This window comes from Pristiophorus japonicus, chromosome 13 (assembly GCF_044704955.1).
Source record: "Pristiophorus japonicus isolate sPriJap1 chromosome 13, sPriJap1.hap1, whole genome shotgun sequence".
NCBI classification, from domain to species: domain Eukaryota; kingdom Metazoa; phylum Chordata; class Chondrichthyes; family Pristiophoridae; genus Pristiophorus; species Pristiophorus japonicus.
The window spans coordinates 56,524,608-56,596,523 of NC_091989.1; the positions used below are offsets into that span (position 1 = coordinate 56,524,608).

Consider the following 71,916-nt stretch of genomic DNA (forward strand, 5'->3'; position numbering starts at 1 on the left):
ACTGTACTTATACCCTAGAAATGCACACCCTGACCACAGGGGGTGAACTTGTGGGAGACACTCCTCACCTGGGTTTCCAGGTATAAAAGGGGAGGTCCCACCCAGGGTCAGATTCCTTGGTCCTGGGAATAAAGGTTAAAATCATGTAGTGACTGTGTCTGCAGTATATGCCTCGTGTGAATTTGTAGTACGGTGCAGGGACACCACAGAGTTCACTTCTCGGCCGGGCAGGTAAGTGATTGGTAAGTATGTCTCTCTCTCTTTTTAATCAGAAGTTTAAATAGAGAGATGACAGGTGTGCTCAGTCCAGTGGAGTGCATGTCCTGCGGCATGTGGGAAGTCCTGGACGCTTTGCGCGGCCTGGACAACCATGTGAACAGGAGGTAACACCAGCTTCAACTACTCGAGCTCTGTGTTTCGGAGCTTGAGCAGCGGGTGGAGTTACTACGGTGCATCCGCGAGGCTGAGAGCTATGTGGATAGCACCTTTCAGGAGGTGGTCACCCCGCAGCTTAAAAGCGTGCAGGCATAGGGGCAGTGGGTGACCACCAGACGGAGGAAGAACACTAAGCAGGTAGTGCAGGAGTTGTTTTCCCCCCCCCCCCCCCCCCCCCCGAGTCCATCTCGCTTTCCAACCAATATTCTGTTTTGAGTACCGGTGAAGACGATGGTGCCTCTGGGGAGTGCAGCCAGAGCCAAGTCCAAGGCACCACAAGTGGTTCAGCTGCACAGGGGGCAGGGACAAAGAATAAAAGCTATAGTGATAGGGGATTCAATATTTTGTGGAACAGAGAGGCATTTCTGCGGCCGTAGACATGACTCCAGAATGGTATGGTGCCTCCCTGATGTCAGGGTCAAGGATGTCACCTAGCAGAAACAGGGCATTCTGGGGGGGGGAAGAGGGTAAACAGCTAGAGGTCGTGGTCCATATCGGGACCAATGACCTCGGTAGAAAGAGGGATGATGTCCTGCAGGCAGAATTTAGGGAGCTAGGAGGAAAATTAAAGGGTAGGACCTCAAAGGTAGTAATCTCCAGGTTACTGCAAGTGCTATATGCTAATAAGTACAAGAATAAAGGATAGAGAGGATGAATGTGTGGCTAGAGAATTGGTGTAGGAGGGAGGGCTTTAAATTCCTGAGGCATTGGGACTGCTTCTGGGGGAGATGGAACTTGTATAAACCGGACGGGTTGCACCTCAACAATGCCGGGACCAATATCCTCGCGGGGAGTTTTGCTGGTGCTGTTGGGGAGAGTTTAAACTAGCTTGGCAGGGGGATGGGGACCTGAGAACAAATTCAATAGGGAAGGAAGTAAAGCTGAAATTGGATAGTAAGAATTTCAAAAGTGAATCTGTAAGATAGAGGAAATGGGTTAGTAAGTAGTAATCAAGGCGGTCTTCCTGTACTAAATGGTATATACTTTAATGCAAGGAGTATAACGAATAAGGCGGATGAGCTAAGAGCACAGGTAGATACTTGGGAGTATGACATTATAGCCATTACAGAGACATGGCTGAAAGAGGGGCAGATTTTGCAGCTCAATATTCCTGGTTACAGGACTTTTAGACAAGACAGAAAAGGGGATAAAAAGGGGGGGGGGTGGGATCACGGTATTGATTAAAGAAACTATTACAGCTGTGAGGAGGGATGATATGTTAGAGGGATCATCAAATGAGGCCATATGGGTCGAATTGAAAAATAATTGTGCATGTATTATAGACCCCCAAACAGTGGGAGGGAGATAGAAGAACAAATATGTAGGCACATTTCTGTGGTCCAAAAACTATAGGGCAGTAATAGTAGGGGATTTTAACTATCCTAATATTGATTGGGACAAATATAGCGTGAAGGGTAAAGAGGGTGTGGAATTCTTAAAATGCATTCAAGAGAACTTTTTTAGTCAATATGTAACAAGCCCAACACGAGAGGGGACAGTTTTAGATTTAGTTTTGGGGAATGAAGCTGGGCAGGTGGAAGGGGTATTAGTGGGGGAGCACTTGGGTACCAGTGACCATAATTCAGTCAGATGCAAGGTAGTTATGGATAAGGACAAGGATAGACCAGGAATAAAAGTTCCAAATTGGGGAAAAGCTAACTTTGCTAAGTTGAGAAGTGATTTGGTGTCGAAATCTCGACCTCCGAAAAGAATGACTCCGACACTTACAGCTCCGGTAGAAGTTTCTTTAATTTACTTGCTCGCAAGGGGTAGGTTACACTCAGTCAAGGGCTAAGTGAACACCTCCGAAATGGTTCAGCTTAACAAGATATTTATACAGTAAAACCAAAGTTATGGCCTCTCCCTGTGTATTGCTCTGTCTCACAGTCAGTGAATACAGATAAAGAGTTAATTACTATATCCTGGTCCTGACATGGTATCCAGATATTTCCTTTTGTCAGGGTTATCAGTTGGCTAGCCGGCCATTACTCCATGAGTCATAGGTAATGGGCTATCACCTGTCTTGTATTGTCAGGATTGTTCCAATTTCCTGGTCAGTTTATCTGTTTGCATCAAATGGATGAGGTCTCGGAAAGAAGATAATGGCTAGAAGATAAGGGTGGGGTGACATGGAACTCCTGTAGTGTAGACAATAGGAGAGCACCATGGGGGTGGGGTTACTTGTCTCAGCATGACTTGTCTCCTAGCTGTCTGATGGCCATCAGCCATCTCAAACCAGGTTTAGCTGTTTATGCAAGCTGACTGCTAAAATGCAGAAAGTTCTGGAAGGGCCAGGACTCCATTTTGATCAAAAGGCACACAAATACCGTATGGTATCAGCTTAGATAAAAATACATTTCCACATTCCCCCATTTTGTCCTTCACAAGGACAACTTAATCCATTCTGATCTTGTACAGTCTCTCCATTTCCATTTCCACACAAGAGCCTTCAGCAGTTGTTGCTACCATAACTCTAGCCGTGGTCTCGGTAGGTAACATAGTTTCTCCCACCCTGGCACAGCAACACTTAATGACGACAAATAATAGATACAGGGTGAAGACTATCAGCAGGAATATGATCAAACCCTGTACCACAGATTTTCCCAGGGCTCCCAACCATCCTGATGTTTTCAGCTAGACTGCCGATATCTTCTGATTTATCTGGGATATACGTACAGCATTCTCCACCTATTAATGCGCATGTTCCTCCCTCCTTGGCTAGGAGATAATCTAAGGCCATACGATTTGAGCGCCACTGTTCGAATAGCTACCATTTCGTCATTTATCCCTTGAAAGGCTTGGGAAGTTGCGTTGGCTACTGATTTGACTAAGTTAGCCAGTTCCCGTAACTGCCATTCGGTCGATGCTATTCCATAGGGTGGCACCATTATCTTGAATATTCCGTTTAGCCACGTCAAATCCCGTTTAAATCTATGACTTCCATAGGCCTCCCTTAGAGTCCTTACTGATCTGATAAGGGGTACCACATATCCTAAGTAACAGGATCCTGTCCAGTTGGCTGGTAACCATGGGTAGGCTTTATGGCCACAAATAAAGTCGGTGCAATTATAGGACGTCAGCTCTTGGTCCTTTTGCACTATCCCTACTCGAGTGGTCTCACCTTCCCACCCTTCACCTGGGGCTTTGTTATGGACCAACGGTTGCTATCTTTCTCCCATCAGTGGGATTAGTTGTGGCTTGCCATTTAATCATTTGGGAACACTTGCTGCATCCCATTTCTGGTCCTTTAGTCTCATTACTCACTAGGCATATTATACCTTCAGGATTTCCTATTCTGGGAGTAATGCTTAGGAAGGGAGGCTGATGGTCATTATCATAATTGGGCTGGTACCATCCCTGGAAGGCTGTAAGTTTATACCCTGCCGACCTCCATTCTGTTTGCTCCTTCGTTTCTGGCCCTTTAGTTAGGTTTGTTCTATTTGGCACTGTCAACCATTCTACCATTTCTGATTCGTTAAAGGGGACAGATCTCAGGGGAATACCCCCCCTGGAGTGGACAGGTACATGGGAACATATCCAACAACTCGACAAGTTTCTTTCTTGAGCATACCTATGACTCAGTGCCATAAATACGTTTACGTGCAATTCCCTTCGGTGGCGGGTCTGTACCCCTGGTGTAATCAATAATGTGAAGTAAAACCCTGTCAAGCCCAGCACCATCAGTCCCCATAGTCCATACAGTTCCTTATTCAGTCTTCCTTTTTCTGTTCCTCTGATTCCTTCGTCCCTTCCTCCTGGTCGGGTGCCCTTTTGCAATGGGATGCGTGGATCCATGTTGGTCTTTCCTTTACCTTAATTGCAGTATTGGTCGCCAGCAAGACCTGGTATGGTCCTTCGAATCTTGGCTGTAGACTGCTTTTTCTTTTAAAAATCTTGATGTAAACGAATTCCCCTGGCTCCAGGTTATGACACTTCCCTTCCGCTGGCTTGACTTGGGCTTCCTTTACCTGTGAATGAAAGCTGAAAATACATTTGGTTAGTGCAATACAATAATTCAACATATTTTCCTCCATTTTGTGGATGTCCATCTGTTTTGCAGTAAATGGTGCTGTAAAAGGTAGTCGTTGGGGACGTCCCATAACTATCTCATGCGGTGACAGGCCTGTTGTTCTGTTGGTTGCAGATCGCATTACCATCAAGGCTAAGGGCAGCAGTTCTGTCCATTTCAGTCCAGTGTCATTGCATAGTTTTGCCAGCTTATTTTTAAGCATTCCATTATATCTTTCAACAAGTCCAGCTGATTGTGGATGATAACTGCAATGAAAACGTTGATTAATCTGCAAAGCTTTACACATTTCTCTTATAACAGTTCCCGTGAAATGTGACCCGTTATCACTAGAAAGCTTAGCAGGGATTCCAAAGCGCGGTACGATTTCTTTTAACAAACATTTAGCAACAGTAGTGGCATCGGCCTTTTTACATGGAAAGGCTTCAATCCATCTAGAGAACACATCTACAATAACTAATACATACTTGAATCCCGTACACATAGGTAATTCAATAAAATCCATTTGTAGATGTACAAAAGGCCCGACTGGATTTGGGTGGGAGGCGGATTCTACTTTTTCCGTCTTACCCGGATTCATTGTCTGACAGGTAACACAATTTTCACAGATTTGTTTTGCAATTGCCGAAATACCTGGTGCATACCAAGTTGCCAAAATATAATCTGCCAATCCCCCTTTGCCCGCATGTGTGAATGTATGAACACATCGGGCAATCCATGGAAGTAAGGATCTGAGGGCCACCACGCGGCCGTCGTGGTGAACCCATATTCCTTCTGGATTTTTATAACATTGATCCTTCGTCCAGGTCACCACCTCCTCCGTACTGGCCTGTGTCTGAAAGGCCAGCACATCATTAATAGTGGGTGGCGGGTCTGAGCATTTATTTTTCCTTAGTGGGAACAATGACACCTGCATCCCCCCTTTTGACAGAGCTGCTGACTTAGCTGCATTACCAGCTCTGGCGTTCCCAAGTGCCACCTCATTCGACTGGCCTGTGTGTGCTTGGCATTTGATAATGGCAAGTTTCAAAGGGCATTGAATGGCTCGCAGGAGATTTTCCACTTGTTCTGCATTTTTGATAGGGGTTCCTGAAGAAGTCAGGTACCCGCGAATCTTCCAAATTTGTCCATAGTCATGTGATACCCCAAAAGCATACCTGGAGTCAGTGTAGATATTAACTGTGTGTCCTTCAACCAGAATACAGGCTCGAGTTAACGCAAACAATTCGGCTTGTTGGGCTGAAAAGGAGTCTGGAAGAGAGGCTGTTTCGACAACATTAAACTGAGTTACAATTGCCTAAGCCGCTCTAGGTTGGCCCCTATCATTTCGTAGGGCTGATCCGTCAACATAGTACACTAGCTCAGGGTTACACATTGGTACATCTGTTAGATTGATACGTGGTTTAGTCACTAATTCGGTTACCATTTCACATGAATGGGGTTCGCCGTCGTCTTCCGTGGGGAGTAGAGTGGCTGGATTTAAGGTCGTGCATCTTTTGATGATTAGGTTCGGATTTGATAACAGTTCGACCTCGTATTTAGTGGTTCTTGCGGAGGTTAGGTGTTGGGTGGCACATTTAGTAAGTAAAATCTCGACAGAGTGTGGGATATACAAAATGGTCTGATGATTTAGAGTTATTGTCTGAGCCTGTTGCATAGCATAATAAGCTGCTGCCAATGAAGGAAGACATCCTGGTAGTCCGCATGCCACTGGGTCTAGTTGGGTACTGAAATATGCTACCGGTCGCTGCCTGTCCCCATGTAACTGAGTCAAAACAGATTGTGCAAAACCCGACTTGTGATGCACAAATAAGTTGAATAGCTTAGTGTAATCTGGTAATCCCAAGGCGGGTGCTGAAGTGAGGGACTGTTTAAGGTTCTGAAAAGCATTCCGGGATACCTCATTCCAAATCAACTTCTCTGGTAGTGCGGGCATGGACATGTCTAACAGTGGTCTAACAATCTCAGAATAACTCGTAACCCATTGCCGGCAGTATCCTGTCATGCCGAGGAGGTGTTTCATTTCTCTCTTGGTTACTGGTAGTGGGGCAGAGCAGATTGCTTATAGTGATTCACAGATCACAGAATGTAAAGTACTTGTTTTCTAATTTTATTAAAAGGCTTCCAAACCCAAGATTTTTCCAATACACCCAAAATGTTGATCAAGGCGATCACCTGAAATATCTCAAAATCCCAATTCAACTATTGTACTGCCACTCTTTATCAAAAAAATCCTCTTACTGAGCTAGAAGCTTTTGTACCAAGATTTTACACCAAGGACAATGAGAGTGTACTCCCCCAGCCTGCACCTCGAGAGACCCACAAAGGCTTTTTTTTTAAAAAAAAGGCATTACAACTTTTAACCACCGGGACCATGTCTCAACAAACCTATCCTTTGTGCATTTCCTAGCTCTGTAACCTCTCATCCGAATAAATCCACACCTGCGCTTCTAACTTAAAATGTCTTAAACTTCCCATATACAGGACAACACTATGAAGGGTTAAAAAACTTCACTTTGTTTGAAAAAGTGGGTGGAGCTAAAACAAACAGGCAGCTCCACAACCTTTCCAAACAGGTTTCCAGACACAAGGAAAAAAGACAGAAGCACTCTCATTCAAAGACAAGACATTCACAAGTCTCTCTCCATTCAATAAAGCTTTTTCTTTTGCTAGCTTCATTTTTTTTGAATCCATAAGTCACTATCAGGTTCTTTTTTTTTTACATTTGATTTACTTCCTCTGTTAATTTTACATGGGCTTGAAGAATCGGAACCCAGGCCTTTTCTATTACTTTCCTTTTTTTTTACCTGGATCTCTGTTTATAAGACACTCCTCTAGACATGTTGTTCTCTCTAAATTAAATGAACCATCGGGTGGAAATGGCCTGTTTTCACCCTTAGTCCACTTTACCGGTTTTTGTTTCTTTGGTCAATTGAAGACTGACCACAATTCTGGAGCATGACATAGGCTGGTGTGCCTTTTGTGGTGTTTTAACTTGCTCCGGCACCCATTCTGGATGATTAAGATTTTCCACAGTTTCTGATCTCACAATCCTTTCGGCCAACCGAGTTCTCTACGCCCACTTCTCCTGGCCATTACGTGGCCTGAAAAGGCTCTTAATTCGGGCTCAGTCTGGGTGTGTGAGATATGTTGGCACGAACCAACCGTAGTTGATCAATCAGTTACTGTTTCTTTTCTCAATCAATCCTTGTGTTTTTTTTTCCGAATCACAACTTTCCCTAGTGACTCTTCCCGTTTCTCTAATGGCAATGACTCACAAAGGTATTGCACACAACAGTAATACAAGGACAACAAACAATATTCCCGCGAGTACAGAAATCATAACCTTACACCTTATCTAAACAAATTCTCAGTCTGCGTTGTACGCCACTACAGACCGAGTCCTTAACTTATCCTAATAAAAACTGATAAAACTTAAGGTTCCGTACCCAAACTCTTTGATCGATTGCGCTTTCTTTTTTTTTATAGTCTTATCACATAAGAACCCCTTCCGAATTAAAAACAATAAAAATCTTATCACATAAGAACCTGGAACCCTTTTCGATCGACTAGCGCTCCCTTACCTACTGAAACCTTCCCAGGGCTGTCTCGAGATTTTTTTCCAGAACCTGTTCTCTTCTGCTGGCGAGCTGAGAAAGAAATGGTTATAAAAAATACCTTTAGCTTTTAAATGCCGAGTCTTGTAGATTGCAGTACCTCCGCTGTGGACAACAGATTACATATGCGATTCAACAGTGAAGAAACCTCTTGTGAGCAAAAGGCTCACCTTGTTTGGCCACTGAAGCCTTTCACTGGAGAGGCACTATGCCTGTATCCGTTTTACTCACAGGACAGAGGGTATGCATCTCGATGGAACCTCCAAGTAATAACTGTCGAAATCTCGACCTCCGAAAAGAATGACTCCGACACTTACAGCTCCGGTAGAAGTTTCTTTAATTTACTTGCTCGCAAGGGGTAGGTTACACTCAGTCAAGGGCTAAGTGAACACCTCCGAAATGGTTCAGCTTAACAAGATATTTATACAGTAAAACCAAAGTTATGGCCTCTCCCTGTGTATTGCTCTGTCTCACAGTCAGTGAATACAGATAAAGAGTTAATTACTATATCCTGGTCCTGACATGGTATCCAGATATTTCCTTTTGTCAGGGTTATCAGTTGGCTAGCCGGCCATTACTCCATGAGTCATAGGTAATGGGCTATCACCTGTCTTGTATTGTCAGGATTGTTCCAATTTCCTGGTCAGTTTATCTGTTTGCATCAAATGGATGAGGTCTCGGAAAGAAGATAATGGCTAGAAGATAAGGGTGGGGTGACATGGAACTCCTGTAGTGTAGACAATAGGAGAGCACCATGGGGGTGGGGTTACTTGTCTCAGCATGACTTGTCTCCTAGCTGTCTGATGGCCATCAGCCATCTCAAACCAGGTTTAGCTGTTTATGCAAGCTGACTGCTAAAATGCAGAAAGTTCTGGAAGGGCCAGGACTCCATTTTGATCAAAAGGCACACAAATACCGTATGGTATCAGCTTAGATAAAAATACATTTCCACATTGGCCAGTGGACTGGAAACAGCTACTTGTAGATAAATCAGTGTCGGAACAGTGGGAGGCATTCAAGGAGGAGATCCGGAGTGCTCAGGCCAAACATGTGCCCTTAAAGACAAAGGGTGGGAATAACAATTTCAGAGCCCCTGGATGTCTAAGGACTTACAGGGGAGGATAAAGAAAAAAAGGGAAGCTTATGTAATATACCAATGGCTAAATACTGTAGAATCTTTGGAGGAATATAGAAAATTCAGAGGTAAAATTAAAAAGGATATGAGGAATGCTGAGAACATGAAAAATTCTTGGCAAGTAAAATTAAGGAAAACCCAAAGATGTTCTATAGTATATTAAGAGCAAGAGGATAACTAAAGGGTAGGACCTATTAGAGACCGTGAGGGTAATCTCTGTGTAGAGACGGAAGTTGTTAGTATGGTTCTTAATGAATACTTTGTGTCTGTTTTCAAAAAGGAAAGGGGCAATGCAGATACTGCTATCGAGGAGGAGTGTAAAATTCTGGATGAAATAAACATGATGAGAGAGGAAGTATTAAGGGGTTCAGCAGCTTTGAAAGTAGCTAAGTGCCCAGGCCTACATGAAATGCATCCCAGGCTGTTGAGCGAAGTAAAAGAGGAAATAGCAGAGGCCTTGACTATCATTTTCCAGTCCTCTTTGGATTTGGGCATGGTGCCGGAGGACCCTTGTTTAAAATGGGAGAAAGGGATAGGCCAAGTAATTACAGGCCTGTCAGCCTAACCTCAGTGGTGGGAAAATTATTGGAAAAAATCCTGAAAGACAGGATAAATCTATATTTAGAAAGGTAAGGATTAATTAGGGACAGACAGCATGGATTTGTTAAGGGAAGATCGTGTTTGACTAACCTGGTTGAATTTTTTGAGGAGGTAACCAGGAGGGTCGATGAGGGTAGTGCATATGATGTAGTGTATATAGACTTCAGCAAAGCTTTTGATAAGGTCCCACATGGTAGACTGGTCACGAAGGTTAAAGCCCATGGGATTCAGGGCAAAGTGGCAAGTTGGATCCAAAATTGGCTTGGAGGTAGGAAGCAAAGGGTAATGGTAGATGGGTGTTTTTGTGACTGGATGTTTCCACTGGGGTTCTACAGGGCTCAGTACTGGATTCCTTGCTTTTTGTGGTATACATCAATGATCTAGATTTGAATTCCACCCACTCCTTCCCTCAACAACTATCTGTCCCACCTGTGACAGAGTCTGTGGCTCTCGTCTTGGACTGTTCAGCCACCAAAGAACTCACTTCAGGAGTTAGAAGCAAGTCTTCCTCAATTCTGAGGGACTGCCTATGATGATGATGAGATTTGAAATATAGGGAGTATGATTAAGAAGTTTGCAGATGACACTAAAATTGGCTGTGTGGTTGATAATGAAGAGGAAAATCATGGACTGCAGGAGGATATCAATCTACTGGTCAGGTGGGCAGAACAATGGCAAATTTAATTTAATTCGGAGAGTGTGAGGAAATGCACTTGGGGAGGACTAATAAGGAGATCCCTGAAAGTAACAGGCCAGGTGGATAAGTTGGTTAAGAAGGCATATGGAATGCTTGCCTCTATTGGCCAAGGCATAGAATACAAGAGCAGGGAGGGTATGCTTAAATTGTATAATACTCTGGTTAGGCCACAGCTGGAATATTGAGTGCAGTTCTGGTCGCCGTATTATAAAAAAGATGTGATTGCACTAGAGAGGGTGCAGAGGAGATTTACTAGGATGCTGCCTTGAATGGAGAATCTTAGCTATAAGGACAGATTGGATAGGCTGGGTTTGTTCTCATTGGAACAGAGGAGGCTGAGAGGAGACCTCAATAAGGTGTATAACATTTTGAGGGGCCTGGATATAGTGGATAGCAAGGGTCTATTTCCCTTGGGGGAGGGGACAAGTACAAGGGGGCAAAGTTTAAAGGTAGTTGGTGGAAGGATTTGAGGGGAGGCTTCTTCACACAGAAGGTTGTGGGGGTCTGGAATGCCTGGAAGTATGGTGGATGCAGAAGCCCTCACCACATTTAAAATGTGCTTGGATGGGCACTTGAAGGGCAGTAACCTGCAAGATTACGGACCTAGAACTGGTAAGTGGGATTAGACCGGATAACCTCTTGTTGGCTGGCGCAGATACGATGGTAAGTACTGCAGAGAATCGAATACGGCCAGGGTGATCTCCTGGATGGGTCGGAAAGGAATTTTCCCAGACTTTTTTTTTCCCAATTGGCCTGGGTTTTTAATCTGTGTTCTTTTTGCCTCTCCCAGGAGATGCATGGCTCCGGTTGGGATGGAGTGTAGAATGTTGCGGTGCATGGGGTGTCGCAGTTATGTATGGCGGACTGGTGGGCCAGATGCTCTTTACCTTTCCGTCATTGTTCATAGGTTTATATGTAACCTTCAGGGCTGCTGACCGAGGGCCATGTGGCTCTTTGTTGGCTGGCGCTGACACAATGGGCCGAAATGGCCCCCTTCTGTGCGGTAGATTTCTATGTTTCTATGATTACTGTATTGCACCTCTAATTTCCTGATTTATACTGTGTCCTACAATTACCACTACTGTTTGGGGGCCTATAAACAACTCCCACCAGTGTTTTCTGCTCCTTGCTGTTTCTTAGCTCCACCCAAATTGATTATACTTCTTGATTTTCCGAGCTAAGATCCTTTCTCCTGTCTTTATCCCATCCTTTATTATCAGGACTACCCCTCCTCGATTTCCATTTTGCCTATCTCTTCTAAAAGTTAAGTGTCCTGGAATATTTAGTCCCCAACCTTGGTCACTTTGCAACCATGTCTCTGTAATGGCTGTTAGATTAAACCTATTAATTTCTGTCTGTGCTATTAATTCATCTGTTTTGTTGCAAACGCTTCACGCATTCAGATATAGTCCCTTTCGCTTTGACTTTTTTTTATTTTTCCCTAATGTCACCTTAGACACTGATGCCCTATTATTTTTGTAACTCTCTCTGTCCCTTCCTGATGCACTCTGCTTATGTTTACCCAAAACTCTACTCTGGAGCCTTGACATTTCTCTTGCTGCTTTTAAATTTACTCTTTCCTAAATCCTTCAAATCTTGCAAGTGGTGCAAGCATGGGCATACATTATTTGGTATTGTGCTCCTGTGCAAGATAGGTCATCATTCCAACCTTATTTCTGGTATGCATAGATATTACAATGTTGTTGGTCATCAGGAATTATTGTCTATATAGTATATATGGCACAGAAACAGGCCATTCGGACCAACCAGTCTATGCCGGCGTTTTTGCTCCACTCGAGCTTCCTCCTGTCTTTCCTCATCTAACTCTATCAGCATAACCCTCTATTCCCTTCTCCCTAATATGCTTATCTAGCCTCCCCTTAAATACATTTATACAATTTGCTTCAATCACTCCCTATGGTAGCGAGTTCCACATTCTGACCACTCTTTGGGCCCAAGTTTCCACATGATTTGCGCCTGATTTTTAGGAGCAACTGGTGGAGAACGGACTATCTTAGAAATCGCAATTCTCCACATTTTTTTTTTTCTGCAGTTCTAGTCAGGTAGAACAGTTCCACTTTGGAACAGACTTTTTTCTTCAAAAGAGGGCGTGTCCAGCCACTGACGCCTGATTTGAAAGTTTCCACAATGAAAACATACTCCAAACTAACTTAGAATGGAGCAAGTGAAGATTTTTGTAGAACTGAAAAAACCTGTTCTACACATTAAAAAATCAGGCGCAGGTTACAAATTAGGCGTCCAGAACGAGGTGGGAAGGGAAGTCATTAAATTCTACAATAAATTCTTATTTATACTTATACAAATATTATACAAATAAATCCAACCTGAATAAAAATTTATAAGCAAAGAAAAGATTAAATAAACCATCTTCCTACCTGTGTGAAAGTGCTTCAGCCAGGGAGAATGCTGCAGCAAGCCTCACAAAACGAGGCAGCCGTTCCCAAAGGCGGGAGGGAGGGAACCGACCGAACGTGGGGAGGGAGGGAACCGACCAAATGCGGCGGGGGGGGGGAGGGGGGGGGAAGGAAGCCGTTCCAGATGGCGGGCGGGAGGGAACCGACCGACCGAACGCAGGGAAGCCGTTCCAGACGGCGGGGAGGGACCAAACCGACCGAACGCAGGGGGGGGGGGAGCCGTTCAAGACGGCGGGCGAGCGACCGAACGCAGGGGGGGGAGCCATTGCGAGTGAGCGGGCGGGAGGGACCCGACCTACCGACCGAACGCAGTGGGGGGGGGGGGGGAGGAGGAAGCCGTTCCAGACGGCGGGAGGGAAGGAGACAGAAGGCTGCAGGAAGCCTCAGAAATTGAGGAGCCATTTCCCGACGGCAAAATGGGGAGATCGTCGGGAAACGGCTGCCTCAACTTTCTGAGGCTTCCTGCAGCCTTCTCAGTGCTGATGGCAATGTGCTTTTATTTAAAAATGTTCAAAAACTAAACAGCTACAAAGAACTACAAAAATGGTCGAGTGCCAATGTTTCCTTCACACTGCGCGAACGCTCCAACGCGCACGCGCAGTGTTGCCGTCAGGAAAAAAACTAATTTTAAATAGTACCCGCCCTCTCCCACTTACAAAATCGACGCGAGTGCAGGCTCCGGCTCCCCCCGAGCGCCGCGCCAAACAGACAAGGAGCTGCAGGGCTCTCCAGAATCGCGAGTTTTTTTTCCGGCGCCGTTTTAGGCGCGAAAAACGGGCGCCCAGCTCGGAGGGGCGCCCGTTTTTTATCGTGTGGAAACTTGGGCCCTTTGTTTCAAGAACTTCTTTGGGTCAAGAAGTTTCTTCTGAATTCCCTGTTTGATTTCTTGGTGACTATCTTATCTTGAAGGCCTGTAGTTTTGCTCTTCCCCACATGTGGAAACTCTCTCTCTCTCTCTCTCTCTATCTACTCTATGAAAACCTTTCATAATTTTAAAAACCTCTATTAGGCCACCCCTCAGCCTTCTATTTTCAAGAGAAGAGAACCAACCTTTCCTGATATGTATACCCTCACATTTCTGGTATCATTGTTGTAAATCTTTTTTGCACCCTCTCCAATGCCTCTATATCCTTTTTATAATATGCCGCCCAGAATTGTGTGCAGTACTCCAAGTGGGTCTAACCAAGGTTCGATACATATTTTGCATTACTTTTCAATTCTATCCCTCCAGTAATAAACCCTAGCGCTTGGTTTGCTTTTGTTGTGGTGTTGTTAACCTAAAACTTTGTGATTTGTGTATTTGTATGCCGAGATCCCTTTGCTCACCTCGACTCACACCCTCACTATTCTACGTACCAAAATGTCATACTTCACATTTCTGTGTGTTGAACTTCATTTGCCAATTATAGGCCCATTCTACAAATTTATTAATGTCTTGTAATTTGTTTCAGTCCTCCTCAGTATTGCCTATCCCCATCCAATTTGGTGTCATCTGCAAATTTAGAAATTACATTTTTGATTCCAATGTATAAACTGGTAATATAAATTGTGAACGACATTGGTCCCAGCACTGATCCTTGTGGAACACCACTACCCACCTTCAGCCACTCTGAATAGCTATCCTATACCCTACTCTCTGCTTTCTGTCTTGAAGCCAGCTAGGTATCCATTCTGCTACTTGCCCCCTGACTCTGCATTCTCTGACCTTTATTCATTAATCTATTACGTGGTACCTTATCGAAGATCTTTTGAAAATCTAGATAAATTACCCTTGTCTACTCTCTGTTACCTCTTCAAACAATTCAGTGAGGTTGGTCAAGCAAGACTTTCCCTTTTGAAATCCAGGCTGACTATTCATTGTTACATTTTTGATTTCTATGTGTTCCATTTTCTCCTTTAGTAGGGATTCCATTAATTTTCTTACCACTGACGTTAAGCTGACTGGTCTATAGCTCCCTGAACTTGTTCTATCTCCCTTCTTAAATATAGGTATTACATTGGCTGTTTGCCAGTCCTCTGACACTACACCTTGTTCTAATGAATTATTAAATATGTCTAGTAATGCCTCTGCTATCTCTTCCCTAGATTCTTTTAAAAGGCAGGGATGTAATCCATCTGGACCAGGGGTTTTGTCATTGAGGTTTATTTGCTTTTTTTACTCTTTTTTAAAATATTTTAAATGCAGTTATCTCATTTTCAATCTCATCATCCAACAACTTGTTGTCTCCCTGGTAAATTCTGAAGCAAAGTAATGATTTAATATTTCTACTAACCCTCTATCGTTACCTGTGATATTATCCTGTCCATACCTTAGCTGTCCTATTCCCATCCCAACTTTGCTTTTTTTATTGATGAGCCTGTAAAATATTTTACAATTTTATTTTTGATAATTTAATTTCATTGTTCCTTTTTGCCTTTCTAATTGATTTTTTGATTTCTCTCCTAATCTCTTCATATTCTCTTGTCATGCTCTTCCCTGCTGTCATGAACTTCGTGCATGTTTCTTTCCTTACCCTTAATCTTGTATTCATCCATGGTGTCTACAGTGCAGTGAATTATGATGGAAGAGTTATGTAACTTTAGCAATGTTTTTTTCCAATCTGCTTCTCGACAGATATTGCACTTCCATCTCCTGCAATAAATGTGTTTAAATAAACATTAGAATGTTTGATTAATGCACCCATCTCATCCAAATATTTTCTCATAAATTATTCAAGGAGTGAGGGTATTAACTTTGATGCTATGTATTTCCCGTTTTTCTACTGGCCCATTTTAGTGCAAAATTATATTTATGCTAAGTCATGTATAATTTGATAACTCATTGTATAAATAAAATCCAAACAAAAGGTCTTGAACTGAGCTTTACGTAACTTATTCTGATTTTCAAACTGCAGATTATACAGCACAATTTAAATCACAAGTTTAGGTACAGTTATTGTACAGTGAAACCTATAGATTAGGGACACCCAAGGGGCTTGCATCAGGTGTCCTTTATTTGCAGATGTCCTTATTTTCAAAATGGTTATTGTACATACAGTAAACCTGATGAACCAAATATTCCAGGATTGACTATCTCCTACAGTTTTCCATCTGCTTTCAGCCTCATCTGGGATCATGCCTAATTCTGGAGTCCTGCTATCAGGATGTGACTTCAATTTGTTGGGCTTCCTAATTCATTGCCATCCCAGGGTCCTTTTTCATTGAGGGAGGGATGCCCTGATCCTGCTACATTGACAGCCTGCACAGGGCGAGGTGGGTGCTATAGGCCAGAGTGCCTGTCAGATCTTCGGTTGGTGCTTAATGTCCTGCAGCCTCTCCCTCAGTGTGTTACAGCTGATGATGTTTGAAGTGCTGGGGGTGGGGAGAAGGATAAGGGACTGTTACCAGCTCATCAGTACCAGATGTACTTGTCATGTATGTAACCTTTATGTAACAACACTACAATACTGTATATACCTAAGAAATGCACACCTTGACCACAGGGGGTGAACTTGTGGGATGCACTTCTCACCTGGTCATCCAGGTATATAAAGGGAGGTCCCACGCAGGGTCATCACTTCTTGGTCCTGTGAATAAAGGTTCAGGTCATGGAGTGACCTTGGCCACAGAATGTGCCTCGTGTGGATTTGTGGTATTGTGTAAGGACTTTACATTGGCGACGAGAAACGGGAATCAACGACCCATGAGAATGGCCACCGGCAGCACAGATGAACGGTACTGTGTTGGTGAGGACTGGGACGATTTCATTGAGAGGCTCTACCAGAGTTTTGTCACGAAGGATTGGCTGGGACACACAGCGGCCGACAAGTGAAGGGCTCATCTGCTGACCAGCTGTGGACCTAAGACTTACGCGCTCATGAAAGACCTGCTAGCACCCGAGAAGCCGGCGGACAAAACCTTTGAAGAGCTCAGCAAACTAATCGGTGAGCACCTCAAACCAGCGAGCAGTGTACACATGGCCCGACACAGATTCTATACCCACCGACATCAGGAAGGACAGAGTATACCGGATTTCGTTGCGGACCTCCAGTGCTTGGCCAGCCTCTAAGTTCACAGACGCCTGCAGGGGGGAGATGCTAAGGGATTTCTTTATTGAGGGCATTGGTCATGCTGGGATTTTCAGAAAGCTAATTGAGACCAAGGACTTGAGCTTGGAAGCGGCGGCGTTGATGGCTCAGACTTTTATGACTGGGGAGGAGGAAACTAAGATAATATACGTGTGCAATTCTGCCTCCAACGTGGCAATGGATCAGGGAGTCAATATCATAAATGCGATAGAGCCCCGCAGGCAGGCAACGGCAGTTCGACACACCCCAGGCAGCAATAGACCCAAGAGTAAGTCTCCAACTGAGATAATGGTAGGCTGAACGGACATTTGTGCCCCCCCCCCCAGTGGACAATGCGGCCTGGGATGGGGCCATTGACACCCACAAAAACAGGATGCTCAAGAGCAGTCAAAGGGACAATCAGTGAGGAATGCCTTGTAACAGCTCTTTTGTTCACAACAATGGGAATCTCAGTTCCTGCTGAAGGTGGGGGGCAGACAGGCTGCCAGGACTTGCAGGTTTCAACAGTTGATCTGCAGAAATTGTAACCTCAGTGGCCATTTAGCCAGAATGTGCAGAAAGCCTATAACCAAGCTAATATACGAGGTGGATGAACCAGATGAGGGGTCTGTGAGTCAGGATGACGCTTGGGGCAAATCAATGGATGCTGAAGTTCAGTGGGTTCATGTGGCAAACATTCACAGCTCATATACCAAAACGCCACCCATGATGCTGAAAGTCCTATTAAACGGCATCCCGGTAGGCAAGGAGCTGGACACTGGGGCCAGCCAGTCACTCGAGTGTTCAACAATTTGAAAATCTGTGGCCACTCAAAGGCAGCAGACCCAAACTAGAACGTATTGAGACGCAATTACAGACGTACACCAAAGAAATCATTCCAGTGCTAGGCAGTACAATGTTGGTAGTCACACACAATGGATCGGTGAACCAGCTACCGCTCTGGATTGTCACGGGCAATGGTCCCGCACTGTTTGGGAGATGCTGGTTAGTAGAGATGAACTGGAAATGGGGGGATGTGCATGCCATGTCATCTGTAGAGCGAAGTTCATGCTCACAGGTCCTACAGCAATTTGAATCACTATTTCAACCTGGCGTCGGGATGTTCAAATGTACCAAAATAGTGACACGCATCACCCCGGATGCCTGACCAGTGCACCACAAAGCCAGAGCTGTGCCATATGTGATGCGGGAGAAAATTGAAAGCGAATTAGACCGGTTGCTGAGAGAGGGCATCATCTCGCCTGTTGAATTCAGCGACTGGGCGAGCCCCATCGTTCCCATCCTAAAAGCGGATGGCTCGGTCAGGATCTGTGGCGACTACAAGGCCACTATCAACCGGGTGTCCCGACAAGACCAATACCCGCTCCCGAGAGTGGAGGACCTTTTTGCCACGCTGGCAGGTGGCAAGCTGTTCACCAAGTTGGATCTCACTTCAGTCTACATGACCCAAGAACTGGCCGACGAATCTAAACTACTGACCACCATCACCACGCACAAGGGACTGTTTGTTTACAACAGGTGTCCATTTGGCATTTGATCAGCGGCTGCGATTTTTCAAAGAAACATAGAAAGCCTGCTCAAATCCATTCCCGGAACAATCGTATTTCAGGAAGACATCCTCATCACCGGTCGTGACACCGAGGAACACCTCCACAACCTGGAGGTGGTGCTACGCCGACTGGACCGGGTAGGCCTGTGACTCAAGAAGTCTAAATGTGTGTTTTTGGCTCCTTGGGTTGAGTTCCTGGGCAGGAGGGTTGCTGCAGATGGGATTCAGCCTACCGAATCCAAAATGGAGGCGATTCGACGAGTGCCCAGGCCCTGCAACACATCGGAGTTGCATTCATTTCTGGGACTCTTGAACTATTTCGGGAACTTCCTGCCGAACTTAAGCACATTATTGGAGCCGCTACACGTGCTCCTGCATAAGGGTTGCGATTGGTTTTGGGGGGGACTGTCAGGAACGGGCTTTCAATCGGGCGCGGAACCTACTTTGTTCAAATAAGTTGTTGACCCTGTACGACCCCCGTAAGAAATTGATTCTGACGTGATGCATCATCCTATGGGGTTGGGTGCATGTTGCAGCAGGGTAACGCTGAGGGCCAACTACAACCTGTGGCTTATGCCTCTAGGTCACGCTCTCAAGTTGAACGGGGATATGGGATGGTTGAGAAGGAAGCACTCGCATGTGTCTATGGGGTGAAAAAGATGCATCAGTACCTTTTTGGCAGGAGGTTCGAATTCGAAACGGACCACAAGCCATTAACATCCCTGCTGTCAGACAGCAAGGCTGTCAATGCCAATGCGTCAGCTCGCATACAGCGATGGGCTCTCATGCTCGCTGCATATGACACCACCATCCGGCACCGAAAACTGCACTGACGCGCTCAGCAGGCTTCCATTGACCACCACTGAGGGGGCAGCGTAGCAAAGTGCTGAGATGGTCATGGCTGTCGATGCCTTTGACAGCGCAGGCTCCCCCATCACAGCCTGCCAGATCAAAATCTGGACCAACAGAGATCCCCTTCTATCCTTGATTAAGAAATGTGTCCTGACTGGGGATTGGGCGCCCGCACACGGAGCATGCCCTGAGGAGGTCAGACCATTTCACAGACGGATGAGCTCTCCATCCAAGCCGACTGCCTACTATGGGGCAACCAGGTCATCAGGACCCTAGTCTCTGAATTAACTGTGTCACTCTCCATCTTAATAAAGAATTCTACCATATTATAGTCACTCTTCCCCAAGGGGCCTCGCACAAGATTGCTAATTAGTCCTTTCTCATTACACATCATCCAGTCTAAGATGGCCAGCCCTCTAGTTGGTTCTTCAACATATTGGTCTAGAAAACCATCCCTAATACACTCCAGGAAATCCTCCTCCACCGCATTGCTACCAGGTTGGTTAGCCCAATCAATATGTAGATTAAAGTCGCCCATGATAACTGCTGTACCTGCCATACCGGCAGATACCCCTCTATCTCTGTGATAGAGCTGTGTAAGCCAGATATAGAGGGATTTCACTGCTAGTATGCATGTTGGGTAAAGAGATCACCATTACACAAAAGCCATTTTTTTCACCAGCTGCTGTCTGCAGTTGTAATATGCAAATGTCCATGGTGTCAAGGGGCAGTTTGCATCTGAGAGTGTACGTTATTTGGGACTGTCAGTAAGAATCTATTTTTTGCAGCTGTCCGTTTGTACAGGTTTCACTGTATTTGTATTTTCCATATCAAACTAGTTGTATATCTGTTCGGTCATCAATATTCACTAATATTTTTCTGGCCGTGTGGCATATTCAACATTCCGTACATGCGCGGTTTTTCCATTTCAAAACCGGTGAGCCAGTTGCACGGAACCCCCACCCCCACCCCAGAACGCTGGCCGCGCAGCTGAAAGGGAACATTATTGATCACAGGTTTGATTTTTACTTGGTTACGAAACACATTGATGAATAGAAGTTCTAAAAGATTCTCAGTTTTCTGCAGACATCTACAATAGGATAGATCACAACCATGCTCATTTTTGCACTTTATAATTAAAAATAACTCGGTAAATGAAACCAAGAACAACTTGCTTTAATATAGCACCTTCAACATCGTACAACGTCCCAAGATGCTTGACAGGCGCGTTATCAAACAAAATTTGGATCACTGTTGAACATAGCATTGATTTTTTTTTAATTAGTAAATTGTAAAAGGTTTGACTCTCTGCTCAATTTTCTTTTCCATTTACAGGATATCACAACATTGGGATTTCAAAATTACTCAACAATATCTCCCAAAATCTTGATGTAAGATTTCCAAATATGCAGTTATTATTTGGGCTTTCCTCAACAGTTTGCAGAAGCAGTTTCTTGTGGGAACTGAAACCTGTACTCTTATGCACACAATGATTAGGATAGTGTGGCGCAAACTAGTAATTACTCAACAACTTCTATTTATATTGAAACATAGGAACATTGAAAATAGGTGCAGGATTAGGCCATTCGGCCCTTTGAGCCTGCACCACCATTCAATAAGATCCTGGCACCACCATTCAATAAGAACCTCAGTATCCCTTTCCTGCTTTATCTCCATACCCCTTGATCCCCTTAGCCGTAAGGGCCATATCTAACTCCCTCTTGAATATATCCAATTAACTGGCATCAACAACTCTCTGCAGCAAGAAATTCCACAGGTTAACAACTCTGAGTGAAGAAGTTTTTCCTCATCTCAGTCCTAAATGGCCTACCCCTTATCCTAAGACTGTGTCCCCTGGTTCTGGACTTCTCCAACATCGGGAACATTCTACCTGCATCTAACCTGTCCCGTCCTGTCAGAATCTTATATGTTTCTGTGAGATCCCCTCTCATCCTTCTAAACTCCAGTGTATAAAGGCCCAGTTGATCCAGTCTCTCCTCATAGGTCAGTCCTGCCATCCCAGGAATTAGTCTGGTAAACCTTCGCTGCACTCCCTCAATGTCCTTCCTCAGATTAGGAGACCAAAACTGAACACAATATTCCAGGTGAGGCCTTACCAAGGCTCTGTATAACTGCAGTAAGACCTCCCTGCTCCTATACTCAAATCCCCTAGCTATGAAGGGCAACATATCATTTGCCGCCTTCACCACCTGCTGTACCTGTATGCCAACTTTCAATGACTGATGAACCATGACACCCAGATCTCGTTGCACCCCCCCTTTTCCTAATCTGCCATCATTCAGATAATATTCGGGCATTTTTGCCCCCAAAGTGGATAACCTCACATTTATCCACATTATACTGCATCTGCCATGCATTTGCCCACTCACCTATCCTGTCCAAGTCACCCTGCAGCCTCCTAGCGTCCCTGTCACAGCTCACACTGCCACCCAGCTGAGTGTCATCTGCAAACTTGGAGATATTACACTCAATTCCTTCATCCAAATCATTGATATATATTGTAAAGAGCTGGGGTCCCAGCACTGAGCCCTGCGGCACTCCACTAGTCACTGCCTGCCATTTTGAAAAGGACCCATTTATCCCAACTCTCTGTTTCCTGTCTGCCAACCAGTTCCCTATCCACGTCAGTATATTACCCCCAATACCATGTGCTTTGATTTTGCACACCAATCTCTTGTGTGGGACCTTGTCAAAAGCCTTTTGAAATCCAAATACACCACATCCACCGGTTCTCCCCTGTCCACTCTACTAGTTACATCCTCAAAATTCCATAAGATTTGTCAAGTATGATTTCCCCTTCATAAATCCTTGCTGACTTGGACTGATCCTGTCACTGCTTTCCAAATGCGTTGCTATTTATCCTTAATGATTGATTCCAACATTTTCCCCACTACTGATGTCAGGCTAATCGGTCTATAATTACCCGCTTTCTCTCTCCCTCCCTTTTTTTAAAAAAAGTGGTGTTACATTAGCTACCCTCCAGTCCATAGGATCTGATCCACAGTCGATAGACTGTTGGAAAATTATCACCAATGCATCCACTATTTCTAGGGCCACTTCCTTAAGTACTCTGGGATGCAGACTATCAGGCTGCGTGGATTTATCAGCCTCCAATCCCATCAATTTCCCCAACATAATTTCCTGCCTAATAAGGATATCCTTCAGTTCCTCCTTATCACTAGACCCTCGGTCCCCTAGTACTTCCAGAAGGTTATTTGTGTCTTCCTTCGTGAAGACAGAACCAAGGTATTTGTTCCCCATTATAATTTCACCTGAATCAGACTGCAAGGGAGCTACGTTTGTCTTCACTAATCATTTTCTCTTCACATATCTATAGAGCCTTTTAACGTAGTGAAACATCCCAAGGCGCTTCACAGGAGTATTATGAGATTTAAAAAATTAGTGCAGGGGACAAAAAGCTTGGTCAAAGAGGTAGGATTTAAGGAGCGTCTTGAAGGAGGAAAGAGAGGTAGAGAGGCGGAGAGACTTAGACAGGGAGTTCCAGAGCTTGGGGCCTAAACAACAGAAGGCACGGTACCAATGGCTGAAGGAGATTACAGATATAGGGAAGGACAATGCCATGGAGGGATTTGAAGGATGAGAATTTTGAAATTGAGGCGCTGTTTAACCGGAAGCCAATGTCTTCTTCTTAGGCAGTCCCTCGGAGTCGAGAATGACTTGCTTCCACAGTAACAATGAGTTCTCAAGTGACATCAGTCAATGCAGGACCTAGTCTCTGTCACAGGTGGGGCAGATAGTGGTTGAAGGGACGGGTGGGTGGGGTGCTTGGGTTATGCTTGACAAATCTTCTGGAATTTTTTGAGGATGTTTCCAGTAAAGTGGACAAAGGAGAACCAGTTGATGTGGTATATTTGGACTTTCAGAAGGCTTTCGACAAGGTCCCACACAAGAGATTAATGTGCAAAGTTAAAGCACATGGGATTGGGGGTAGTGTGCTGACGTGGATTGAGAACTGGTTGTCAGACAGGAAGCAAAGAGTAGGAGTAAACGGGTACTTTTCAGAATGGCAGGCAGTGACTAGTGGAGTGCCGCAAGGTTCTGTGCTGGGGCCCCAGCTGTTTACATTGTACATTAATGATTTAGACGAGGGGATTAAATGCAGTATCTCCAAATTTGCGGATGATACTAAGTTGGGTGGCAGTGTGAGCTGCGAGGAGGATGCTATTAGGCTGCAGAGTGACTTGGATAGGTTAGGTGAGTGGGCAAATGCATGGCAGATGAAGTATAATGTGGATAAATGTGAGGTTATCCACTTTGGTGGTAAAAACAGAGAGACAGACTATTATCTGAATGGTGACAGATTAGGAAAAGGGAAGGTGCAACGAGACCTGGGTGTCATGGTACATCAGTCATTGAAGGTTGGCATGCAGGTACAGCAGGCGGTTAAGAAAGCAAATGGCATGTTGGCCTTCATAGCGAGGGGATTTGAATACAGGGGCAGGGAGGTGTTGCTACAGTTGTACAGGGCCTTGGTGAGGCCACACCTGGAGTATTGTGTACAGTTTTGGTCTCCTAACTTGAGGAAGGACATTCTTGCTATTGAGGGAGTGCAGCGAAGGTTCACCAGGCTGATTCCCGGGATGGCGGGACTGACCTATCAAGAAAGATTGGATCAATTGGGCTTGTATTCACTGGAGTTCAGAAGAATGAGAGGGGACCTCATAGAAACGTTTAAAATTCTGACGGGTTTAGACAGGTTAGATGCAGAAAGAATGTTCCCAATGTTGGGGAAGTCCAGAACCAGGGGTCACAGTCTGAGGATAAGGGGTAAGCCATTTAGGACCGAGATGAGGAGAAACTTCTTCACCCAGAGAGTGGTGAACCTGTGGAATTCTCTACCACAGAAAGTAGTTGAGGCCAATTCACTAAATATATTCAAAAGGGAGTTAGATGAAGTCCTTACTACTCGGGGGATCAAGGGTTATGGCGAGAAAGCAGGAAGGGGGTACTGAAGTTTCATGTTCAGCCATGAACTCATTGAATGGCGGTGCAGGCTAGAAGGGCTGAATGGCCTGCTCCTGCACCTATTTTCTATGTTTCTATGTTTCTATGGTGCGCTCCTTCCGTTGTTTGCACTTGGCTTCCACTTGCTCCCGGCGAAGAGACTCGAAGTGTTCAGTGCCTTCCCGGATGCTTCTTCCCCACTTTGAGTGGTCTTGGGCCAGAGATTGTTGGTGGGGATGTTGCACTTTATCAAGGAGGCTTTGAGGGTGTCCTTGAAATGTTTCCTCTGCCCACCCAAGGCTCGCTTGCCGTGTTGGAGCTCCATGTAGAGCGCTTGTTTTGAGAATCTCTTATCGGGCAAGCGGACGATGTGGCCCGTTTATCTGAGCTGATCGAGCGTGGTCAATGCTTTGATGGTGGGGATGTTGGCCTCAGCGAGAAACTGATGTTGGTGCGCCTATCCTGCCAAATGGATTTGCAGGATCTTGCGGAGGCAGCATTGGTGGTACTTCTCCAGTGTTTTGAGGTACCTGCTGTTCATGATCCATGTCTCTGAAGCATATAGGAGGGCGGGTATCACTACTGCGCTGTAGCTTGGTGCCAGGTTTGAGGTCCTGGTCTTCAAACATTCTCTTCCTTAGGCGACCGAAGACTGCACTGGCACACTGAGGTGGTGGAATTGGTCATCGACGTCTGCCCTGGTTTACAATAGCTCTTGAGGTATGGAAAATGGTCGACATTGTCCAAGGCCTCGTCGTGGATTTTGATAATCATGGGCTGGGGGGGGGGGGGGGGGGAAGAGCAGTACTGTGTGGCGGGAGCAGGTTGGTAGAGGACCTGTGTCTTATGGATGTTTAGTGTAAAGCTTCGGTGAAGATATTGACTATGGTTTGGAGTTCGACCTCCGTGTGCGTAGTCGCAAGCGTTGTCTACGTACTGTAATTCAATGACAGAGGATGGAATGACCTTGGATCTGGACTGGAGGCAGCGGAGGTTGAACTTTCCCATCTGTTCTATAGATTAGCTCCTCTCCAGCGGGGAACTTGCTGAGGGTGAAATGGAGCATTGCAGCAAGGAAGATAGAGAAGAGCGTTGGTGCGATGACATAGCCTTGCTTGACCCCGGTCCTTACGTGAATTCGGTCTGTGGTGGATTCGCTGGTCGGGATCACGGCTTGCAGGTGGAGGATGGGAACAGACTTTTGAGGGCTGGTGAATTTGAGGACACTCGATGATCCCTCACAGTTTGACAGTGTTGAAGGCCTTTGTGAGGTCAAAGGCGGCCATGTAGAGAGGTTGGTGCTGTTCCCTGCATTTCTCTTGAATTTGACGCAGTGAAGACTATATCCATTGTGCCCCTTAGTGGGAGGAATCTGCATTGCGACTGTGGGAGGAGCTCTTCAAGCCACTGGGAGAAAGTGATTGAGGAGAATTCTTGCGATGACTTTCCCTGTGGCAGACAGTAGGGAAACTCCTCTGTAATTACCATTATCGGACATGTCAACTTTCTTGAAGATGGTCACGATTAAGGCGTCTGAGATTCCCTGGCATGCTCTCCTCCTTCCAAATAAGAGAAATTAGTTTATGTATTCGCACCAATAGTGCTTCTCCGCTATGCTTTAGTGCCTTGGCGGGGATTTCATCTGCTCCTGATGCCTTGTTCTTCTTTGGTTGCCGGATGGCCTTTTCAACCTCATGCCAACTTGGTTTATGCTGAGGTGGTGGTGGGTAGCATGCTACGGGATGGAATCGAGGACACTCCCGTCGAAGACAGAGTCTCAGTTGAGATCTTCGAAGTGCTCCTTCCAGCGGGCATTGACTGCCTCTCTGTTCTTGGTCCGCAGTGGGGCAGGACCTTGAGCCGTAGGTGCTCTTCACTGCGCTAAAGAATCCATGCACGTCGTGTTGCCGGCTAGTTGCTGGATCGCCTGCGCTTTCTCCACCCATCATCTGTTCTTTAGGTCGCGAGTTCTTTGTTGGACCTCGGCCTTCTGATGTCTATGGAGCTGCTTTCTTGCTCTCGAGTTGTGTTGCTGGTCCCAGTTCAAGAGTGCCTTCTGTCTTATTAGCTCTTGGATCTCCTGGTCGTTTTTGTCGAACCAGTCTTGGGCCACTATTTTCCCCAGCATTGGGCATCGATTTTTTGGCAGCCAGCGATTTTTTTTTTTTCTGGCATGGATGGGCAGTTCTAAGATTCTCCAATGTTCGGGCGCCGGCGCCGACTATCAGCACCAGAATATTTGGCGCCATATATTCTGGCACTGGTGTATGTTAAAAAGGTGATTACACGCCGTTTCTGGCCATTAAGGCCATTTTCCCCACCACCATTTTTTTTTTTTAAACCGCGCAGAGACATTGAAGACCATTTATAAAAATCATACCTTCACTTTATGTAATCGGCGCTGGCCCGCTCCTATCCCTAGCCGAAGATCCTCCACGCTTTTTGGAGCAAATAATTGGAGGTTAAAAGTAAACCAGCCGAAATAAAACTTAGTTACGCCTCTTCCATGGGTGAGAAAACTGTAGGCAAATTTAAAATGAATCTTCCCAAGCAGCCTTTTCTCTCGAAGTTCCAACTCCATCCAAATTGCCAGAGATACTTCCAGGCACATCACAAAAAATGCAGAGTAGCCTCTTCTCCCAAACTGCAGGCAAAGCACTACATTAAGAGGAGCCTTCCTTCAGAAAAATATCCAGGATAGCCTTTTTCTTCAGAGGAACTCTTCAACGCAGCCAATCCGACCAGCTGCTATCCCTGGCCAATGGTCCTCCACGTTAAGACAGTGCAACACACTCCAGGCACATTAGAAAGGATCACTGCATTATATTAAAGCCCGGATATTGATTTTTGTTTTAAAATAATTTCCCTTAAATTTTCAATGTTTGAAGACAGTGTTGCAATGCTTAAGTTGACCTGAATAAACAGTAATATATTTTAAAGGATGTTTTATTAGTGTAAATATGTTATCCACTAGAATAGGGTCTGATCAACCACATAAGTATGTTTACCACCTTGTATTGAAGCCTGCCTAATTACAACTTGATTCACAAATCAGATGTATTTACCGATTAAAATTAATAATTGATTTGTGTAGACTTTATTAGGATCTCTAAAATGTCTGTACTCTCTGTAATAGTTATTGCAAAGTGCCTGGTCAAATATGAATTGAGCATAATACTTGTGCGCTAAATTGAACCCTGTCTGTTTGTTTGTGCCACCAGGCTCCTACCATGAACTGCCTCAAATTGGGTTACATTCGAAAAATCCTGGCTTTACAAGATTACATACTAGTACCGAGGTGTTCATGGATCTTGACTTGTTCAGGGTCACTGATGCATGTACCATGGTCCTGCATTGCATGCATCAGTGACCCAGAACAAGTCAGGATCCATGAACACCTTCGTACTGGAACCTGCCCCAGTTTCATTTAAACTTCTTGGTTACAAGGAAGGAGGCCATTTGGACTGTCGAATTCGTGACATAATCTAAAAAGATTTTCTAGTGCTGGATAAAAAAAATAACTTGCAGGATTCAGGTTAAATGTCCAAAATAAATGTTTATTAAACATTTGTACAGTAATACTTCGCTTAACTTACCTTTTAACTTTAATAAATTTTGTGTCAAACTTTTCAATAAACAAGCCATCTCTCCTCCTCCTTAGCGCCGTGCACCACTCCTGCCCCTGTTGATGCCACTACCCCTGCGCGTGCCCGTTGTTGCAGACGTCTGCTTCCTTGCCCCGCCTACCCCAAGGTTTTTTCTGTTTTCTTTCCAACAGAACATTTCTTCTTGTTGGGTTATGATAGGGACAGAGCTATCATGTGTCATTGTGGAAGGCCCGTGTTCCTCTTCAGAATCATCCTCAGCCTGTGGATCAACCCGAATTTTTGGTCTGGGGGTTAGAATGTTAATGGCAACAATAACAGCCTGGGTGTGCCCTTTTATTGCTGCTACAACCTGTCATCTGTCCCGACAGTGTTGCCACCTCTAATGACAGTCCCGCAATTTCTCCCCTCACCTCACCCATTCCTCTAGCCAGTGTTGCTGCTGCTTCTATCAGTCCTGTTAATTCTACCCTCACCCCACTGAAGGTTTCCAGGAGCAATCTTGTTTGTTGGATGTTCTCCTCACTCATCCCCACAAGATGTCCCACGTTCACTGCATTTTGTAACACTGGTTCAGCTCTCCCTTCCACCCTCCTCTGCCGTCTCGCAGGTATGACATACTGGGACCCGCAGCCTCAGACGGTACACCTAGAAATGTCGCGTCGGTTGATTCGCTCAGGAAAAGATTTGGAATCCTCGAGGGGTTCGCCATCTCCAATTCCAATGTAACCATTTTGGTATCTGAGATGGTTACACTGCTGCCCTTCATTCTCCTGATGTAGAATACCTGGAATGACAGTTTCCTGAACATGTTCTTCTTCTACTTCAGGTGCATCTTCTGTCTCCTCCTGATCTGCAAAATATAACCAGGATGCTTGGTTAGCGGCAGGGAGGAAGGGGAAGCGTAGCCAGCACACACACAGTACTTAACATTTAGCCAACCCAGACTGTGCAATTTGCAGGGCTTACCCTCTTGGGAAACTAGGCCCAGCTTCCGCGTTGGTGGTTGGTCTTCTCTTGTAAGATTTAATCATATAAGCTATCCTCTGCTTCACAACTGTTGGTTGCAGCCCACTTGCTGGACCTCCTCCAGTTTGTGACCATTCTCGGTTGATCTGTGACACCATCTTCTGCAAAGATGAAAATAGAACTTTTTAAAGAGAGGATCCTTCTGCACACAAACACTAATCACATTTACAGATGTTATTGCAGTGCATAAATATAAATGTAAATGTAAACAAAATTAAATAAAAATATTACTTGCAGTCACTACTTGTCCAAGGTTCTGCCACTTCTCTTTGAGCTGTGCACTGCTTCTCAGGGTAATGGACATTGCATTAAACTGTACTGCAACCTGGTCCCAAACTTTTGAGAGTATAGAGGGTTTAAGTTTCTTTTTCCCCGAAGCTCCCTTTGTTTCCAAGAACTTCCCATCTACTCTCAATTATGTCTACCAGGGTCTCAATTTCTTCCGCAAGAAATCTCTTGGCTCTTACACAGCTTTCCCTTCTCCGTTTCTGTCTCTGACCCTTTCGCCTTCTCTGCACCCTACCCTTGCATCCATCTTTTGATTGAAGCTCTATTTCCTACCTGCAAATCCACGTCCGCCACCAATGGCTTGTCACTGGTGATCCAGACCAGGCAGACCCAACACGTGCTGAATTTTTTTTTAAAAAACGCACGCGCAGTATTTTTTTTTAAAAAGCGCATGCACAGTGAATTTTCGATGCACACGGTAAGCTCCGCCCCCCCAAAATGGATTCTGGTAGTGCAGCGCTAAAAGTAGCTTTCAGTTCGAGGAAGCTGCCGGGTTTTTTCAGCGCTGAGAAAAACGTTCATAAAGATCAATGGATGCCAGAAATCTTTATTAAGGAAAATAGGGGCCATGGTGTTTCCTGGTAAAGTGGCCGAGCATCTCTTCACAGGTGCTAATTATGGAGGCATCGAGGGCAGACCAGGTACTGTGGACTCTCTGCGTCTCTGGATCACTGGGCGTTGTCAGGTTGGCTGTGAGGCGCTGGCTGAATAGGGCTTTCTTAACAAGGTCTTTGAGTGCTCCAGCATTGATTTTCCTGCGGCATTGTTTCTGTTGCCGTCGCTGTTTTGGGGCTACATTGATGGGAGATGACAGATCGGATTAGGCGGTGTTCCGTCCAGCAGTCGTCAGCTCATCATGACGTGGATGACGTCGTCTAGCAGGCGCCAGTGCTTGGAGCGAATGTTGTCATGAAGCCTTGTACTTGTCTCTCTGACGGAACAAGGTGGTGATTATGACAAGGACATGTTCTAAGCAGGAGGGTACCGTTAAGAGTTGGTTTTCCCTACCCACTCTCTGCCAATCACACCTCCCCAGGAGGTCTGTCCTTTCCAACTCTGGCGTTACCTGGAAGCCAGTGTAGTTCAACGAGCACATGGGTGATAGGTGATTGGGACTTGGTACAAGGTAGGAACTGGGCTGCCGAGTTTTAGATCATCTCTAGTTTACGTAGGGTAGAATGTGGGAGGCCAGCCAGGAGTACGTTGGAATAGTCAAGTCTAGAGATAACAAAGGCATGGATGAGGGCTTCAGCAGTGGATGAGCTGAGGCAAAGGCGGAGACGGGCAATGTTATGGAGGTGGAAATAGTAATCGGTCTTAGTTATGCTGCGAATATGTGGTCGAAAGTTCAGTTCAGGGTCAAATATTACACCAAGGTTGCGAACAGTCTGGTTCAGCCTCAGACAGAAGTGACTAAGTAACGGAGTTTGTGATGGGGACCAAAAACAATGGTTTTAGTCTTCCCAATATTCATTTGGAGAACATTTCTGCTCATCCAGAACTGGGTGTCGGAGAAGTAGTCTGACAATTTAGAGACCGTAGAGGGGTCAAGAGAAGTGGTAATGAGGTAGAGCTGGATGTCATCAGCGTACATGTGGAAACTTACACTGTGTTTTAGGAAGATTTGCCAAAGGAGTGGGCCAAGGATAGATCTTACCATTGTATTCTGCACCAGAGACCATGTGGGATGGCCATTACATTATCCTGTCCACTGGGAAGGATAAGAATCACACCAACTGGTTCAGGCTAAGATTAACAATTTATTTTATTTACAAAATATTTATATGTAAGCAAAAGAATACAGCAAGTAGACTGTGGTACAATTCTTGACTTACAAAATACTTAAACTGCTCCAAAGCAATAGTATCCCCAATCTTTGTAGTTCTTTTCAACAGCTTCGAAGTCTCTGATAAAACACTACATGGTGATGACCCCATAGAGACGCTCTTCCCCATGTGGAGTTGTGAGAAGCAGGAAATTAAACATTATGGGGAAACCTCATGGCTTTTGTATTTTTTTTTCTAGGATTCCAAAGTTAAGACCTATTACCCAAGATCAAAACGATTATTTTTCAATGGCCAGGCAATTAAGATACTAACCATTCATTAGTGTCAAGTAGATACGGGATGAAACAATACTCTTGGCCACCTGGGAGTTTGACACCTGACCTCCAGAAAAATTGTGCTTAATGTCTGCAAATAAAATACCCAGTCCGTGTAGGGGCTATTAATTCAACTACCCCTTTCAAACTAAACTACTATATCTTTATACTATAGCTAATCAGTAGATTAAAGGTAATGCTTGAAGCTGGCAGGAAGCTTCTATCTTAACCATGATATTTTTTTTAAAAACATGAGATATACAAAAACTTCCCCAATGTGAACACGATAGAATTCTGCTTCGGTCATACATAAATAACAAACCGGCCCTGTGCCCTGACACACTTTGGAGCCAGCATCAAGTACTGAGCAGTTTATATCTGTGCAATGCCATGTGCTGACTTAAGGTTTACTTAAGGAAGCTGTATCTTTTTCATGGTTTACTTAAGGAAGCTGTATCTTTTTCATGGTTTGACCGCACGATCCATTCCCACTTTTAAATCTGCTCCTGAAGGGTAATGTACTGCACTGGATTCAATTGCCCTGTGCTGTAGACTGGTGGGATGCAGATTCATATACATTATTTAAAAACAAAACTAAGTTAATTCTCATTATTGTGGGGGTTTAAACCAGGAATAACCTAAATAAGAATAACATGGCTCATGAGAAGAAATTGGCTTTTGCCAGTGGTACCAAAGGGAAAAGAATTTTTAATGTTTCATAACCAGTGTTCATGTAATAAATTACATTAAAATCTTTGGCTTTTCTATGACCAATATATTATTCTGTTTTCTATTTTAAATCAAATGAGTATTCATATTGTCTCCTTGATTCTCTGGTGATAGTAAACTGATATAGTTTGGATTTATAGGATTTTTTTAAATGGTGGCCCTTGCATTGAAATATAGCCACGGGAAGGACATTTTGCACAACATAATGAAGAGGAGGATTATTAGCCTCTTAACACTTCTAATATGTGAACATTATAAGAAAAGAATATAAAGTTACAGCAGTCCTTTGTAATGGGTTTCATGAATACAATGATTGTAATGTTAGTTCCAAATGGTTATGGAGTGTTGGTGGGGAGAAAAATCCTAAAAACTCAATGTAATTTTTTGTTCTTATCTTTATGTATTTTGCTTTTTCTGGGAGCTATCTGCCACCTACTGGCCATAAGAGGATCTCTGCTGATTCAACCTTACTGCCTTCAGAAATAAGCTTCAAAGAAATTTGAAAAAGTAGTGCCTCATTTTCAAGGTACGTTTCTTTTAAATGTGTTTTAAAATAGCACCTTATTTCTCTCTCAATATTGTTCTTTTAGCTTTTAAGTTATTTTTGGGAGGGTTGTCTTTATTAAACACAGTAATGTTTTTGCTGCCACATTGACTGCATCTTTCTGAAACTGGTATCAATTGTGTCCTGCTTGTCCATCCATCTGGACATTGAAAATGAACAGTCAGCAGAGACAATGTACAGTGATCAAGGAGATTAATCAAAGTTTAAAATTTAAAAAGGTACGAATTACTTTCAAAATAAGGTAGACAATTAACACATTTCAAACCCTCATGGACCCTATTCTTGGATGTTTGAGTTTTCTTTGATTTATAGATAAAATTTTAACAATTTTACTAAAAAATGAGCGTGAAAAAACCAAACTATATATAATTCTATGAATCATTTCAAAAATCTTTACTTTGACGGTCACACGTCATGCAAATTTCACATCGTGCTTGTATTTGATTGGCTGAAATTTCATATTTAGAAAATATAGTGACAAATCATAAATGGACAAGTAAGGAATGTATCAAATGGGAATGAGCAAAGGTAAGCAAATGGAAAAACAACCAATTAAAAATTAGCTACAGCTACCAATGGACAAAGTGGTACCAACTAGTTTGGTCCAAGTATATTTTTCAAATCTTTTGGATCACCATCTTGAACTCACACTAGCTAAGAAACCTAGTACTAGAAATAAGATTTATAATTAACAAAAATTACATTGCAAGCAAATGATTAAACATGCAGATAAAGCAGCATCTGGCATACTTAAAACATTTTTACCAGTATATTCCATTGGAGGTCTGTACCCGAGAAACCTAGGGTTTGATTTCATCGGGACTCGAGAGTTATTGCCGTCACCTGAAAAGACTCAATAGCAGACCACCTCCCATCTTACATCCGTGCCCATGGCTCGCAGAACTTTCTGGATTGCTTGCCAGAAGGCTCCCCTTCAGAACATGGCAGGACGTGCTATTTCTAAACCTGCCCAGTCCTGTTTAGTGATCAAAAAATATTGGCAAAACAAAGCTAGAAAACAAATACTGGGGTTTAGAATAAAAATTGTTTGCTTTTTTCCTACACACTCAATTGGACAAAAGAATTAAACAGCCACATTGACTAGATCTGCTTTTCCCCCATGTTACCTGCACAGATTTATTCATATTACTGTAGTTCAGTCTTGGCTCAGTCAGAAGGTCATGGATTCAAACCCTACATGAGTACACAATCTTCAATGCAGTACTGAACTATGTTCCCTGTAATCTATTTTTGGGTGTGCGGCCCATTCAATTTCGTGCATGAACATTGCACAAGCCGGTCCCGGGCTGCGTAGGCCCAGCAGAGAGCTGCGCAACATATAGGGAACGTTGGTACTGAGTGAGTACTGCATTAACGGAGGTGGTGTCTTTCAGATGAGACGTTAAACTGAGGCCCTGTCTAGCCCTTCATAAAACATACCATCAGACTACATGATGGACAGCAGGACGTCTCTGTTTCTTGGCTAACCCTCAACCAACACCAAACAGATTAACTAGTTATTCATCTCATTGTTGGTTCTGGGACCTTGTTATGTGCAAACTAGCTGCTGCATTTGCTAAAAAAACTGACTACAGTTCAAAAGTAATTCATTGGCTGTAAATGTTTTGGGACATCTTGTGGATGTGAAAGGCACTATATAAATGCAAGTACTTTCTTTCATTAATTTATAATGGGTATAAATGTACTTATTTATTTACTTCTTGCAGTAGGCAAATTAAACACTATTTTTACTAGGAACCAAAAAAAAACTTATTTACTGTCACTTGACACATCTCAAACAATTTTCCAAACCCTCTCTCCCCTCCTCCTCCTCCACAATAACGTCCAACTTGGTGAGCAATGCTGTGGAGGATCTGCTAGGAATGTTAATTATTAAAGATCACGGAATAAATAGATATCTGTATTGAATAGAGAACAATGCTTCAGATAAAAGCTGTGTGTGATAACATTACTGACTTTCTAGTTCAATGTTAAAGGCCTGATATCGCAGCAAACATGACCAGAATATAGCACTTGCAAAAACATGAATAATAATTTCTCTATGATGATGAGAAACACTTCAACAGATGATCATACTGGAACACAAATGTCTAATATTTATCCTCAACAATAAATTCTTTAAGTTCAATATGAAAAACAGAACAGAAAAAATGTGATAACATGTAGAACTCAATTGATTGTGATGCTAAAATAAGGTCAAACTACCCACTAATGGACAGGGCAACAGTTTGAAATGGATAAACAACAAATATTTTTACAGACTGTCATCAATAAGGGTTTGAAGTGCCATTCTTGTACTTCAAAAGGAGTACAAAATGTTATAGCATTAAATGCCTTCATTATTCAGATGTGTCAACAACTTGGTTCACTTCTGAGATAGCACAAGCAAAATCATTATAGTACATGACTAAAACAAATCCATTACATATACAGTTTTAAATAAATGAAGTTAACACAATGAAGAGAGTTTGGCAAAAAGTCCAATGATTGCATCTCACCAAATAGAGAAGAAATCCCCCAAAAAACGATAGACAACACACACTTCCCAATTTATTATGGAGATTGAAGTTTAAAGTATATTACAGTTTATGTGCAAGATTCTTCCTCTCCCTACAAAAATGATCCCAAATATCACCACATAAATCTTTGAACTTCTTTCCTATCTGGCCACTGAAAGGTTTTATTTAGAAACACATAAACAGTTAGCACATTTACCAGAGAATATAGAGCCAGCTCTGCAAGAATCTTAAAGCCCACCGGCATAGGAATGTTCAGTCTGTAGATCAGATAGGGCACAATGAAATAACGGAACTCTAACAATTTTTGTGGAACAGTGGCAGCAGCCAAACAGAAAAAAAATGCTAAGTTCCAGAATATTGATTTGGACTTCAATGCTTCGATGACTGTCCAAGCAGCAAAGATGTATCCAGGGACCAACACATACATCATCAGTTCATGCCTCTGAAAGATATTTTTCCAAACATAAAACGTGTAGTGTCTGTTGTCTGCCACTAAGAACTTATGGACATAAGTGAACTTCCAAACCAACAACAGGGAGATAATTGCAAGACCGGTGTAAAATAATGGATGTTTCTTTACTGAATCCAGGAAAGAGAGGATCTTATGAGGGGAAAGCAGGTGAGAAATAGAGAATACAAGGGTAAAGGAGAAGAAGTAGAATAACTGAGGAAAATTCAGAGAGATCTCATGGTTGGTTCTGTCACCAACAACTATCCCTCCATTCAGGAAGACAAATAGTAGAAAACCCAAAACCAAAGTGATATACGGCCAGGTCAGAAGTATCAGTGCTTTCAGATTGTTCAGTGACAGGACATATTCTAAAAGGAATTGTACAATCTTCTTGATTTCTGCAGTTGAATTCGGAACACAAGGTGTACTTTCATCCTTTTTCTTGACTGAATCAGCTTTCCATGTTTCTGTCAATTTCTGTGCAACAACACTTCCTGCACAGAATATAATCCATATGATATTAGTCTGACGGAACATAAAAGCACAGAAGCCAAGACAGGCAGCTGTTTTGTGACTCCCATACAGGCACATCAGGTAAGTAAATAAGATGAAGAATGTTGAGCCTGCATCTGTGTAATAGAGGAATGAGAAAAAGTAAAGCAGGGGAAATGAGGCAAGTGCTAATGCAGATGTAATTCTCTGGAATGCAGAGGTAGCCTGGGAAGAAAAAAAATGAAACAATTACAACACATTATTCATCGACAAGACATTTCCATAAAGTCAATGAAAGCATCGACATTTTTTTAAACACAACAGTACAAAGTATTTCATTCATATGCAAGCAAATGCTCTTATGTCAGAACATTCATATCCTTTATCTCCAACTTCCAATATTCTTTTGACTACTGCAACATCTCATGATCATCATTCATTGCTATCGACATACTCTACTGTCCAGTTAATTCACTCCCATGTAAGACCAGCCATTATTTCCATGAACAGAATCAAGAAAACAAGTATGTAATGTGTATCCCATACAACACAAGCGATAGGTAGAAAATCAGCTACAGGTGTGCATAGGAACTTTTGCTGTTTTGGAGCTTTCCCACTCCAGCGTACTGAGCCCTAGCTACGATGGGGCTATAACACTGGTTTGCACATCACTTCTACCATCTATTATTCTATATATTTTTTTCAAACCGAGACTAACAATAAAAAGTTATAACTACAGTCACAAAATAATCCAGTGGCATATCCACTAAGACTTTTCAATCACACTTTTGGGGAGCCAATGATTTTCCAATTCACTCCCCAGGACTGGCAACTGGCCCAAGAAGTGATGGAGCTATATACTACTCTTACCTCATCCCCAATTATAGTTTCATGTTTGATGAATAGCAGAGACTAATTAAAAGGCATTTGAAAATGATATCTCTTCCATTTGTTCAAAAACAAAATTACCAGGTGCATAGACATGTCAGATGGAAGTATGAAAATATTACAACTCTTCTGATGGTTACATGTGCAAGTGCACTACTTGGTATGCTGCAGGCCAGGTGTCCAAGGTTCAATCTCCAGTCTGCACTGCATTAACTGAGGTATAATCATTGGGTGAGTTTCCTTGTTACTAGCCCAGAGACACTGAGCCAGAGTTTCACATTCTGATGGTTGGAGAGCACTCATTATGGAGATCCACCGGGTAAGGTCAGAGAAGATGGAAAATAATGTGCTGTACAACCTCCCCGTATTTGTTCCCAGTGAGCAAGGCTCAAAACCAGGAGCACACCATTGAAAATTTACCTTCATATCTCAATATATCACAGCTTTAGAAGAGGGGGAAGAAGATATACTACAACACTAAATCATTCAATAGAGAGCTTGTTTGCATAAATATATAACATTCTAAATAAGTATGTTTAAAATGCTAAAGATTAAATTAGTACTTCATACAACAGGAGCTAACAACTTTAATTGAAGGAATTTCTATTTTAAGTGCACCAAGCATTCTTTATTATTATTTTAGTGTAAAAAAATGAACAGGAGCTTGTGTACCTTGTCCTTCTGGTGTATCTTGCACAAAAGCAGATAAAGTAAGTAGAGGTTCCCAGTACTGAACAGCAGATTAATGAATCTTAGCATTCCCGTGGAACACACCACAGTTCCTGTCCAGCTCAGCAGCCATGATACTGGCTTGATTATCCCAGTAGACACCAGATAGAGACCGGGTAGAGTAGTGATCATTGGATCCCACTGCATATTATTGAGAATTAAACAATTCAGAACAATTACAAATAATACACTGAAATTGTGAACTACTGCATATTCATAGTATACTATACAATAAATCTCAAAAGACAACTTGGAGTAATTTACTTTACAGTAATCTGAACTTATTTAAGAGTATGCCATTTCCGACAGGCATTAGGAAATGAAGCCATAATTTTGTGTAACCCAAGACACATTTGATGTACTATCGGTGCTTGTTTGAGGAACATTTCACATCTCACGATTTGCCTTTCCACACTGTTCCCAGAATATTACATGTGAAAAACCGCTTTTAAAATCACATGCCTCAAAAATAATGAAATAGCTCTTTTATATCTTGGGTGAATCTGGAACCATAAGGTCTTTCTTCAAGAATAACAGTATTGATAGGTTGGTGCATTATCTTTTTTATTTCATGAATGCTTTTAAGCCCAAGTTTAAAATTGTTACAGACTATACAATCAAGAGTCAACAATTGTACTGCGTGGAGGATCATAGCAGTAATTTCTGAAAGTCTGCAACACCAGCAGAGAGAAGTGCCGTGAGATCAATTGCTTCCACTTAGTATGGGAAACTCAAAAAATAAATTCAACGGTCACTTATCACCACAGCACTGAAAGTTGGAACCATTAATTGATGGAAAATAGTATGTGGCCTTGACAACCTAGAGAGGGGGAGCAATGACCATCGAGTGGGCAAGAAATGAATTCCATTGGTCTGGAATCTCGGCTTTCTTTTGGTCTGGACTAATTGAAAACTCCTTTTCGATGTCCAAATGGTGCAGTAAGTTCTTGTAGTACTACTTTCTTGTTATTCAGTGACTACAATATGCTGTTCTGTTTCAGGGACAGAATAACCCAGTGGAAACAAAGAGGCAATACAACAATATAATCCTGTTTCGGAATAAAAGATATTTCAAATGTAAACAGGTTAATGTTTCCTTTGAGTGAATGGAGACGTGTGTTAAGCATTTGTAAGCTAGTGTGGCAGAGATTGATTTCATCTTAAATATAATGGATTAAAAAAAACTGTACAGTGTCAGACTCTGCTAAAAGCTTTGGAGATAGTCAAGACGATAACAAACAATTAAGCACAGCGACAAAGAGTAGTGTTCCAGAGGTAAGTAATATACATAAGACCACCAGTATAACAAGCATGCCAAAAACCATGCTGGCAATCATGGATTATTTGAGGACTTTCATTGTGATAGTTAATTGAGAATTAAAAACAATTTCCATAACTTTAGAGAGCACTAATGTAAGGGCGATAGGGGACACCACTTTTCTTTACAAAGGATGAACGCAACCAAATTTTGGTATAGGACAGGACAAGTTTGAAAGACCACATCTTGAAGATAATGGAAGAGATATTATCAGGATTATATTTATGTTGGACGTAGAGCAGATGATTTAATAAGACAACTCAATGTTGGCCATTATAAAAAACAACAGATTATCTGGACATTATCACATTGCTGTTTGTGGGAGCTTGCTGTGTGCAAATTGGCTGCCGCGTTTCCTACATTACAACAGTGACTATACTCCAAAAGTACTTCATTGGCTGTAAAGCGCTTTGAGACGTCCAGTGGTTAAGAAAGCATATGACATACTTGGCTTTGTAAATTGGGGCACTGAATACAAAAACATGGAAGCCATGCTAACCACCCTTTACAAATCTCTGGTTAGGCCTCAGCTGTAATATTGTGTACAATTCTGGGCACCACACTTTAGGAAGGATATCAAGGCCCTCGAGAGGGTACAAAGGAATTTTACCAGGATGATACCAAGGATAAAGGAGTTCAGTTAGTTATGTGGAGAGATTGGAAAAGCTGGGATTGTTCACCTTAGGGCAGAGATGGTAAAGGTGAAACCTAACTCTTGAAAGTTCAAAATTATGAGGATTTGATAAAGCAAGTAAGGAGAAACTCTCTCTCTGGCAAGTGGGTCAGTAACCAGAGTTCACAGATTTAAAATAATTGGCAAAAGCACTAGAAGGGAAAGGAGGAGCAATTGAAAAAAATGCTTTTTTAAAAAAAACGATTTTGGCGTCTCAGAAATCTCCAAGAAGCCCATTCAAAAATCTCATTTAGCAAAATCTGATGGTTGCCAATTCTGGTTGGAGATATTCCTGGAGGTTTCATCACATGACCCCCCCACCTCCAATCACCCCAACCAGTCGAACAGCACTTCTTTTCCTGTCGCAAATATTTATGTAACTAATATGTAACATTTAAAGAAAATTTAAAAAAAACAATTGTTTCAATGCCACAAAGATTTTTCTCTTGGTTTGCTGGCAGCAGTCTCCAGGTATTTAATCTTTAATTTCTGGAGACCGAGGACAATCATGGAAGGTTGGCAACTCTATGCTACTATCACTGGCAAAAGAGTTTTAAAATTAATTATTTCTTGAATGGAGCCCATGTAAAAAAAAAAAAAATCCCCTCCAAATTGAGGGACAAACTATTTTGCAATAATAAAACTACACAGCAAATGAGTTTGCAAGATGTTAAATCCCCCCAAAAGAGTTGTGGGTGGTGCCATAGGACTGGAGGCCTGCAAATGTTAAACACCTGTTCAAAAAGAGAGTGTGAGAAACTCTCCAACTACAGGTCAATCAGCCCAAGTAGTGGTGGGGAATCTTTCAGAGACAATAATTCAGGACAAAATTAATTTGCACTTGGAAAATGATGAGCTAATAAATTAAAGTCAGCAAGGTTGTTAAAGGCAAATCATGTTTGACTAGCTTGAGTGAGTTCTTTGATAAAGTAACTGAGAAGATTGATGAGAGTAGTGTGGTTGATGTTATGTACATGGACTTTCAAAAGGCATTTGACAAAGTACAACACAATAGGCTTGTAAGCAAAATTAAAGCCCATGGGATTAAAGGGACAGTAGCAGCGTGGATACAACATTGGTTAAGTAACAGAAAGTAGAGAGTAATGGTGAATGGTTGTTTTCAGAATGGAGGGACGTGTACAGTGGTCCTCCCCAGGGGTCAGTATTAGGAACACTGCTCTTTTTGAAATATATTAATGACCTGGACTTGGGTACACAGTGCATAATTTCAAAGTTTGCAGAGGACACAAAACTCAGAAATGCAGTAAACAGTGAGGAGTCTAGTAACAGACTCCAGGAGGTCATAGTCAGACTGGTGAAATGGGCTGACACATGGCAGATAAAGTGTGAAGTAATGCATTTTGGGAGGAAGAATGAGGAGGCGCAATTTAAACAAAACGGTACAAAGTTAAATGAGGTGCAGGATCAGAGACCCGAGGGTGTAAGTACAAATCTCTGAAGGTGGCAGGACAAGTTAAAAAGGCAATGGGATCCTTGGCTTTATTAATGGAGGCATCAAATACAAAAGCAAGGAAGTTATGCTAAACCTTTATAAAACACTGGTCAGGCCTCAGTTGGAGTATTGTGTCCAATTCTGGGCACCACACTTTAGGAAGGATAATAATAACTTTTATTTATATAGCGCCTTTAACGTAGTAATTTGATTGTAATTTAACAAAATTCCCTGGATTCTGGGGAGGTCCCAGCAGATTGGGAAAACTGCAAATGTATCACCCCTATTTAAAAAAGGAGGCAGACAAAAAGAAGGAAACTATAGACCAGTTAGCCTAACATCTGTGGTTGGGAAGATGCTGGAGTCCATTATTAAAAAAGCAGTAGCAGGAGATTTGGAAAAGCAAAATTCGGTCAGGCAGAGTCATCATGGATTTATGAAGGGGAAAATCATGTTTTGACAAATTTGCTGCAATTCTTTGAGGATGTAACGAACAGGGTGGATAAAGGGAAACCAGTGGATGTAGTATATTTGGACTTTCAGAAGGCAGTTGATAAGGTGCCACATAAAAGGTTATTGCGCAAGATAAAAGTTCACGGGGTTGGGGGTAATATATTACATTGGCTAACGAACAGAAAACAGAGAGTAGGGATAAATGGTTCATTCTCGGGTTGGCAATCAGTAACCAGTGGGGTGTCGCAGGGATCAGTGCTGGGACCCCAACTATTTACAATCTATATTAACGACTTGGAGGAAGGGACTGAGTGTAACGTAGCCAAGTTAGCCAATGATACAAAGATGGGAGGAAAAGCAATGTGTGAGGACACACAAAATCTGCAAAAGGACATAGACAGGCTAAGTGAGTGGGCAAAAATTTGGCAGATGGAGTATAATGTTGGAAAGTGTGAGGTCATGCACTTGGCAGAAAAAAATCAAAGAGCAAGTTATTACTTAAATGGAGAAAGATTGCAAAGTGCTGCAGTACAGCGGGACCTGGGGTACTTGTGCATGAAACACAAAAGGTTAGTATGCTTGTACAGCAAGTGATCAGGAAGGCCAATGGAATCTTGGCCTTTATTGCAAAGGGGATGGAGTATAAAAGTAGGGAAGTCTTGCTACAGTTGTACAGGGTAATGGTGAGGCCACACCTGGAATACTGCGTGCAGTTTTGGTTTCCATATTTATGAAAGGATATACTTGCTTTGGAGGCAGTTCAGAGAAGGTTCACTAGGTTGATTCCGGGGATGAGAGGGTTGACTTATGAGGAAAGGTTGAGTAGGTTGGGCCTCTACTCAATGGAATTCAGAAGAATGAGAGGTGATCTTATCGAAACGTATAAGATTATGAGGGGGCTTGACAAGATGGATGCAGAGAGGATGTTTCCACTGATAGGGGAGACTAGAACTAGAGGGCATAATCTTAAAATAAGGGGCCGCCCATTTAAAACGGAGATGAGGAGGAATTTCTTCTCAGAGGATTGTGGATCTGTGGAATTTGCTGCCTCAGAGAGCTGTGGAAACTGGGCATTGAATAAATTTAAGACAGAAATAGACAGTTTCTTAAACGATAAGAGAATAAGGGGTTATGGAGAGCGGGCAGGGAAGTGAACCTGAGTCTGTGATCGGATCAGCCATGATCGTATTAAATGGCAGAGCAGGCTCGAGGGGCCGTATGGGCTTCTCCTGCTCCTATTTCTTATGCTCTTATTAAAACGTCCTAAGGCGCTTCACAAAGATAAATTTGACACCAAGCCACATAAGAAATTAATGCAGATGATCAAAAGCTTGTTTAAAGAGGTTTTAAAGGATGAAAGAGAGATAGAGAGGCATAGAGGTTTAGGGAGGGAGTTCCAGAGCTTAGGGCTCAGGCAGCTGAAGGCACATCCACCAATGTTTGAGCAGTTATAATGAGGGATGTTCAAGAGGCCAGAATTTGACAAGCGCAGACATTTTGTGTGATTGTGAGGCTGAAAAAGATGACAGAGATAGGGAGGGGCAAGTCCATGGAGTGATTTGTAAACAAGGATGAGAATTTTGAAATTGAGGCTTTGTTTAACTGGGAGTCAATGTAGGTCAGAAAGCACAGGGGTGATGGGTGATCTTGACTTGGTGTGGGTTAGTACACGGGCTGCTGAGTTTTGGATGACAAGTTTACGTAGTGCGGAATGTGGAAGGCCGGCCAGGTGCGAGTTGAAGTAGTCAAGTCTAGAGGTAACAAAGGCGTGAATGGGAGTTTCAGCAGCAGAACAGCTGAGGCAGGGGTGAAGGCAGGCAATGTTACGGAGGTGGAAAAAGACGGTTTTAGTTATGCTGCGGATGTGGCTGGAAACTCATTTCAGGGTCAAATAGGACACCTAGGTTGCGAACAGTCTTGTTCACCCTCAAATTGATGCTAGGGAGAGGGATGGAGTCAGTGATTAGGGAACGCAGTTTGTGGCGGTGAAGGTCTTCAGTGGGCGCAGAAGAGATTTACTAGCATGGTACCAGGAATGAAGGACTTCACAGTTATGTGGAGAGACTGGAGAAGCTGGGGTTGTTCTCCTTAGAGTAGAGATTGTTAAGAGGAGATTTGATAGAGGTGTTCAAAATCATGAATGGTTTTGATACAGTAAGGAAAAACTGTTTCTCGTTCTGGACAGTAATCAGAGGACATAAATTTAAGATGACAGGCAAAAGAACCAGTCGACTAGGATTTTTTTTTGTGAGGTGTTGCGATCTGGAATGCACTGCATGAAAGGGTGGTGGAAGCAGATTAAATAGTAACTTTCAAAAGGGAATTGGATAAATACTTGAAGGGAAAAACATTACACGGTTATGGAGACAGGGAGTGAGATTACTTGGTTAGCTCTTCGAAAGAGCCGGCAGAGGCACGATGGGCCAAATGACTTCTTACTTTGCTGTATCAATCTATGACATTCATTACAACTGGAGATAACTTAGTTGTAAAACTTTTAATTGTAAATCTAAAATATAACACTTTAACCATTACTTGTTCATAAATGTAGAATCCTACGCTTGCATAATCGGTTAGGGGTTTTAGCAATGCATGCCTCAATTCATCTTGGGCGGGGAATGGGAGAAATCGAACAAACTGCGGCTGTAATCAACTATGATAGCTGAGGGGCACGTTGGATGGCTCCAGAGGAGCTGGCGCAGCGCCTGTCCTAGGCCGACGTCCAGCTCACGGCCAAAGCCATCGAGTCGCTAAAAGTGGCACTGGGCCCTGACTCCACTAGGCGTGTTGAGGAGGCTCAAGCACATGGGGCGATTCTGTCTGAAACTGACCCCCGTCCGGATGGAATTCCTTATCTGTGTCAAGCCCCAGAACCTCCCTCGGGAGCTGATGCCTCACAACTTATGCCGCCTCCGAGAATTCCCTTCAGTGCCTTTCCATTCTCCGCGGAGGGGATTCCTGTACGATCTGCTCTTGCACACCCTCCATTTAGCCATCCTCGTCTGCCATCCGGACACGCCATGGTGCACCATTTTACCATCCAGAGGCAGGGATCCCCAATGGAGGGCTCTTTATGCGGGAGCCCTCATTTTATCTATTGGGGACTTGGCCTGGAGGGTGTTGATCAAGGCAGTCCCGTGCAATAAGTTTTTAAGTCGATTCACAGACTCGCAGGCCACCTGCGTTTTCTGTGGCCTGGAGGAGCCCGTGTTGCATGTTTTTATAGTGTGTGAGGTTGCAGCCCCTCTTCCATTATTTGAAGGGGCTGCTCCTTTTATTTCTGGCTGCACTTCAGCTCCACGCTCCTGATCTTTGGACACACGGCGCAGGGGGAGCAGGCAGGTCAGAGGACCTCCTCGTGGGACTGCTCCTGGGCCTGGTCAAGGTGGCCATTAACCGGTCCAGGCAGCGGGCAGTCGAGTGAGTCGTTCGGCCCGACTGCCTGCCCCTCTTCCGTGGCTACTTTCGCACCAGGGTGTTCCTGGAGATGGAGCACACGGTGTCCACCAGTGCGCTCGCAGCCTTCCGCGACAGATGGGTGCCGGAGGGACTTGACTACATCACCACCCCCGGCAACCACATTTTGATTTGACTGGATAGGTTTTCTTAAACATTTTTGGTTAGTCTGCAGTTTCTAGTTGTTGTGCCCATTTAACAAGGGGGAATTCGATTAATTGTACAATTTAAAAGTTGTAATCAGTATTGTTGCTTGTCCATAATCACGAGTAGCTCTGTACCTCTGAGAACTTCCCATCGCAGTACTTCTGCGCTTGCGGGACATGGAAGACTTCGTCCATGTAAGGCGTCCTCTGGCCCCGGCTCACCACCGAGAAAGTGACGGAGGAGACGAGGAAGCTGCTGCTCACGACAGCAGAGAACACCAACTTTTCCAGCTGCGCCATGTCGCGCTGGAGGCCGCACCGGGACCGGGCCCTGTAGCTCGAGCTCAGGGGCACCAACAGGCGGCGCGCGTGGGCCGGGGGAGTACAACCAGAAGGGCGCGCAGTCCAATCAGCGCGGCGCCTGCCTGGCGCGGTCCAATCAGCGCGGCGCTAGATTGGTGTTAAACTTTTCTCCGCTTGCTCCGGGGCCGGAACCATTCGCGTCGTCCAAAGTTCTGGTCGGTGGGGGAGGCTTTGCTGGTCGGAGCGGGCTAGTTCCGGTTAGTGATGCAGTTGGAGTTGAGGGTGAGTTGCTTTTTTAAAAGATATATAAAATAATGAGAATGGATGTAAAATGCTGCAGAAGCCGGATTAAGTGTCTGGTTCCATTCTGCTGAAGGAAGCGGTTTTTAGATCATTATAGTTTTAAATTATCGGTGCGGGGAGGCGGACCCAGAAGCTCCACAGGCGCCTCCTCCCCTCAATGTGTGGTCTCCTCTGTTTTGCCTGCATATTTCAGCAATGATTTACTTTGTTTGATGACTGTGCTGGAGTCGTTGAACATCCAAGTCCTTGGCTTTCTTTCAACTTCGTCCTTGGCTGTTTCAAAGTCATTGATGTGTTGTCTATTTCCCTGTTTTTCCCACTTGTATAGTTTTGTCCAATTCCCTTTTTGTATTTCCCGAGTTGCCGCCTCCATTCGACTCCCCCTCCTAGTTTTGGTACCTGCAAATTTGACTAATTTACATTGGCTTTTGTGGATCTAAGTCATTAAAAGAAATACTTGAATTTATATAGTGCCTTTCACGACCTTAAGATGCCCCAAAGCACTTTGCAGCCAATTAAATAGTTTTTAAGTGTAGTCACTGTTGTAATGTAGGAATGTAATGATGCAAATTTAAAACTATAATGATCTAAAAACCAATCTGAATCCCCACTACTTTGAGTTAAACTAGTAATCTTTTGAGTAGATCTTTGTGAAATGCTTTTTGGAATTCTAATACATGAGATCTTTAAGCTTTCTGTAGACTTCTTGTGGTGCCACTTTCTTTTTTAAAAAGTCAAGGAACTTGGTCAGGCAAGGTCTGCTAACCTGGTAAACAGCAGACAGAACAGGTTCATCAGTTCCATTATTTTATGAGACATTGAGGTAAGGCTAATGGGTCTGTAGTTGCCTGCTTTTTTTGTCCTTTTTGAAAAGGAGCTCGAAATTAGTCTGTTTCTGAACTACTAACCTCCTCAGTACCCATCGACTCCCTCAATGATTGTTAGTGTGTCTCAATCTCATTCCCTATCCCTCTTTGTACCCAAAATACTATCTCCCTCTGATACATGCACAGTAGTTACTACCTACAAATAATTAAACATTTATACTGGATTGCAATCAGTCTTAATCTTTTTTCCTTGGATTTGTTTAGTTAACCACCATGTTTATTACATTATAGCCAAAAAAGGAAACTGATTTAAAAAAAAATGAAACTATGGACATTTTGGTTTTAACATGCATGCCCACTGCTTTATGGATGTGAATTGTTTTTTTTAATAACTGGAAAAGCACAGCTGATTTTCATTAGCTTAGAGTGTATTATCTTGTACATCCTATGCTTCATCTCCACAACTGTTGGTTAATATTTTATCCTCTTCTGCGGTTATGTGACCTTGCTTAATAGCTTATTTTTCCTCTCCCATCCGACAATCTGTATTGGCTAATCATTAAAATTGATGATTGATCCAACTTTAAGAGCTATATGTCTTGATTGATGGTTTGTGTAGCACAGTCACTAATTGTCTGCAGTGCAAAAATATAACTTTAAAAAAATGCTCTTGCTACCCAGCCAGGGTCACCACTGAATTTGTGGGCTGATTAAGCAGACTGTGGCTTAACTCCATTTTTGAGATGGTACAATGACAGATACGATTGGCCCACTATCATGCCAGTTGATTTGGTAGATGTGAAGGGAGCAGGACTGGGTGAGTTAGAGATGTACTATACTAACATCCAAGATGCTAAACTATTAATTCTGTTGTTTTGGTGTTGGGATTAACTGGTCTGCTTGGGGTGTATTTATTGCCATACTGTAGATTCTCCCAATGTTTCTAAAAATTAAAAAATGCCAAGAAAATGAAGATATTAAAAGAAATGTGCAAAACCTAGATGTCAATATTTTGTGATACTTGTGAAACCATTTCATAAGTTTAAGAAAAGTTCTAAATGTGGAAAAGAATGTTGAATTTGGTGTGATTAGTTTTCTAATCAGTAAAGGACAATGAACAGTGTTTTTCTTTACTGTACATTTAGGGAACCCTGCATTGACACTTTGTCCCCTTCCGCCTGCTGAGGCACCGCTAGAAGAGTGTAGTCTAGGAATTCTGTAGATGTGTAGTGTTAATTAATGCTTTATATCCAATCATTCAACACAGCAAATCTTTTTAGACTAAACAAATAAAACAAAATATATTTTAATGCCACTTTGTTCCCAAAGTTTCTAACTAGAAAGCGGATATATTTGTGTGTTCAATTGGTAAGTGTGTTAGTTCTGGCATGAACCATGCAATTTTTTGAAAAAAAGATTTTACTGTGTTGTAATTAAAGAACTTTACATTGCAACAAAGTTGAGTCTTCTCACAACAAGTTAATTATTAATCAGTTGAAATGATCCTTTGTTGCTTTAGGTATGATTTTGTGAGGATTATCGCCTGGTCAATTGCTGCTTTCAGCCCATGAGGAAGATGATTATGATACATGAGCTAAAACTCTTTCCAGAATGCACTGCAAAACTTCTGTTATTTAAAGATGTTAAAAATGCTGCTGAGCTGCGAAAGAAAGCTGTGGAAGGAGCCATAGATGGAGCATTAATAAATGCATCAATGGTGAGGATAATTATCCAAATACCTATGATTTTAGGATGCTGCATACAAATTGTTGAATATGACATTTATTACAGGAGTGAAGGAGATGGTGTAACTACAAGTAATAAAGCCAGCTCATGAGCAGAATAAGCAATGTATTTAATAGATTCTTGTGCAGTATTTTATTTAAACAGTGTGGTTTCCAGTTTCATTTTGTTTTAAATTTATTCTACGTTTACCTTTTTAGTTAGTGACTTTGGGTTAGTGAATAATGCATCACGAGGTTGCTGACCCATTTACATCAGGAAGATTCCAGATTCAGTTGTTGGCCAGCTGTTAGCTAAAATTCTCCAGTCCTGGCAACATCCTCCTAAATCTCCTCCTCTGTACCCTCTCCAGTGCAATCACATTTTTCCTGTAATGTGGTGACCAGAACTGTTCCCAGTCCAGTTTAAAGATCTACATTTTGTCGATGTACTGCCTGGCAACATTGCATGGTCTCCAGAAGCGCACGGTCTGGTACAGTTAGGAGTTTTTAATTTACTAAATAGTATTCTGTCTTTTGGTGCTGCACATGGTGAGGCCTTGGATATGTACTGAGTTTGTCACATTCTGTGTCAGTGCAGAAAGCGAGATATTCCAAGGCTCACCGAAACTCCTCCTGCTGAAGCTGTAAAACTTTGTAGCTTACGAGCTCCATAATCACTGCCAATACCATCTCTGCAGCATAGCAAAAATTACTAAAATGATTGAAGTGATGCAGGCACTGTAAGCTTTCGAGGGAGACTTGGTGACTTTATTGATGCGGAATATGTAAAGTAAATATAGGTACACCCTCCGAAATCCGGAGTTCCAAAAACTGGAATGTTCTGAAAACCGGACATCGTGCAGGTCAGAGGAGGAGTCGTCCGAAATCCAGAAATGTTCTGAAAGCCAGACTTTATTTTTAACGTGACTTCATGCTTAAATTACTGTAAAAATGGGAGAAAATCAGTGGGGAAAATACTGGACGATAAAATTAATTTCATTTAAAAATGTTTTCTTGAGTTTTTTCTAATGCTCCAATTAATAACTAAGGACCTGAAAAGAAATGTGTAGTCAAGCTAAATTATAATCCACAATTATATTCCCAGTTCATGGTCACCACTTTTATGGGACAGTAACACATTTGCCGAGGCACTCCAAGGGGCACTTTAAATCTCAGCATGAACATGAGTATGAACACAAAAAATACTAAATAAATCATTTCCAACTGAGTGCAGTAAAAGTCGCTCCCTCCACTGACCTGCGTGGTCTTGGCTGATGTAGTGTCTCTGGCAGCGGCGTCGAGTTCTGTCGGTCTGTGCTGCGGCTACGCCGAGGCTTGTTGGGCGGGGCGAGGTTGAAGGGGGGGGATTCATGGGGCTAGTTGTATGGGACCTCTCTCTCTCACACACACATCTTTAGTGATGGAATTTAACTACTAGATTTTTTTTTTTTAAATCAAAAGTCGGCATCAACACCATAACACCTTGTTGGCCAGTCCCCTTATTCTGGACCTAGTGATCCTGACTGAACTCTGCCAACGGATAATGTTACGAACCAAATCGCATCCAGATTTCCAAACATTCCAGTGTCCCCTCAGTCCTCAGCTACCTCTAAGGCCCCATTGGTGCCAGATCGAAGGCCAGTCTTTAACTAGCTTTTCGGGCAAAGGACCGCATTAAAAATATTTAGCCTGTCTGCTTGGCCGTTCCTCCCCAGAACCACATGCACCCGGAACAAGGGTTTCCGGATTTGGATTTGGATTGTCTCAGAAATCCAGAAATACCCGAAAATCGGCCCAGGGGTTTCCGGATTCGAGACGTCTGATTTCTGTTCCGAAAACCAGAATGACCTCGGTCCTGAGGTTTCTGGATTTTGGAGGTTATACATACCTCCTCTTTTGAAAGACAGGAATAAGCAAAATGGTGTTACCCGCTCCACTGATTAGAAACATAACCCCTGCCACTTCCTGATGTTGTTTTTCCTTCAATTCTCTACAAGTTGTATCTTTCACCCTGTTTATATCCTGTCTCCTGTACTGCTGTGTCATTTGATCGCTCTGGTCCAGGTTCTGTGGCTGCACTATCATATCTATCTTGTATTTGTTCACTTTGCTTTGCATGCAAACTTGCTTTTGGACTTTAAAGAGCATAATCTCACCATCTGCCCTTGCTTCCCTTGATCAATAGTTTTGCTGTGATTAAATGGTCAGTAGCCCAAACAAATAAAGCAGGTTTCCATTTATTGTTGCATCATCCAAAACTTATTCTAATTTAATGCTGTATCACCCAAAACTTTTTAACTCCATGTTTGAATTCTGCCATTACCACCCTACTTGCTTTAAGCTAATACTTTAAAAAGTTTTATTTTACCATTACCCTGCTTCCTTACAGCACTGATGAAGGCTCCAACTTCAGTAGTATCCAAAATTTCTATGGGATCAACCCTGATGGTTATAATAGTGTCTGATCTTTGAATATGTATTTGTTTTTCGAAAAGCAACTATTAAGATAATTGACTTCCGAGAATAAAATTGCTACATTATCAGTGTTAGATCCAAAACTAGTGTAAAAATATTAATTAGAGCTGGCTTGTTTTCAGAAGACTTTATTTTCCAATTCTTATATTGCAAGTTGTGATTTGATTTGCTAGAACTTGTGTCTAAAATGCACCCAACCTGTTCCTATGGTTTTATCAATGGTAACAAAGTGAATTAACAATTGGAGCTGTCAATGCAATAACTCTTTGTGCATATTTTATACAAGTAGTCTTTATCTTTCTTTGCAGGTAGTTGACCCATTCCAGATACTCGTGGCAGCCAACAAAGCCGTTCATTTACAGAAACTGGCCAAAATGAAGACGAGAAGCCTTTATTCTGAAATCATATTTAATCTCTCTCCAACAAATAATGTAAGATTTAATTTTCTGAGTATTAATTTTGGAGTGTGTGTTTGTGCTCTAACCTCTTGTAAATGTATTATCAGATTTATTCACGCTGCTTTGCAGTTGTGTGCCTTGATGCCAACTGAATATTCCAGTTCCATTACTATAGGGTTAAACCTCAACAATTGAGAACTGATGATATCTCCGGGGTGGAAAATTTAATGACCTCACTGCAACCAGCCAATAACGCCACGCACCAACATAATTTTCAGTTAAAAATGAATATTTATCTCTCCATTATCACGACCGGAGCCGTGGAATCGTCTAATCCTTTCCTATTCAAGGATTTGCTCATAGATCTGTCAATCAAACCCACCACCCTCTTCAAGAGTATATTCTCAGCCATGCTCATGCTGGGCTCACACAGATGGTGGGGATAACTCTACCATTCTAACGGGTGTAGTTTTGTTAGGCCATTGGAGACAGGATAACAAGTGCTGAATGTCCTTGGTTGTTGTAGAGTACAATAAGGATGGTTGGTCAGCACATCAAACCCTTCCTCTGCATTACTGCTGCAACCTTTGCTCTTTTTAAATTCGCTTTGTTTCAAAACACAATTCTTAAAGTTAACTCATTCCCAAATCCTATCCGTGAAGAAGAGAAAAGATCAAGCATCCCAAAATGTGACACTCACTAATTTTTCTCAAGATTTCAGATGCCTTCAAAAAGTTTGGGATTTCAGACAATGACTCTGCTGTTCTCGTAGTTCTGGTGGATGATGGAGAGAAAAAATCTAATTACGAAGATATCATAAACCAAGTGGAGGGACAACAAATCTCTGTCCAGGATATCTCAACAGTAGCAGATGTGGCCAAAGTTAAGAAGGTTTGTAAAATGCAAAGTATGAGGCAGCTCACATCAAATAATGGATCCTCAATAGCCTCATTACAAATTTATAAAATTAAATTTGTAACGGGCTAGAAATTGGTCTTTTGGTGATGGCTGTATTTTTTTCGACATTTTTTGCCTAAATACCTTTTTTTAAAAGGCCTAAAATTGGCAAAAAAATGTGCCCAACAGTAAAAATTGGCATTGCACAAGGATTTGCGGTGGAAACTGGTCCTCGACAACCTTAGTCCGAGGCCGATTACCGCTAAAAAGACAGTCCCTGGGAGGAGGGAAATGCACAAAAAAATTCAAAAAAACATAAAATAAAAAAAATCACAACATTCACAAGACTCTTTATCTAGCGAATCGCTGAAAAAGAATTAAAAAATAAAAACTTTAACTTATGTTTTTTTGCAAGTCTTCATACTGACTGCTGTTTCTCAGGCGTTTTATTTTCACCCAGGATATGGGTGGGCTCAACGGCCAATTTAAAGCAATATCGCTTTTTTTCATCTTTCACGACGGTGGTAGGTAAACACCTTTTATCATCAAAAAAGGCAAAATATCGCCAAAAAAACGGGTGCAAGGCTAGCCAATTTCTAGCCCATAGTGTTTATTTAAAAAAAAACAGTTCACTGCAGCAGCAACATAACCTTCATTCCAGTCATCGTAATGTTCCCTTCATTTTTTTTTTGGGTGCGCGGCTCATGCAAAATACCACGTGTGTTTTTTGCTACTTAGTCCCCCCGATTATGCTCTAATTTCTCTTCCCGCCCCCAATCTCGCTCTTAATTTCCCCCCCACCCTCTGTCACGTGCTATTCCATCCCCGTTCACATGCTGGTCCCCCCTCTGTCACACCCCTGTCCACCCCTTCACCCGGCCAGGGGTGGGGCCTAGCGGGAGGCAGCAGCCAGCCCCGAGGCCTCCTGTTGCCGCACAACCAGGTGATGTGCTCTCAATCATATTTAGGCTTTATTTGCTACATCAATGGTAGATGCCTGTTCACACCCGCAACCCTTCATAGACTGACCACACTTGATCTTAGTCATGCTGCTGTGAAGATACATGCAGCAGAGGCTAGTTTGTTTCTGCATTAGAATGGTGGCTGAGTCACCTCGAACCACCTGTTCATGGCGGGCTTTAAGCAGCATTGAATGAAGCTTTAAAGCAATATATCTCCCTCAATCAAGAATTGAGAGATATGGGAGAGACCGAAGGGAAGGGGGATAACCTGTCCTTTAGGAACTTCACCCTCACTCTAAATAAATCGTAATCAAAATGTTTTACTTTCCAGTTTTACAAAGTGTCTCCTGCTGAGGAAAAAGTTGGAAAGTTATTGGATGCAATCATTTGTCGGATGTCGGTGAAAGATATTCTTTGACAGAAGAAGCCCTTATACTGTATACAGAATCATCAAGGATTATATTTTTGATAAAGCAAAGTAGCAATGTATAAACTGTAAACGTTACCTCCCCTTTTATGCGTATTTGTACTGAAAATCAAAGCTGACTGCAACCAGTTTTACGAAGTACTTGTAAAAAGTTCACGTTTAAATCCATGTGTAGAAGCAAATCTGTATGGAAAGTTACTTTCAATAAAAGAATCAATCCTGTAACATGGTTCTTGAGCATTATTTTAGAAAGGAGTTTAGAGCACTGTATGTAGTGTGTGTGTAACCTACAGGCTACACTGCAGCAACTCCCCAAAGGGTACTTCGACAGCATCTCCAAAACCAATCACCACCACTGAGAAGGACCAGGGCAGCAGGTGCATGAGAATACCATCTTGCACCATTCTGACTTGGACAGATAATGCCGTTCCTTCATCATCGGAATCAACATTTTGGGACATCTTATCTATTAACACTGTGCGAGCACGTGGACACTAGCCGTTCATATGAAGATCCACCACCACCTTCGTAAGCTCAACTATGGGTGAGCAATAAATGCTGGCCTTGCCAGCAATGCCCTGAAAGTGAATAAAAAGATTGCAACTGTATAATGTACATTTCTTGTGTCTCTATTTTGTCACACCTGCATGACAGTAATGCCTGACTACCATACTTTCCAAAGTTAAAATGAATCAGAGCTTACCTTGCAGTACAGGCTTCCCACAGAAATTAAACCTGTTGAATCACGTTCTTTCCAGTAACTGGCTGCCAAAGCTGGCCTTGACCTAACTTCACCTTTCCTGGCATCCAGAACCACAATCCTTCTCGTCAATGCCCTGCCATCTTGATGTGTTTAGCCATATTGGCCATTTACAATTTATTGGTGCTGCCCCCTGCCCTACACTGTCTCTTCCCCACCCCCCCCCCCCCCCAACCATACACACACAGCTGATCCCAGGCCTACCTCTTCAGCACTAACAGCTATTTAACATTTCTTGCTGTCACCTCCTGGGTCAACCTGGCAACAAGCCATTTAATATTTTAGCCATTCACTGCATTCTAGGAGAATAGAGATGAGCACAGGAGGTCATGAAGGGACAGAAGGAGAGCATAGGGAGAGAGTGAGAGATGGGGTTGAGATCAGGGGAAAAGCAGGTGGGCAGAAGAAATCTTGGTGAGATTGGGACAAAGAAAGAGGGAGATCAGGGAAATAATGATAGTGGCGAGGGAGAAAGATTGCATGGAGAAATAAAAGGGAATGAAAGATTCAGGAGGCAGAGTGAGAGCAAGATCAGAGACAGAATGAGGGAGGCAGAACAATCACCATGAGCGCTTGTATATGTATATTAAAATTCTGTAGACTTCATGTTTTACTATTGTCACATTATGGATTGAAGTATTACTAAATTGTAACAGTTCTTCACATAGTTTCAATGGGTAATGCTGTAACAGGAACACATCTTATTTACCCTAAAGGTACTGTAACCTCTTCGGGTGTTGTAACAAACACAGCTAAAACATACAATTTCCTCTGACTAACCTGTTTATATAAATATATTTATGCAAACATATATACACATTTAGATACATATAATTTATATCTATGATAGGGATGATTTTGAGGGAGTCTTTAAATCAAAAGTGCTGTGAGGAGGATGCTAAAAGGCTGCAGGGTGACTTGGACAGGTTAGGTGAGTGGCAGATGCGGTATAATGTAGATAAGTGTGAGGTTATCCACTTTGGTGGTAAAAACAGGAAGGCAGATTATTATCTGAATGGTGACAGATTAGTAAAAGGGGAGGTACAACGAGACCTGGGTGTCATGGTACATCAGTCATTGAAAGTTGGCATACAGGTACAGCAGGTGGTGAAGAAAGCAAATGGCATGTTGGCCTTCATAGCGAGAGGATTTGAGTATAGGAGCAGGGAAGTCTTGTACAGGGCCTTGGTGAGGCCATTCCTAGAATATTGTGTACAGTTTTGGTCTCCTAATCTGAGGAAGGACATTCTTGTTATTGAGGGAGTGCAGCGAAGGTTCACCAGACTGATTCCCGGGATGACAGGACTGACATATGAAGAAAGACTGGATCAACTAGGCTTATATTCAATGGAATTTAGATGAATGAGAGGGGGATCTCATAGAAACATATAAAATTCTGACTGGATTGGACAGGTTAGATGTAGGAAGAATGTTCCCGATGTTGGGGAAGTGCAGAACCAGGGGTCACAGTCTAAGGATAAGGGGTAAGCAATTTAGGACCGAGATGAGGAGAAACTTCTTCACTCAGAGAATTGTGAACCTGTGGAATTCTCTACCATGGAAAGTTGTTGAGGCCAGTTTGTTAGATATATTCAAAAGGGAGTTAGATGCGGCCCTTATGGCTAAAGGGATCAAGGGGTATGGAGAGAAAGCAGGAATGGGGTACTGAAGTGTATGATCAGCCATGATCATATTGAATGGTGGTGCAGGCTCAAAGGGTCGAATGGCCTACTCCTGCACCTATTTTCTATGTTTCTATGTTTCCGTCTCCATGTATTCCTTAACAAATGTAGGCAGTTTATTTTGAGCAGCATTGAAATGCACATTTTGGCTCGGTTCCATTAAAGGAGTTTTTTTTAATAAGGATGTCTGTACTTAGAAGCCTAACCAAAGAGAACATGTTTTTATATATAGTTAGTACTGTACTACAGATAAAAATGGAACATTCTAAGATTTCAGAACAATTTTTAAGTAAATTTCTGTCTGAAATGATGACACTATTTGTCATGTCTGGCAAGATCTAAATGAATACAATAATGTTATAGAAAGAAAGTCTTGGATTTATATAGTGCCTTTCACGACCACCAGATTTCTCGGAAAGCGCTTTACAGCCAATGAAATACTTTTTGAAGTATAGTCACTGTTGTAATTTGGGAAACACGGCAGCCAATTTGCATACAAGCAAGCTCCCACAAACAGCAATGTGATAGTGACCAGATATTCTGTTTTTTTGTTGTGTTGATTGAAGGATAAATATTGGCCAGGACACCGGGGATAACACCCCTGCTCTTCTTTGAAGTAGTGTCGTGGGATCTTTTACGTCCACTTGAGAGAACAGACAATTTAGTAAGTTCTATGATGTTAGTATTCAAGTTAAGCCAGTTGTGTTGTGAACAGAAGATTGTAAATGATAGATAATTTCAGAAGTACTAGATTATACAGTGGCTTACAATGCTGCCTTTTCATCTCTGGGATTTAGTTTCAAAAGCAACCTGGTCCAATGGAATGGAAGTCTCCTCTCCGACGGGGCTGTAAGTGAACTATATTTGGATTGTCTCAATCCAAAGCAATTCCATGGTATAAAACTGCTTGGAAGCTAGATTACCAGTATCAAAGATCACAATAATGCCTTTTGTGGTAAATTGAACTGTCACATTGGTACAAAAGGTTTTAAGTTTGGGTTTAAGGACGCTCCTGAGGCAACATAAAGATAGCTCATGCCATGTCTGACCTACAAGTGTTGGCTGCTGATACTGGGTGCAAAAACGCTCAATTGTGTAGTACAGCATTAATCATATCAGCTTAAAACTGCTTAAATATCTTTTTAAAAATCACACATTGGATTTTATGTACGTCACTGCATCAACCCACATGCTATTTTCATAGGTATTTTGTGTAATTTTCTCCAAATTGGCGCAGATTTTGGGTTAATAATAATGGTGAGTCTAACAGCACTCACTGTCAACATTCCCTTTATGGTGTGCAGCTGTGCAGCCAGCTTGACAGCTTTTCAATGCACAAACTGCGCATTCTTTGTATTTTGAATGGCCTGCCCAGCCGCTTAAAAAGGCCAAGCATTACCAAAATAAATTAGAGGGAACATTGCTCACCATTATTGAATAAATCTGGCAGCAACTTCCATAGTACGCACAAGCGCAGTTTACCAGAAGTTGCGGTCTGAGTTAGCCTGCTCCTCCAAAGGCTACACTATAACAGTAGCTCGCCAATAGACTCAGCATTGAACATGTAATGACATGAAGTTAGGGTACTTATCCATAAAGCATCCCTGCAATGCCCAAGCCATTCCTTTCACACACATCACCATTATGGGGATTACCCTTATGTCTCACCATTCACTACAACTCACTAAGCTACTTCCAAAGGTGCAATTAGAAACATAGAAAATAGGTGCTGGAGAAGGCCATTCGGCCCTTCAAGCCTGCACCACCATTCAATAAGATCATGGCTGATCATTCCCTCAGTACCCCTTTCCTGCTTTCTCTCCACACCCCTTGATCCCCTTAGCCGTAAGGGCCATATCCAACTCCCTCTTGAATATATCCAATGAACTGGCATCAACAACTCTCTGCAGCAGGGAATTCCACAGGTTAACAACTCTCTGAGTGAAGAAGTTTCTCCTCATCTCAGTCCTAAATGGCCTACACCTTATCCCAAGACTGTGTCCCCTGGTTCTGGACTTCCCCAACATCGGGAACATTCTACCCGCATCTAACCTGTCCCGTCCCATCAGAATCTTATATGTTTCTATGAGATCCTCTCTCATCCTTCTAAACTCCAATGTATAAAGGCCCAGTTGATCCAGTCTCTCCTCATATGTTAGTCCTGCCATCCCAGGAATCAGTCTGGTGAACCTTCGCTGCACTCCCTCAATAGCAAGAACATCCTTCCTCAAATTAGGAGACCAAAACTGAACACAATATTCCAAGTGCAGCCTCACCAAGGCCCTGTACAACTGCTGCAAATCCGTCCAAGCATGCAAAGTGTTGAAAATAAAGATTTTAATGTTTGACAACACATTAACAGAAGCTTTATATGAACATTGGCGAAAACACCCAAGTGCCTACCCTTGAGTGTTGTTAGTAGGTGTGATTGGACTAGGATGAGGGTGAGTGTGAGGGGTGGCTAATGAGATGGGGGAAGTCAAAATATAAATAGAGAGGGATGGGTGGAGGTGCAAGTTAAGTTGGTGAAAGTAAGGATATGTAGGAGTTGGGTCGGGAAGGCAGAGTGATGAGGATGTGATGAGTGGCACAGCAGGATGAGTCTTTGTACTAATGTTTTGTGATCTACTGAGATCACTGAAAGGTTTGCGCCACTGCAGCCAGGTTCTCCTGACAGCATCCCTGTTTGTGCCCTCCTGTGCAATGTGTGACCAGGCTGCAATGGTCTCCAAAGGAGATCTCTTCCGCCCATTGTAAGGGAAGAGCACCTCTCTGCATGCTGTGACTCCCTCCATAAGCATATAGAGGAAGTCATGGGAGAGCCTGGATGCAGCTGTGCATCTCTGTGCAGTAGTAATACCCGCCCTCCCGTATGGCTTAAAGATATGGACCATGTACAGTGGACACCTCAAGTCGCTGGAGAAATATCACCAACGATGTCTCTGCAAGATCCTACAAATCCCCTGGGAGGACAGATGCACCAACATCAGCATCCTCGTCTAGGCTAACATCCCCAGCATTGAAGCACTGACCACACTCAATCAGCTCCGCTGGGCAGGCCACATATTCACATGCCAGACACGAGACTCCCAAAGCAAGTGCTCTACTCGGAACTCCTTCACGGCAAATGAGCCAAAGGTGGGCAGCGGAAATGTTACAAGGACACCCTCAAAGCCTCTCTGATAAAGTGCAACATCCCCACTGACACCTGGGAGTCCCTGGCTGAAGACCGCGACGAAGTGCATCCGGGAGGGCGCTGAGCACCTCGAGTCTCAATGCCGAGAGCATGCTGAAACCAAGCGCAGGCAGCAGAAAGTGCATGCGGCAAACCAATCCCATCCACCCATTCCCTCAACGACTATCTGTCCCATCTATGACAAAGTCTGTGGCTCTCATATTGGACTGTTCAGCCACCAAAGAACTCACTTCAGGAGTAGAAGCAAGTCTTCCTCAATTCCGAGGGACTGCCTATGATGATGATGATGAGTACTTGTCAGTGTTGGCAGCACCCCAATGCTGTAGAACACTGCAGCACAACTATCAAAATCAATGTGGGCATGGTCCCTTTAAGAAAACCAGCTGATGACCCATCATCAAATGATGTCATCAGACCCTCTTCCTTTTAATTGGCCGCAAACCTCGCTGGGTGGGCTTAACAAGCCCTATCACTGTAAAATCACTTGTACAGAGCAGGATGGAGCCGTCGGCGGGCTGGGAACGCGCTACAGATGTCGCCCGCTTCGCTCCCGCCTCAGTAGGCGAAATCGTGGCCCGTGTGTCTCAGTAAGGATTATTTAATCTGATTAATGTGATTTATTTACAAACCAATGAAATTATTTCTTGGCCTGCTCATAGGTTCCACAGATCTCCTGTAGAGGGCGCCGCACTGGATCACACACCAGATTAGCAAAAGTTTACACTCAAAAGCCTATGAAATCTTTGTGGCAATTGTCAGTTCCTTCACCGCAGACCGCAAAATACGGACCAATAGACATGTTGGTAGAAAATAGCCAGCAGATCATTATAAACGGAACTTTTATAGAAATGCATGAAAGTTTTTGTTAAATTGATTATTTCAAATAAATTATGCTACCTAGTGATTTTAAAATTCAGCTGAAGTTCTTAAAAATTTAAACATACTGCATTATTTGGTTCGTAAATAAATTACATCAATGAAATTATTTATGCAATACTGGTAGATTTCCTTTCATCTCTGGGATTTTGTTTCAAAACCAGCCTGTATTGATCAGGATATCTCAGGACCAAGAGTGTGATCGCATACACAGAATTTGTCCACAGGAACTGGAAATTCTGACCAACGTCCAATCGTGCAAGAATACAAGAATAGATTTTCTTCTTGATCTAAATCTTCCCGCTTCATGTCGTTCAGTTGCCATGTACAGTGGGAATTTGCTCCAAGAAACTGATATAGAATTATGTCTAATATCACTTCTCTGCAGTGAAACTAGTAGATTTTATGTTGACATTATCAGTTGAATGGTCTCCAACAGCAATTAATGGCTGAAGGAATGAGACTCCACACTTGTAATAGTTAATTTTCTGTGCCAGAGAGGTTGTTTGACAGTAATTAGGAATGATCACACCCTTAAAAAGGGAACTTAGACTGAAATGGACAGGCCCTAACTTTCTGTGTCGAGTTAATTTGTATCATCAATGCTAGTACAGGATCAATGCATTTGATTGTGATTCAGACAGCGACTTGCAGCTAATCCTATACTTATGGACTGCTTTCTGGCCCTTTTTCAGCGTTATGGCAGGAATGTGGAATTTTGGGCCCCATACATATTGGCCTAGAGTTTCCGCATGTTATGCTGTTTTTGTCAACGCAATTCATCCAAAATTGGCCAAACCAGTGCAAATGATCGAAGAATTTCAAGCACAAATTATGTCCAGTGCAAACCAAGTTTCCAAGATCTTTTGTGCTGATTTAAAAAAAAAATCGAGCTGGAAGCTGGTCCCACCCACAAAACTGGCTGGCCCCCCAAATCGAATTAAGCACCATGCCGAGTTTCCGCTAATTGCGCCTGTTTACGGGCCTTCGAGGGGGCTCTTAAAATTCACAATGTTTATTTTTTGTGAGAAATATATTGTTAACTGCATTAGTAAAACTGCACCAGGTTATCACTCTTAAATATAGCATGGAATATTTTTTAAAGCAAAAAAAAGTTACATTCTAAAACGCTGCCCAATTGCACTCTTTCATGGCAAATTTGACCTTTGGCATTATGCAAATGAGTTTGAGTGGAAACTTGAGCATAATAAACTTTCAGTTCACTTCTGAGAATTAGTGCAATTTTGAGCGCAATTTGCGCCCGGATTGCCAATTGCGCCTAAAGCGGAAACTCTATCCCATGGTGAATTAAAAGCCTTCTGTCACCCCCCATCATCATAGGCGGCCCCTTGAACGAGGATGACTTGCTTCCATATGAGTTCACAGATGTTTCAATGATTCAAAGTGTTTCAATAATGTTTCAAAGTGTCACCATACACTTTCTATAGTTCTCACGTTTCTTCTGTCACAATCACACTGGGCAGCCTGTTTGCTAATGACATAATTGATTTTATGTCACACTTTTCTCCTGATTTTTCTCAACTCTTGAAACTTGTACTATTTGATTTTTTCAGTAGATGGTGCCATTACCCACATTTCACACTTCCCAGGTCTGTCCCCAGTCCAACTGATGCTGTGGGAATCAGCTTCAGGCCTATCAAATCTACAAGTTAATTTTTTTTAAATTGCTTGAAAAAAATAATTAACTTTAAAATTTAAGGCTGGATTTTTGGCTTTTGCCCGTTTCCGGGCGCAATTCGTGGCGGATTCAGAAATTTAGCGCGGAGTTAGCGTTAGCGCCAGAGCGCGCAACTTTCTTCAAATGGAAGTTCACGAGGAATATTAGCGCTAACTCTGGCGTTACACCCCACAATTTGTACGCCGGAACTGAAAGTGCTGCCACTAAAAAAATCAGCCGCTCTTCTGGTCTGCTGCCTGATTGCAAACGTTAATGCAGGGCGCGGCCGCATGCATTCGCAGTACACCTGGAGCTGAATCAACCATTTTAAATTTGGATTATCATGATGGAGGACGAGGAAGCAAGACAGCGTGCCAGGCGATTCAGCCAGGAGGCTAATGAAGCTCTAGTGGGGGGCTGTGGAGAGAAGATGACAGGACTTGCGTCGGAGGGGTGGATTAAGATCACTGCCATCCATTTTCAAGCGCATTTGGAGGGAAATCGCTGAGGAGGGCTCTGCCTCACACCACAGTGGTCAGGACTGGCACACAGTACCGAAAAAAGCTCAATGATCTTTCAAGGATCTTAGTGTAAAGTCCTGTCTCCTCAGTACAGATTCACACGAGGCACATAGTGAAGTCAAGGTCACTCAGGAAATGCACCTTTATTACACAGTTCTCGAATGCCACACTTGCCTGAGATCTGTCTTTATGTACCTGTCTGGGACAGGTATCCAGTGTCTCCTGCAAGTGCACCCCTGGTGGTAAGGTAAGCTTGTGGTTACAGGTCATCTGTGGTTACAGTCATGTATAGCATGGTAAGATACAGTTATGTACAGTAGTGTGAGATACATGACATCACCCTCCCCCAAGGTCTTATTGTCTTTATAGGTTCAGTCTCTCAGGTGGTCTACGCTCTCATGTGGAGCGTCTTAGTTGTGGTTCAGTTGTTTGCCTTGGTGCCTGTTGTTTATTTGGGGTGATTGCTGGTATCTCGCCTGAGCTGTCTGTTTCGTTCAGTGTGATTGTTGGTGTCTCATCTGGGCTGTCTGTTGGGATTGCCCTTTCCTCAGGTTGTTCCCTCTGTCTGTCCACCAGGTGTGGTGTGAGTTCCACATTGTAGTCTGCCTCTGGTTCAACAGTGGTGTTGGTAAATCTACTTTTGACTTGGTCTACCTGCCTCCGGCAGTTTTGGCCATTGTTCATTTGTACCACCAGTAGTCTGTTTCCTTCCTTGCCTGTTACTGTCTCTGCAAGCCATTTGGGACCCCTGCCATAGTTTAGCACAAACACTTTGTCCCCTATCTCATTCCATCTCCCCCTCGAATTTCGGTCATGGTACTCAGTTAGCTTACGGCGCTTTGCCTCAACGATTTCATGCATGTCTGGGAAGATTAATGAGAGCCTTGTCTTTAAGCTCCATTTCATTAATAGTTGCGCGGGAGGAACTCCAGTCAATGAATGCGGACGAGATCTGTATGCCAGCAGCAGTCGCGACAGGTGGCCCAGCAGCGTGGGACCTTGGATTTTGAGCATGCTTTGTTTAACGATCTGCACTGCTCGTTCCGCCTGGCCGTTGGAGGCCGGCTTGAACGGTGCCGTCTTGACGTGATTTATGCCGTGGTCACTTATAAAATCTTGGAATTCTGCGCTGGTGAAACACGGACCATTATCACTGACCAATATGTCAGGAATGCCGTGCGTTACGAACATGATTCCAAGGCACAGTGGTCGGGGTGGTGCTCGAGTTTAAAATGGTGCATTCGATCCACTTGGAAAATGCATCGACAACTACGAGGAACATTTTGCCCATGAATGGGCCCGCATAGTCTACGTGCACCCGCGACCACGGTTTGGTAGGCCAGGGCCAGGGGCTCAGGGGAGCCTCCCTGGGGGCATTGCTGAGTTGAGCACAAATGGTGCACCTTCGGACGCAGAGCTCCAAGTCCACGTCAATACCAGGCCACCAGACGTGGGATCTGGCTATGGCCTTCATGAGAACGATCCCCGGGTGCTCGCGGTGGAGCTCCCGAACAAATGCCTCTCTGCCTTGCAGAGGCATGACTACTCAGCTGCCCCACATCAGGCAGTCTGCTTGTAGGGACAGCTCATGCATGCGCCTGTGAAAGGGTTTTAATTCCTCGGGGCAGACATCGTGAGCCTCTGCCCAGTCACTGGTTAGGACACATCTTTTTACTAAGGATAACATGGGGTCGCTGGCCGTCCAGGCTCTGATTTCGCGAGCCGTCATGGGCGAACCTGTGGACTCAAAGGCATTGATTGCCATGACTATCTCACAGTCCTGTTCATCAGACCCTACCGTGGTCGCCAGGGGTAGCCTGCTGAGCGCGTCGGCACAGTTGTCTGTGCCTGGTCTGTGCCTTATGGTATAGTCGTAGGACGCCAGCATGAGTGCCCACCGTTGAATTCGCGCCAAGGCGTTAGCTTTATTGCCTTGCTCTCAGATAGGAGGGACGTGAGGGGCTTGTGGTCAGTTTCTAACGCGAACTTGGCCCCGAAAAGGTATTGGTGCATCTTTTTGACACCGTACACGCACGCGAGCGCCTCCTTCTCTACCATTCCGTACCCGCGCTCCGCCCGCGAAAGTGACCTGGAGGCATAAGCTATGGGTTGTAATTTGCCTGCACTATTGACATGTTGCAAAACGCACCCGACCCCATACACTGCATCGCGTGAGAGAACTAGCTTTTTACCTGGATCAAAGAAAGTCAAAACACTGTTGGAACACAGAAGGTTGCGTGCCTTATTGAAGGCGCGTTCCTGGGCGTCCCCCCAAAACCAATCGCATCCCTTCCTGAGTAGCACGTGGAGAGGCTCCAGCAGCGTGCTTAAGTTCTGCATAAAGTTCCCAAAGTAATTGAGTAGCCCGAGAAAAGCGCGCAGTTCTGGGACATTCCGGGGCCTGGGTGCCAGGCGAATTGCTTCTGTTTTGGACTCTGTTGGGCGGATTCCATCGGCGGCAATCCTTCTGCCCAAAAATTCAACCTCGGGTGCGAGAAACAGGCACTTGGATTTCTTGACTCGTTGGCCTACCCGATCCAACCGCTTTAGTACTTCCTCCAAATTACGGAGATGGGAGTCGGTGTCCCTGCCCGTGATAAGTATGACATCTTGAAATACAACCGTCCCCGGGATGGACTTGAGCAGACTCTCAATGTTGCGCTGGAACATGGCAGCTGCCGACCTGATGCCGAATGGGCATCGATTGTACATGAAAAGGCCTCGATGTGTGTTGATGGTGGTGAGTAGCTTGGATTCCTCGGTCAAATCTTGCGTCACATACGCAGATGTGAGGTCTAGTTTTGAGAAAAGTTTACCTCCAGCCAATGTGGCAAATTAGTCCTCCGCTCTGGGCAGCGGGTACTGGTCCTGTAGGGAGACTCTGTTTATGGTAGATTTGTAGTCCCCACAGATTCGTACGGATCCATCAGGCTTCATGACTGGGACGATGGAACTTGCCCAGTCGCTAAATTCCACAGGTGATATAATGCCTTCCCGCAGAAGCCTGTCTAGTTCGTGTTCAATCTTTTCCCTCATCACATAGGGTACAGCTCTGGCTTTGTGATGGACTGGTCTAGCATCCTGTGTGATGTAGATTTTGACTTTGGCCCTTTTGAAAGTGCCCACACCTGGCTGAAAGAGATGTTCAAATCGCTTTATAACTGTTGAGCAGGAGGTCCGTTCCTCTAATGACATGGCATGGACATCATCCCATTTCCAGTTTAGTTTTGCCAGCCAGCTTCTCACCAGCAGTGCTGGGAGATCTCCGGGGACAATCCACAGGGGAAGTCGGTTCAGTGTCCCTTTGTGTATGATGGAGAGCATGGCGCTGCCGAGGACTGGGACGATTTCTTTGGTATAGGTCCTTAGTTGTTGTCGACCCTTGTGAGTTTTGGTCTGTCTCTTTTGTGCGGCCACAGCTGTTCAAATTGTTGAGCGCTCATGAGAGATTGACTCGCTCCCATATCCAGCTCCATGTTGACAGATATCCCGTTGAGTAGGACCCTCATCATTATTGGAGGCGTCTTGTTGTCGGAGCAGTGGCCATTGATCGTGTTGACCCGCTGTTCATCGGTGTCCCAGGTACTGTCCCCACCGTCTTCTGGTCTGCTTTCCGACCCTTCCGATTCGTATACCAGCTGAGCTGCCGTTTTTCTGCACATGTGGGCCAGATGCCCTGTATAGTCGCAGTTTCTGCAAACAGCATGCTGAAATCGACACCCCCTTGATGAGTGCCTTCCCCCACATCTCCAGCACAGACCGCTTCCATTGTTTCCAAAGAATGAGCTGCGTCTGGCTGATGTCTCTTGAGCTTCTCTCAGTTTGTAGTTGATTGCTCGCATTATGGGTTGATGAGGTGTGAACGGCCGTTCATGTGGCCCTTGATAGCTTCTGGTGCCATTGCCTGTTGTTGTGGGCCTGCTCTCCTGCCTTTGTCTGTGTGTGGGGGTAGCGGCTTGTTTCACGCTGTGAACCCCTTATTCCGATGTTTCGTTAGTTGTCGTACCCGCAGTGTAGATCAACCTCGTTTCTTCTTCTCCAGCCAAGAATGTCTGTGCAACCAGTGCTGCTGCCTCTAGAGTCAAGTTCTTGGTTTCTATGAGCTTTCGGACTATGCTTGCGTGGCCTATTCCTTCAATAAAAAAGTCTCTCAGTACTTCTCCCCTTAGTTCATCGGAGAACTCACATAAGCTAGCCAACCTCCGAAGTTCCGCCATGAAGTCGGGTATGCACTGGCCCACACAGCGTCTGTAGTTGTAAAACCTGTGTCTGGCCACGTGTATGCTGCTCACTGGCTTCAGGTGGTCTCTTACCAGTGTGCTCAACTCTTCAAATGACTTGCTTGCTGGTTTCTTGGGTGCTAGCAGGTCTTTCATTAAAGCGTATGTTTTCGAGCCACAGCTGGTCAAGAGATGGGCTCTTCTCTTGTCTGCCTTGTCGTCGCCTAACCAGTCATTGGTTACAAAGCTTTTCTGGAGCCTTTCTATAAAGTCCTCCCAATTGTCTCCAGCATTGTATTTTTCATCTGAGCCGTTGTTCGCCATTCTATGGATTCTGTAATTCCGTAACTCGTCGCCACTGTAAAGTCCTGTCCCCTCAGTACAGATTCACACGAGGCACATAGTGAAGTCAAGATCACTCAGGACCTGCACCTTTATTACACAGCTCTGGAATGCTGCACTTGCTTGAGACCTGTCCTTATATACCTGTCTGGGACAGGTATTCAGTGTCTCCTGCAAGTGCACCCCTGGTGGTAAGGTAGGCTTGTGGTTACAGGTCATCTCTGGTTACAGTCATGTATAGCATGGTAAGATACAGTTTGGGGAAGTAGTGTGAGATACATGACACTTAGTGTGTACAATTTTAATTCATGTACTCCTTCATTACTTCAATTATAAATCTGACACTATTTGTTCTTATGCTTTTGGTGCCTGTCGGCACTCTGTGGGTGTCCTCATGCTGTTGGTGTCTCTCAGCTGGCAACCCTCATGCTGTGGGTTGCCTCCTAAAATGCATGATACATAGGTAGGCTTAGTTTGGCACCTTATTTGCCATGAATGATCTTTACACATTATTAAGATTGCTTTCTGAGATCTCATAAGATGTCTCCGCACTTCGATGCCCTCCTGATGAACCACGTACAACTTCCAAGGCCATTAAAGAGAGAGGACTGTATTACATTCCGACAGTATATGTGCTTTGGTGACTATCAGTGCCACAGAGCAGATGGACCTTCTTGTAACCATTCCCATTTTCATCTTTGCAGGCCAAGAAGTCACATAATCGGCGTGAGCAGATGCGGACATTGAAGAACGAGTGGCAGGCCTCATCGGCATCTCAGGTCTGGCACCTGCCACTGGGGGGCACTGACTCCCACTCGAAAACTGAGGGTAAGTCCTGCACACTCCTTGGGCTGAGTTGGGCCAATGTCATGTTGTGTCCCTGGACTAGGGTTGAGACAATGTCCTGCACACTCCCTGGGCTGGGTTGGGGCAATGTCCTGCAGTGTCTCCAGACTACATATAATGGAGTAGCGGCGGTCCTTCAAATGATCCTGTGCTATGCGACCTTCCTCATGTCACCCTGCCCCCTCCCCTGCTGCTAACCACTCGTCTGTTGCTTTCTACTTCAAGATGATCAGCCACAGCCGCTGCATCCCTCAAGGCAACCCTCCGCATCAGGCCATTGTCTGGAGGAGGAGGAGGAGGAGGAAGAAGCAGAATAGGAGGAAGATCAGCTGCAATCCACCCGTGTTTTCTGAGGACGATGATGTAACTTTCTCCAGGGCTCCTGGGACCAGTGGCATGCAGCAACACAGTGCTGGGGTTGAATCCCGCAGGCCATCTTTCCGGAGGGCGAGTTGGCAAAGTCAGTCTGCCGACAGACAGGCAGACCTGGAACTGGACAGGGTGGGAGTGTCCAGGGAGAGCATCCAGGTCAGCCGTCAGCTCCTTGACGTCTTGGATAGGATTCCCACGAGCATCAAGAGTCTAAAAGCAACCATTACGGAGGCAGAGTCGCAGGTTGTCGGTGCGAGCCGTAAAACCTGCGAGACCATCAGTGCCCACACGAGGCCGGTGGCCTCCAGCAGTGACACTGGAGTCCTGAAGAGTGTGGCGCGAAGCCTTGCAGAATATGGTGCATCACAGGCACAAGCTCTGCTTCAGCATTGGGCAGGTGATGCAGTCCATAAACCCTCCCGCCATACTCTCTGCATTCCCCAGTGTCACACCCAAACGCAAACCTCCTGTGACTGGCAATGCCGATGAAGAGGCTAGCCAATCAGAAGCCGGGCCTTCCACGCCACGAGCTGGTTCAGTGTGTCTCCAGGCGGCGTCACCATTGTCTCTCCCCCCGACACAGCAGCGCTCTGGCAACCTTGCTGCACGCCATCTTGGTACCACTTGGGTTAGGAGCAACAAGCAAGGGAGGGGGATGGGGTCAAAAGCCAGTGGTAAGAAATAGTGGAGCAGGGGTTGCTGCACTATGTTGTTGATGCTGGATGCATCCTATGTTTTATACTGCATTGTTATTATTATGTTCTGGATTATGTTGTTGATAATGTTGTTGTTGTTGTTGAATGATCACTGCTGGATGCAGCTAATTTATGTTATTTTATTAAAGTTTCACAATTAAGTTCACAAAGTTTGCAATGTTTAATACATTCTTTTGTTCACAATAACCATTTCTATGTAGTGTCTCATTTGCAGAATAAGAGGGGGAATAGTCAACATGGTGGGATAGAGTGGCCAGGCAACGGTCAAACATGCCGTTCACTCTTCAAACAAAGCGTTCAATTATGAGCTGTCGACGTAAGGCTTTTGCAGCGGTGAAATTTCCACAATGCCTCCCCTGTGCTTGTGGTGCGGGGGGGTCGTCTTCTGCCTCCTCCTCCTCCTCCTCCTCCCCCCCTCTCCTGAGGTGGTCCTGCAATCCCCATTGGCAAATCCTGTCCCCCCCATGATGGCTAAGCAGTACACCACAATGTACTCAGGAACCTGCTGAGTATTGTAGGCAGTCTCCAGAGTGGTCCAGGCATCGGAAGCGCTGCCTGAGCACTCCAATTGTCTGTTCGACGATGTTGCGTGTGGCTGCATGGCTCTCATTATAGCGATGCTCGGCTTCTGTCTGAGGGTTCCGGAGCGAGGGTCATGAGCCAGGTGGCGAGACCGTAACCTTTGCCCCCGAGCATCCAGCTCTGGCCTTGTGGTTGACTCTGGAACATGCGTGAGACATTGCCCTCACGCAAGATGAAAGCATCGTGGATGCTCGCTGGATATTGGGCATTGACTGCCATGGTGTGCTGAGTATGGTCACAGGCGATCTGTACGTTTATGGAGTGGAATCCCTTTCGGTTTCGGTAAACCTCTGGTTTGTGTAAAGGTGCTCACAGGGCAATGGGCTTACAGTCAAGGACAGCCTGAACCTTGGGGAAGCCAGCAAATCATCCAAAACCTATAGCCCTCTCACTTTGGGTCTCCTTGGTCATTGGGAAGTTTATGAAGTCCATCCTGTGTGCATACAGTGCAGTAGTCACCTGGCAAATGCAGAAATGTGTAGCGTGCTGCGAGATGGAGCATATGTCCCCTGCTGATGCCTGAAAGGAGCCGAAGGTATAGAAGGCAAGTGCCACAATGACCTTAACCTCGACAGGCAGTGCAGTCCTATTGCCGCTGGTCGGCTGTAGGTCTGCCTGTATGAGCTGGCATATCTCTGTTGGCACTTCTTTTCAGAAACGCCGCCTTCTAACGCACTGTGCCTCAGAGAGCTGCAGATATGAGCGATGTTCCCTGTAAACTTGGTGGGGTTAAGGCCTCCTCCCCATACGTCTGCAACCTCTTCGATTACGTTGAAAATGATAATCAATAAGCCGCCTTGCAGCTCGATGCCGTATAAATTTAGCAGCCAGGAATAATGGCTGACATAGCATGGCCCCCATCTTTTTAAATGTCCTTTAAAACAAACTACAAACTCACGTAAACTTCACAATGAAAAGTCTACAGTAACGCAGCATTTTTCTCCCAATGCTTTAATCACTCAGAACTCCAACTTTCTCATTTGTTTCCAAGATGGCAGCATTAGTGCTTAGTGCGCCCGGGGTGCGACTGCATTTTGCCGACGGGTTCCCGGGCGGAGCTTAATCAGGTGATATGCTCGAAGGTTCCGCCCAGGGGCGCCAGCGCAGTGATGAACGACGATTTACGTCATCCCAACGGTGAAAACAGCGGTTGCCGAAAGTTCCGCCCGGGCGCAAAATCTGGTGCGCCTTGTTTCACGCCAAAAAATTATTTTTGCGCCCAATCCAGGTGCTAAACGGGGCACAAATTAGCTGAATATCCAGCCCTATATATTGTTGCATATGTACACATTTCATTTTGTCAGAGTCTTAGAAACACTTTAATTTTAACATTTGCATTGCTAAAATGGTATGTAAAAATGAATAATGCTGACCTTCCTATGTAAGTAACTCTCTGTCATGATGCAGGCTTTGACCACTATGTCAAAGGTCAAGGCCTGACCAAGAATGTATCAAGTGTAACTTTGTGTCTGTCCAGGATCATGCCAAGTTCAGTTATGTTTGTTAATTTTTACCAACTGCATACTAACAGATCAAGCATTGTTCCTACATTGATTCGTGAATGCAAACAAGTTCCTCCAATGACTCAGAGAATTTATCCAATGAGTAATTAAACCACATGTACCAGAAGGACCCAAGTTTGATTCACAATCTATGCTCCGTTAGCTTATATCAGCTTTAGAGCTGAAAGGAGTGCAACAATTTACCTCAGCAAGGTTTAGGTTCGGGAATGGGGAATGGGCTCGGATCCTTGTTCCTAGTACTATCCCCAAACTCCTGCCTGTGTGGGGTATCAGCCAAGGACAGTATTGATCTTGGCTATGATGTGTCTAGGACCGAATATCCTGCCAACATTTACTGTTAAGACGTATACATAAATATTGGCCACTTGGTGGTCAAATAGCACCTGCAAATCTTCTTAGCAGCTTCTGGAGAAGGCAAAGGGAAGACAATTGACAGTGTCCCTGATGACTATGTATGCAGGAAGTGTATCCAGCTGCAGCTCCTGACAAACCGCATGACGGCACTGGAGCTGCGCATGGATTCACTGTGGAGCATCCGCGATGCTGAGGGTGTCGTGAATAGCACGTTTGGTGAGTTGGTCACACCGCAGGTAAAAGTTACAAAGGCAGATAGGGAATGGGTGACTATCAAGCAGAACAGGAATAGGAAGGCAGTGCAGGAGTCCCTTGCGGTCATCTCCCTCCAAAACAGATACACCGTTTTGGGCACAGTTGGGAAAGATGGCTCATCAGGTGAAGGCAGCAGCAGCCAAGTTCATGGCACCATGGGTGGCTCTGCTGCACAGGAGGGCAGGAAAAAGAATGGAAGAGCTATAGTGGTAGGGGATTCTATTGTAAGGTGAATAGGTAGGCATTTCTGCTGTGGCAACCGAGACTCCAGGATGGTATGTTGCCTCCCTGGTGCAAGGGATCAAGGATGTCTCGGAGTGGCTGCAAGGAATTCTGGAAGGGGAGGGTAAAGAGCCAGTTG

General features: G+C 43.9%; 2 protein-coding genes across 9 annotated transcripts; one reads left to right on the forward strand and one right to left on the reverse strand.

Moving 5' to 3' along the window:
* The first annotated feature begins 32,586 nt into the window (after positions 1 to 32,586).
* On the forward strand, positions 32,587 to 53,846 carry tprkb (Tp53rk binding protein). Of its 7 annotated transcripts, none has more exons than XM_070897519.1 (6): positions 32,587 to 32,678; positions 46,657 to 46,745; positions 48,269 to 48,466; positions 51,257 to 51,379; positions 52,061 to 52,237; positions 53,537 to 53,846. In XM_070897519.1, exons 3-6 carry the CDS (start codon positions 48,317 to 48,319, stop codon positions 53,621 to 53,623), a joined length of 537 nt encoding a protein of 178 aa, XP_070753620.1. In that variant the 5' UTR covers positions 32,587 to 32,678; positions 46,657 to 46,745; positions 48,269 to 48,316; the 3' UTR covers positions 53,624 to 53,846. The 7 variants fall into 7 exon arrangements, with proteins under 7 accessions (XP_070753620.1, XP_070753625.1, XP_070753619.1 ...); XM_070897522.1 differs by lacking the exons at positions 32,587 to 32,678; positions 46,657 to 46,745 and adding exons at positions 45,815 to 45,901; positions 47,431 to 47,566; XM_070897521.1 differs by lacking the exon at positions 32,587 to 32,678 and adding an exon at positions 45,845 to 45,901.
* Positions 35,269 to 45,658, reverse strand: alg10 (ALG10 alpha-1,2-mannosyltransferase). 2 transcript variants are annotated; one of them, XM_070897516.1, is made up of 3 exons: positions 45,452 to 45,658; positions 37,761 to 37,958; positions 35,269 to 36,425 (listed from the first exon to the last, which is right to left on the reverse strand). In XM_070897516.1, the coding sequence occupies exons 1-3, from the start codon at positions 45,614 to 45,616 to the stop codon at positions 35,370 to 35,372; spliced, it is 1,419 nt and encodes a 472-aa protein (XP_070753617.1). In that variant the 5' UTR covers positions 45,617 to 45,658; the 3' UTR covers positions 35,269 to 35,369. The 2 variants fall into 2 exon arrangements, with proteins under 2 accessions (XP_070753617.1, XP_070753618.1); XM_070897517.1 differs by having other exon boundaries at positions 36,223 to 36,337.
* Positions 53,847 to 71,916: the final 18,070 nt, after the last annotated feature.

Coding starts and splice junctions, on each gene's coding strand:
- alg10 (XM_070897516.1), bottom strand. CDS start 45,616: ATGGCGCAGCTGGAAAAGTTGGTGTTCTCTGCTGTCGTGAGCAGCAGC. Junction 37,959..45,451: donor GCGATGGGAAGTTCTCAGAG/GTACAGAGCTAC, acceptor AATAATATGCAG/TGGGATCCAATGATCACTAC. Junction 36,426..37,760: donor AGATACACCAGAAGGACAAG/GTACACAAGCTC, acceptor TTTTCTTCCCAG/GCTACCTCTGCATTCCAGAG.
- tprkb (XM_070897519.1), top strand. CDS start 48,317: ATGAGGAAGATGATTATGATACATGAGCTAAAACTCTTTCCAGAATGC. Junction 51,380..52,060: donor ATCTCTCTCCAACAAATAAT/GTAAGATTTAAT, acceptor ATTTTTCTCAAG/ATTTCAGATGCCTTCAAAAA. Junction 52,238..53,536: donor ATGTGGCCAAAGTTAAGAAG/GTTTGTAAAATG, acceptor TTTACTTTCCAG/TTTTACAAAGTGTCTCCTGC.